Source organism: Saccoglossus kowalevskii, chromosome 21, assembly GCF_978046115.1.
Source record: "Saccoglossus kowalevskii chromosome 21, keSacKowa6.1, whole genome shotgun sequence".
Classification (NCBI taxonomy): domain Eukaryota; kingdom Metazoa; phylum Hemichordata; class Enteropneusta; family Harrimaniidae; genus Saccoglossus; species Saccoglossus kowalevskii.
The window spans coordinates 7248308-7320396 of record NC_140661.1 but is presented as its reverse complement, the minus strand read 5'-3'; the positions used below and the strand labels follow the sequence as shown (position 1 = coordinate 7320396).

The 72089-nt window shown below is 39.5% G+C and overlaps 2 protein-coding genes and 1 long non-coding RNA gene across 3 annotated transcripts; 1 reads left to right on the top strand and 2 right to left on the bottom strand.

Annotated features, from left to right (window-relative positions):
* Nucleotides 1–30797: 30797 nt before the first annotated feature.
* LOC146729605 (uncharacterized protein F54H12.2-like) lies at nt 30798–32126 on the bottom strand. Its single transcript, XM_085495428.1, has one exon. The coding sequence runs from the start codon at nt 32124–32126 to the stop codon at nt 30798–30800; it is 1329 nt and encodes a 442-aa protein (XP_085351554.1).
* Nucleotides 32127–36530: 4404 nt separating this feature from the next.
* Nucleotides 36531–41980, bottom strand: LOC146729604 (uncharacterized). Its single transcript, XM_085495426.1, has 7 exons — nt 41958–41980; nt 41303–41335; nt 41081–41143; nt 40937–40981; nt 40712–40801; nt 40444–40605; nt 36531–40311 (listed from the first exon to the last, which is right to left on the bottom strand). The coding sequence occupies exons 1-7, from the start codon at nt 41978–41980 to the stop codon at nt 36531–36533; spliced, it is 4197 nt and encodes a 1398-aa protein (XP_085351552.1).
* Nucleotides 41981–56166: 14186 nt separating this feature from the next.
* Nucleotides 56167–57306, top strand: LOC144355209 (uncharacterized). Its single transcript, XR_013421177.1, has 2 exons — nt 56167–56219; nt 57240–57306. It is a non-coding gene; the product is annotated as an uncharacterized LOC144355209 (long non-coding RNA).
* The last annotated feature ends 14783 nt before the right edge of the window (nt 57307–72089 follow it).

The following is a 72089-nucleotide window of genomic DNA, read 5'->3' as shown; positions in this document are numbered from 1 at the left end:
TTCAATGTTCCAATGTTATTTGAAAACTGATAGGTCATGCTAAGAAGATCAAATTTACATTCTTACTCCAAGCAATGTTCAATGCCCTGGAATCGTTTTAACATGTATTATAGTAAAATAGTTAACACGTTTAAGAGTAGTGAGGATCAGCTGCCTTAAATAAGGCTAAGGTTTTGGTTATAATTAATGCTATTCTTGCCTTATTTACAAATAAAAGTAGTTGTTAGAGACGGGTTAATATGCAAACAACGAATGGATATGTTTTAGTCAGAAGATCATTAATAAGTCAGATGCTTCAGTCGGCACACTTTTTTCGAGAATCTATGTAAATAAGAAAGATCTGGCAACGTGAAAGTGACACAAAGAAAAATCGCAGAGATTAAAATAATTGTGGATAGTCAATATCTGCGGCATAAATACTGAGATCAAGAATGATGTCCCATTTTAGCACTGTTGTTAACACGATCACATTGTGGGACTCGATATGGCAACCACAGTGTTTGAAAGTATCAGTAATGACTCAAAATTAATAGTACGTGTTACCACATGGTGCCTTAGAAACCCAATAAAAAAGAGACATCTAGGACCACAGCCAAACACCTGTTTCAGGCCATGGTTGCAACAATGATATTAGGTTGAGAATAATACCCTACCTAACACTGCACTGTCCTTGATCTGCTTGGCAATTTGAAGAACGATAAAAAGAAAAATTGAAGAAAAATAACATTGCCTCATTGGTCCACGCTTATAATTGCATGGTAGCTTTTGATGTTCACTTCACTATTTAGTGTTTGACAAGATTAATGTCGTGAGTACATGGATATTCATTCTGAATGTCACAAGAGAGTTTGTCTAAAATTTGCCTATATGCGTAAGCATCATAGCTGCCAACATGAGTGCTAAAGAGGAAAACAGTTATAATCAGCGGGTACATGACAATTTGTCGAAAAAATATGTAACCTTAAGAAAGTGAAGCTTTACTGGGTAGTAACAATATAATATAATGGAGGCATCATAGTATAGGCTTGCACTCTAGACTGACATTATTAGGATTGTTCTTGGCTTTGATATGGGAATGTTAATTTACATCTACTACCTTTACGGAGGTAAGGAGGAGAGTTGAATTGACCAAGTAATGTGCAGCACCTTGATCATGATTTGGGCATTATATTTGTATTGGTCGGAAGTCAATGATACACGTGTTGTGTGCCAGTTTTTGAATGGAGAAATTGGACAAAAACACATTGTGCAAATTTGAATGAACTAAACCTATATATCCAGGACCTGATTTAATGAGTGTTTTTTCAAGAGGCGAGTTGGGCATACAATTCATTTGAGTTTAATGAAGTATTGGCAAATATTAATACTAAGATTAGTACATTTGAGCTGCATATATGCATTCATAATGAGGTAGATGACCCTTTCCATAATGCCTCACCATTGGTACACTGGATACAAGGGTGGGTAAATATAATTGCTGCTTAAGGTCAACTTCTACATTCCTGGTTGCAACCAACAGTTCTTATTGTATATGTGTCGCTCATCTTCATGTTTCTGCCACTGCATAAATCATTGACAAACCTGTATACCAGCAAAACACCTTACCTTGCACTACTGATGCAACGGATCAATCCTTGTAGTATCATTCCATATTCTGTTTTTCTGAGTACTGTATAACTTTCCCATAGTCATATCCCTTAATCAATGTTATTCATTACAACCTCTAAGGTGGTTAAAATCACTGGTAATGTGTCAATCCGAGCATCATTGTTTGCCAAATTTGATTGTTCTTGAGAATGCATTTCAATTCTACATGTTTGTTCATTGTGTTAATTTGCAATGTATAAACTCTATGTATATATGTACACTTGTTAGATCAATGATGAACCTGTACAAAGTATATCCTTTACTGAAGCCAAAGCTATATTAGAAAGTTCGGAAAAACCTTTGTCCTTGGTCTTCAAGAATGAAGTGAAAATTGCAGAACAGAGTATCCTACTTGGTGACATTGATCGACAATATATGATAAATGATAAAAGGTACGTATTCAATCTAATTTTATGAGTGGAATTCACCTTCTTCTTAACAATCCCGTCAATATTCAAAAGAGTTTAATCTTTCTTCTTGTTTTCAACAGGACCAAATCAGTTATTAGTCATGCACTCATAGTTGGGCATGAATGGTGGCCACACAATAGTGATATTTCTCTTGCACTCATTCAAAGAGACATAGCAACTACATTGTCTAAAGAGATAAGTACAGTGCACTGCATGGTTTTGGCAGCTACAGATGAAGAAATCGCAGATGCTAGACGTTTTGGGATACAGCTGGTCCTACCAATGCCACAGAGTCATTTGGAACATGAATCACCCACTAATAGCTGGTTGGTGCATCCGGAATCCTACTTTCCTCACCTAAAAGAAATGAAACATATCAAAATCATTGTTGGTCATGCTTGCAAAGATGGTACCGTGGATGCTGCAAGATGTATTCAGCGTAATGTATTTCCAAGTGCCAAACTTGCAATCTTCAACCACTTCATCCCAGAAGATACAACAGCAAAACCTTGTGAACTACAAACATTATACAATAAAGTAGAGGAATATGCTAAATATTCAGACATAACAGTATCAATTGGTTCAAGAGTATATCGTCATTTTGTAAACAAATACCGAGCTGTTTCTGACACACCACATTACCTATACTATCCAGGTATTCACGAAATATTTTTGGATTGTAAAATTAAGGAACCAGATGATAGCCATGACATTGAAGTTCTTTCTGTATACTCCTCTTCCGCATCTGAATCACTCCAAGATTATGACCCAGTCATCCGTGCCATGGGAGAAGTAGCTGATCATTTTCAAGACCAATGTCATTCTGTGCCTTCTTGGAAATTTCGTAAGGAGGATGTATCTACAGAAGATAGGAACTATCTAGAAAACAAAGCAAAATCGACCAACCTCAAAATCAATCTGTATCCCAAAGGCTCTATTTCTGACATTAGCACAGATTTCAAGCAGTGTCATCTTGTGGTACATGGTCCCAAAAGTGACCCATTCGGTGTTGTAAGCCTAGCTGCTATGGCAGTTGGAGTTCCCACACTTGTCAGTAAAGAGACCGGCATTGCATATTTTATTAAAGAAAATCTTCCAACATTTTCTGATATTGTTGTTGATGTTGGCCAACGTGAGGATGAAACCAAAGCGGTAAACGAATGGAAAATGAGGTTGCTGAAAATTCTAAACCAAAAGAAATTTCCCAGAATCTTTGAACGAGCAAAAAGGCTTAGCAAAGAAATGAAGAAGTGCACTCGGGATGTCATATCTAAAACGCACAACAGACTCCAGAGTTGGTGCCAAAGTGTTGTAAGTGACCCAGCAGCACAAAGTAAGTTCAATACAGATACTGTCCATTTGTAAAGATGCATTTACAGCATCTAAACATACATTAACTATCTTATAATTCGTGTTTTAGGTCAAGCGCCATTATTCACTGATCGAAAGAATACTGCATTAGACAAAGAAGAAATAATGGATGCGGTTACCCTGATAGGTGATGAAGTGTCACTTAATGATGTTTGTCGTGAAAAAGGACTGAAAACGCCAACTAGTAAGTAGACATTGATATTGTGTAGCATGTAAGATTCAGTGAATGAATGAATGAATGAATGAATGAATGAATGACAAACCCTGTTGTATTATAAAAGTTGTACCACTGGCCACTGTGTCCTGGCCACGTGTTTATCACTGTTACAGAAATGTTCGTACTGTATGCTTTATTTTCTGTAACCAACTATTTTCTTCATTATGAACTGTCCGATTTACTGGTAAATTCAATTTTTCCTTTGTGGAAAACTGCTTTAGAGCTAATTAGTTCTGGAGTGGTCATTATACTGACTGATCTGAGAGATTCGTGAGGAAACATTTCTGTGATGCATGTATGCCATTTACATCTGATGCGTTTTTTGCTCATCTTCCCGTTGACCATCTGTACTAAAGTAATTATATAATATAAACATATACTCAACAACTATAACAGGGTTTGTAGAAAATCTCTCTTAATCAATGATAAAAACAAATAAAAAGTCACCAAATTCATAGCATAACTGAAAACATAGAATGATTAAGATTTACCAAATTTAATCATATTGTTTTACCACAAAATGTATGATGATTAATTTCAGTAAACTCTTTATACTCAAGTTATCTATTAATAGTAAATTCGCATGACTCTTTGTCTTCATGCCGATTCCAAACTGTTTTGGCTGTATTCATATCAGAGTGTAAATCACTACAGTTGTATTCATATCGCTACAGTTAGCTGTTCATAACTTGTAATTCGGCACTGTAATAACTACATAACTGTACATAATATATTGCATATTGTGAACCCGACCTCGCAACTGCACATGCTGAATTTTCAAAGTTATAGTTTTCATTGTGGTCTTTTATAGTTATTCAAGTTTATCTTTCAAAACATACACAATTATTTGGGTTGGCATCTTTGAAAAAGTTAAACAATAAGCACTTGTTGATTTTCTTATACTGAATACATGAATTTGTTTCATCAACTACCAGTAAACAATCTCTTGCTTTGCAGCATTTTGTCTTCAGATTCGAGTAGACCTCGAACAACCAAACCAAGACAAGATTAAAGCAAACACATTGAAGGAAGCACTGGACAAGTATCATGATATCATTCATGATCTTTGCACTGCTGATAGCATTAGAAGGCAACAATTGAAGACGCTCTTAAAACAACAGTATAACGCAATATTGACAATGGTTGACCATGGTTCTTTGTTGCTGAATCTTCTCTTTTTGTCTGTGGAAGATAAAGATTATTTTCAACATCAGTGCGAGACCGGTGAAGTGAAAAATGTGATATCTGGTATCCTTATCACACAAGCAATGCGGCAAATCTTTGATGATGCTGATGTTTCTGCAACCATCAGTGTAAACATCTTGCATTCAAATGAAATTATTTCAGTAAATAATACAAAAGGTATGGCGAATTAATATTGATTCGTATTTTTGCACTGATTAAAAAGAAACCATACGTGCACACTTTATGAAAATATGAGAGATGGATCAACAACAGGCCATTATCTCCCAGGGAAGATATCAAAATGTTACACGAATTGTATCAAGTCAAAGTATAAACATACAAGTACAAATAAATAGTAATATAAGATAACATCATGTTACTTCTTGTGTCAGCTTTAATAACACATTCATTTCTTGCAGAACATGGTAATGTGTATCCTACAGACGTTCCTGAAACGACAACTGCATTTTCTGGTTACTATGCTGTCCATACAAGTACGTTGAAATTAATGCATTGCCATATGTAGCATATTCTTACATGTTTTGATAAACATAAACATAAACATTCCTAACATTTTACAATGTACATGTGACACATCATTTATCGTTGTTTTCAGATGAGATTGAATTTCAAGTCCGAGTTGGGTCGTATGTTTCAATTGAGAATGAAGAACATGGTATGACAAAAGGAACACTGCCTGTCTTCAAAAATATTCAATCCATAGGTGACCTTTCATCCGTAATGAAATATTTCAAAAGAGGGAATGGTTACAGTGTCAACAATTTCACTGTAACCAATCATTCACTAAGACTTGTGATTGAATGTTCAAACTCCAAGGCATTTAGTTTGTTATGGAATTCATATAAAGAGGGAAACATCAATAGATTATTCCAGAACGACATTGTGACAAGCAATGTTATCGAAGATTTAGGTGCAATAGAAATTGTATTGGAGACAAGTGTTGAAACATGGAATTACGAAAGATGTATTTCCAAATTTGGCATTCCTGACCTAAATGGTGAGTTTTATACCATGGGTATAGTATAGTATAGTTTTTATTATGTGAATGAATTTATCTTTATATAACCTTGAATTTATTACTCATACTAGATATTAATGCTTTTTAGTGTAGTATACAATTCAAGAAAACTAAACAATCATCAGCTGATATTGGACTTTGTTTAAAAAACAAAGACTAACTACAATTATCTTAGTAGATGTGAGTGATTTGAGTTCAAGAAAGGCAGGTGAAGATAGTAAAGAAATGAGGTTGTCAACCGACAAAGAAATTTCACATCAAGACAATTTTGAAAAAGAGGTATATATAATATTACATTCTTAATACATTTTAATTATCGTGTACAAATTGCCCACACTTAACTTTTACTGACAAAGGATCATTGTATGTAATCACTTTTCAGAAAATGGCATATTTTAAAACCTGGTTTAAAATCATTAATATTTTAGCGTAAATTTGAATAACACACACGACTACACAAATTTTTAATTTTACTCTGATCGTACACTTATTAAATGTCACGACATTTTTCTCTTTAGGTCTACAATACAAATGATTAAATGAATATCGCAACACTACCTGACAAAGAAATATCTATACCTCGGAAAAGCCACTTCTAATGAACCATAGAAAAAGGAGAAAACAACCATGACAAATTCAACAAATACATTTGAAAATTCACGTATTCTATGTCTTTACATATATGGAAGATGAACATTAAACGTTATTAATTGTTTAACAGATATATGATGTACCACTTCTTCATGATGCTGCGGTAAATGATGATGTTGAATTAGTACAAGATATACTACATTCTGGGGCAAATGTAAATGAGCTATCAATGGTATGTGTTACATCACACACTAATCGACTCCAAAATCATTATTTCAGCCATTATTTTCTATTATTACTTCAAATATCTGACTATTTTCTTTCAATTTACTGTCAAAGCAGCATTATACTCCTAACATAAAATTTCTCAGACTTGAATTATTATTGACAAATTTGAATGCACTGACACGAAAACAGAAGTATTTTGCTTACTTGTATGCTAAATTCATGGCAAATTGTGATACTTGTTCATTTCTAGCTAACTAATTGGTCAAATTGGTTATGTATGTATAATCAAGCTTTGTTTTCAGCAAAATTTTATTTCATAAGAGTTTTAAAGTCTATGAGATTGTAGAAATAACGTTATGACAATGTTTTTTTCTTGTCTTCAATAAATGTGAACAACTAGGATGGTAGAACTGCACTTCATGTCTCATCTGAAGCTGGATGTATCAACGTTGCAAGATTCCTACTTCACCATGGAATTATTTGGGAGGCTATTGATAAGGTATGTCACATGAGCATGTGTTTGAACATAGCAACTCTTGTATATTGACATTAATATAATTGAAACTTATTTTCAACTCAGTGGAGCGTCCCTCAAAGTGTAGGTACTTGGGAACCTGGGACAATCTGTTCAAAATACTTGCACCATGGTGACTCACTTTACCAGCGTGGTAATATAGGCAAAACAATGTATTTTTTTTATAGACTGGCAGAGACTGTAGTTCCATGGTTCATGGATTTTACCTTATAGCTGGCAATTCACTGTCCAATGCATTGTTCTATTAGCAGTCCCTAATAATGTTATTGGTTAGTAGGGTAAACTTGTATAGCAACACCAAGATCAGATAAAGGTCATCTGAAAGTCATAGTGGGTTGTTGCTATAGTTACTGCTTACAGCTTGCTGTTTCTCTCATTAACATATACATTATACTAAATGATAATCTAATTCAAGGTTGTAGATTTTTACTGCTTGTGAACACACATTTTAATATTGACCTTTGACATACTCGCTTTTAATAACCAGCAATAAAATAAATACCATTCACGAATTACTATATAACAAAACATATAGTATATTGGTAACTCAATGGGAACAAATCATTTCTCTTAACATATTGTTGGCTTTTGTTTTATATAGGATGGATATACAGCTCTGGATTTAGCAAACAATAGAGGTCATAGTGTAATTGCAAACATGATAGAAGAACAAGATAAATGTTCCCAGAATAGCCATGTCTCTAAAGATAATTCTGTTACACAGGTACATGGATAAAATGTGTAATAATTTTGTAACTTATGGGTGCATCCCTATTTACTAACTTACTACAGAAAACTATAGTAAGAAAATATCTGCATTCTCAGTCACAGCTTCACACTTAAAAAATCATAAACTGCGAAAAATATTTTTCTTTGTCCAGATACATAGGATTCCCTCACATGATGTAACTTCAGATAAACATTCGCAGCTGGAACAAGAATTTCTGATGTCCAGGGAAAGTACAAGATCTGTGGTGAGGATTTCTGCACATTAAAAATTGACTTGTGGACATACAATATCTGATATACATAAGGTGTGTACATTTTCTTATCAATGTCGCTTTTGTCATTTTGGCAGAAATCAACTATTCCTTTACATGTGGCTGCCGAGGAAAATGATGCAGAATTGGTTTTGGCCCTATTAATGCCAGGCGAAGATGTTGATGTAAGATCTTCAGTAAGTAGAAATTATTGAAAAACAAATTACTGAATGGCATTCTCCGAAAAAACTTCTATCAAAATGTGTTTTCTATGTGTGTCTTGTGTGTAATTATTAGAAATACCCAGAGGAAGTGCAAGTTTACAGATATTTGGTCAGAGTAGAGTAAATTTCCCAAAGGAGCTAGATAGAGTGTTTTGTCATTTGCCCAAGAATAATTCATACAACTCAACATGTTTTTGTCAACGCCATATGTTACACAAAAAATATGCCACAGTTATATAGCTAAGACAGTGTCGGTTTAAAAAACATGTTACAATTATCTGTAACTAATACACTTATAAATAGACATGTGGAAAAAATGAACCACTTTCAGAAGTTTTACAAAATGCTAAGTTCAAAGAGATGTTTATTATTTACACACTATCAAAACTATTGTATTCACAGAATAGTGAAACTGCTCTTCATATTGCATCTTCATCGGGATCCCTTGATGCTGTACGAGTGTTAATTAATAATGGAGCTGGTAGACGCAGGTAAAAACATCAATGTATCTCACAAGTTAGAGGTGAAACACAGATTGCTAATATATAGTATTTATTTTATTATACATAATTATTTTCCTGTTTGTAGTAATAAGTTAATAACACCTAAACTGACAAAGAACTTGTTTCTTTGCTGTGTGAACGTTTGCGTTATGGGATTCTATTTCCATCACAAGGTATAGCAATCTTGTTGTCAATATTGAACGTGACGTCAATTGTTTTGAACTTGTCATCGTTAGTTGTTTACCCTAAATATGGGGGATTCTAATGTTCGTTCAGTGATAATACTGTATAATACTGTTTATCGTCTTCTGATTAATCACCTGGCTATTTTAATTTAGGAAGGCTGGAATGCTCTTCACATGGCAAGCTCAGCGGGACATGCTGAAGTTGTGAGGTTTCTTTTACAGTCTTCTGTTAAGAAGAATGTACACACCAAGGTAATATTTCATTATTTAATAATACTTGTATTTGTTTGATATCTCTGGCTGAACTTTTAGGTTTTTTACATAAATAAATAAATTATCAATTAACTATTATTAAATAAGTAAATGAGCTCAAATTATTCATTTGTTTTATGATTGCAGGATGGCGCAACAGCTCTTCACTGGGCAAGTTTTAATGGTCATATTGATGTAGTAAAAATTCTGTTAAATTCGCCCGTAATTAAAGATGCCAAGAGCAAGGTAAATGTGATATTTCATTATATTTATTGATATCACTTCGATTGTACATATTTGAGATTTTACACCGCAATCCCCGTAATACAGCATCGCATTCACGAGTGTTCTTGTACAGACGATTTAGCAGCAGATGTCAGTATTTATATTGGAACTAGATGCTCTGTCAGATCCATGCACGGAAACATTACTGTGCTCTTGGTTGTTGTTGTTGTTGTTGTTTGTTTTTTGGAGGGGGTCGTGCATAAAATCATGTCTAACAATGTGATTTTGTTGATTATAATTGCTTATGGCGTGTAGTAAACTATTTTAGTAACACGCTGTGTTATACATAGTTATTTGCGAGTTGTCACATAATAACATTAGTAGTGCATATATTTTGGACGTTTAACATACCATGTCATTCTGATTACAATTTAGGATGGTTTCACAGCTCTTCATGCAGCAAGTCAAAGTGGACAAGTTGAAATTGTAAAACTTTTACTAAATGCCTCCTTTGACAAGAATGCCAAAACTAAGGTAATATATTATTTGCATATTTATATTTGTGAAAAGCATGGCGAACTAATATCATACAATGATAACATATTTGTTTTACAGAAAGGACGTACAGCTCTTCATATAGCAACTCAGTGTGGGAGAATTGAGGTGGTGCGAGTTTTGTTAGCAGCATCAGTTAAAAGGAACGTTGGAGACCAGGTAAAGATTCAAATGACGATGTTGGTTACACTAAAAACAGAGTAGAGGTTATACATTTTTGTATAACCTCTATTTACGCTGTGTGGAAAATGCGGATGATTTCGCAGCAGCACATGTCGTTTCGGAGTCATCAAATATCAAGCCATATTTTACTGTATGATCAAAAGAATCGCATATCACATATATAATAACTATAAGATTTAGTGGTCAATATTTATTTCATACAACCGTGCATGTGATCTATTAACATTCCATTGCACATATACTCGAAACATATTAAGTATCTTCCAAAATCTTGTAAATGATTTCTTGTGAATGCTTCAGTCTAACAGTGTTTTTGTCGTTCAATATGCCAGATGCCAAAATAATAAGGCGTTTCTTGTTAAAATTTGTGATATTTCATTACATTGTCTAGGATGGTAACAATGTTACTTATGTACTTATGTTACTTTTTAGAGAGGTTGGACAGCCCTTCACGTAGCATGTCAAAGTGGACAAGTTGAAATTGTAAAACTTTTACTAGATGCCTCAATTGAAAGGAATGCCCAAACCGAGGTACAGTTTTATTCGTTATGATTGTAAAAGGCGTGTATAACTGATACCATAGCGACGTTATTTATAATTTTGTTTTACAGGAAGGGTTCACAGCTCTTCATATAGCAAGTCTATTTGGGAAAAGTGAGGTGGTCCGAATTTTGTTAGCAGCATCCGTTGAAAAAAACATTCAAGATCAGGTAAGGGAATAAGATGTATAATCCAACAGTTCATGGTCAATGATTGTATTAAAAATTCTTACACACCCACATTTAAAAAATGTATAAAGATTTAGTATGATGTTAGCTAGATATAAATGTGGCAATGGAAGCACTAACGATGTAATGGAATTAATGGAATATTGTCTTTACAAATAACATTGTGGAGAGTAGAATATTATTTATTTATTTATTTATTTATTTTAGTTGGATGGTTTCACATCGCTTCATTTGGCTGTTCAACGTGGTCATACTGATATTGTAGCAGCCTTACTGCATGCGTCAGTGAATACGGACACACAGACAAAGGTGGTTGTTGTATTCGATCATTGATAACAAAGGACATTTGTGTTATTTTCAGTTGATATAATGTTTGGTATAATGAATTATGTCTTTTTTAGTCTGGTTGGACACCTCTTCACACAGCATGTGAAAGTGGGAATTTTGCCATAGTGAAACTGCTTCTTGATGCGTCAGTTAAGATTGATGTCCGAGAAAAGGTATGCTAATTACACTGCAAATATAATGATAAATGTAATGATCTTGTTAAGTCAACATATTACAAATATATTCTATATTGTAATGTGCAGGAATGGTATACAGCACTTCATCTTGCTTGTCAAAATGGAAATGCAAATGTAGTAAGAACTCTATTAAATGCATCTGCTGACAAAAATGCAATTACAAAGGTAATAATATTTTTTACACCAGTCCTTATAATATAAACATGTTGTACATATTTAGTAGCAGTGGAGCTCGAAAAAAAGGAAGGTGATGACTTTTAAAATTTGCTAATCGTACTGGTGTATCAGTTAAGTTTAACCGTAATCACTTATTCAATTGTGTGTGCATTCAAAGTGTTTCCATTAATTTTAGAATGAATTTTTGACACCTCTTCATTTGGCAAGCAGCGGTGGACACATTGAAGTAGTAAAAATGCTACTAGATGAAGCGGTCAAGTTGAATCTTCAATCCAAGGTAATAATAACCGTAAAGCTGTAATTATAGAAATAGTACTAATAATTGAACTATATTATATAATTTCATTTGGATCAATGAAAACATTGTTTTGTTTTTGTTTCCAGAGGGGTGGTACAGCTTTTCATATGGCGTGTCTACATGGACATGTTCCAGTGGTTAAAGTGCTTTTGGATGCATCAGCTGAGAAAAATGGCCAAATAAAGGTATTTAATTTGAATACTGCAGCAATGTAGTAACTTAAAGTTGTGCGTGTTTTTGTATTAATGTAGATTTATTTCATTTATATGACAGACGAACGGTTCAACTGGTCTTCATTTGGCTAGCCATCGTGGACATGTTAATGTTGTGAAATTGCTGCTGAATGCATCAATTAACACGGAAATTAGGACTAAGGTAAAAGCTTTGGTTATATATTAAAGCCCTATGTCACCTGGGTTGATAAGATAATTCGTGTTAGCAAGACAGGAAAGTTTTTCCTAATTTGCATTTCCAAACATACATTTTATGCACTTTATACAGTTAGGACACACAGCCCTTCATCTAGCTTGTAAGCAAGGCCATGTAAAAGTCGTGAGTACCTTGCTGGATGCTAATGTTGAGAAGGAAAGAACCACTGAGGTAATTAAATTGATTTTATATTAGAACTCTTGATGCTGTGACATGTTGATGACTTATTTGACTCTGGAGGCTTGGTCTACGAGCCACATGGTACTGTTCGAACCATAGTGTTATGTAAAAGAGTAAATTTCACCAGATAGAATGCAAAACTATTCATATAATATTTTGTCTTGGCTATGTATATTAAATACTTTTGCAGGATGGTTGGACAGGTCTACACTTTGCATGTAAACATGGGCATGCTGCCATAGTGAAAGTTCTACTGGATGCAACTGCTGAAAAGGATGCAAAGACTAGGGTGAGTCTTCTGATAATTTATTGAAACGCTTGTTTTAAAATTGTTGTATTTATGGTATTCATATTGGTAGTTCAGTCCAGGAACGCACAATGTACTGTTTCGGTCATTGTATGAGTTATGTATATACATTGATAGTGGCTGGAACAAAAAATATATTGCACTCGTATATTTTACCGAACTGTTCACTTTAAATCATACAATTGTGTGGGGTATTTTGCAGGAAGGTCGGACACCTCTTCATATGGCGAGTAAGTTTGGTCATCCTGATGTAGTGAGAGTTCTGCTCGATGCATCCATAAATACGAATATTCCAGACATGGTAACTAAACATTCACACATTGCTTGAACGTTTAAACTTTCCGTTCACCATCATATCACTTCATGCATATTTATACTATGTATTCCTATGTAGAAATAGTCAGTGGGCACAAACTGGGCTAATTATTTATACATTCCCTTATTTTCACACTATATAAACAGTGTAAATGTATTTATCGTAAAATCGTATGGTATCGTATGGTACAAATACACGACGAGGAAAGTGTAAATATTTATGTACAATTTTTTTTTAATTTTAGTTTGGTTACACCGGATTGCATTATGCATGCCAATTTGGACATGTTGATATTGTCAGAATATTAGTGAATAATGCATCAGTTAATAAAGATGCGAAAAGCAAGGTCAGTATTAAATGATCGCCAAATAGGATATAACATAAGTAGTTAAATTACAATGAATGGAGGAGATAATTGTTGCATCTACTTATTTTACAGGATGGCGGATCTCCTCTTTATTTGGCTAGTTTATATGGACATGTTGAGGTCGTGCGCGTGTTACTGCGTGCCTTGGTTAATAAAGATGCACAAACTAAGGTAATTATTTGATAAATAGAATCACATGAGTCTCAAAAAATAAATATAAGTGTGTAATATGTTATATTTTTTTGTAGGACGGTTGGACAGCACTTCATGTGGCAAGTGATAATGGATATATTAGTATTGTTCGAATTCTACTAGATGCATCAGTGAACACAGAAGCTTATAGCAGGGTATTTTGCCATACGTTATCATTTCGTAAGAAGTGCACCTTGATATGATGATACTTGTTATCTATAATGACTAAGACGTATTCATTAGATATTGTTTTGTTTGTAATTTTTAATTTAGAAAGATACCATAGGAGCACTCCATTGTGCAAGCAAAAGTGGACATGTTGATGTAGTAAAACTTCTACTGGAGGCGCCAGTTGAAAAAGAAGCACAATCGAAGGTACTAAAATTACTATTTAAACACTGAGTAGCGTGTATATAAATAGCTGTGGGTATATGGTATTTAAGAACGTTTTTGTAATGCAGACGTTTACGCATGATTCATACTTTAGGTTTGGCGTGTTTTCAACTTTAGAAGAGAATTGTAGGGATTTACTAATTCTTCTTATGCAAGAAAACCGTTGGCCATATAGATAAGTTTTCAAGATTCGGAAAAACTTGCCTCTGTCTACTCTCCCAAATTCGCAATTTTATTTACATTATTTCATTGATGGTTTATCTTCGACTACTGGCTGTATCTTTTAACTCGTGCAACACGAGCTGCTGCTGTATTGTGACATAAAAAGTCATATATTCAATATGTGTACAAATAAAAAGCAACCCTTACTTTTCCAGGATGGTTTGACATCGCTTCACTTTGCTAGTAAATATGGATGCACTGAAGTAGTTAAAGTGCTGCTGAATGCACATGTTAATAAAAATGCAGAAAGTAAGGTAAATTAACAATACATTTTACACATATATTTAGAGAAACATACTCTCTGTATATGGAATTCATATTATAAAATTGTGTGTATTGTAGGATAAATGGACATCACTGCATTTTGCTGCTGCCTATGGACATGCAAATGTGGTGGAGATTCTTTTGAATGCTGGGGTAGAAAAGGATAACAAAACTCAGGTAATATGAAAGTAATCCTGAAAAAAGCAATGTTGATGTATCTATATTGACCATATGATAGATGATATTATTTTTTTTTCTAGAACGATCAAACAGCACTTCACTTTGCCAGTTATCATGGGCACAGTCATATAGTGAAAATGCTGCTGCGTGCATCTGTTGAGAAGGATGTCATAACCACGGTAGTATAGATTACATTGTGTTTTATGATAACCTGTTCATTCAAAGATGTGTTGAAACATATATAAAAACATGACATTCTATCAAAATTATTTCTATATCTAAATTCTTATTTTACTAATAGAGCCCAAACGCACATGGTCCCACATAATATTTTTTCAAACGGAATACAACTCGCATTCTAAAATCGTCAAAATCACTGGACCAGATGAAAAACAACAATATATGGTCAAATCTATGAGAGAAAGGACCATGGACTCCAACGTAACTAAGATGTGGTACCAGATATCTAAACATATGCCTTTCTACTGTCACAACAATTATTGTATTTGCAAATTATTTTTACAGAATGGTATGACATCTCTTCTTTTAGCAAGTCAGAATGGACATGTTGATGTGGTGAGATTACTACTAGGTGCATCAGTCCAGACATCACTACAAGATAAGGTAATATGATTATTTGCGTGTGATTTATTTTATTATTGGCAAAACAGTATCAATCTTTCTTTCACTTTATAATTTAAATATATTTCAGTACGAGCAAACAGCAGTTCATATGGCTAGTGCTAGTGGGTATGATGATATTGTCAAAACTCTACTAGAGGCAAGACATGATAAGAATTCCCGAGATAAGGCATTACGACTGTTTGGGTAGTTCTAATCGAACAAGTCACCAAAATGAATCGAATGTATATGCAGATGCAGACCAAATGTGTATATTGTATTCCCTAATATATTTTATACTTTTCAGTATGGTGCTACTGCTCTTCACTTGGCAAGTCAAAAAGGGCATGCTAAAGTGGTTCAAATTCTTCTTGGTTCATCATTTGAGAATAATGCCCAAGATAAGGTATACTTATTTCTTATTTTGTTCTATCACTTTGAGGCACTAACAGTTTTCATTATCTTATCAAGTAGGGCAAACTCAATCACATTATAGAATGTTGATGTATATTGTTATATACTACCAAATAAGGCACAGCCAAGACCAAGTAAATAACTTACAACTATTTTTTCCAGGATGGTTTAACATCACTTCACTATGCTAGTAGATATGGACATGCAGATGTAGTTAGGATGCTGTTGAATGTACCAGTTAATAAAGATGCAAACACAAAGGTAAATCATGCATTTCTTTTACATATATTTGAGAAATATACTATCTATAGATGGAATTCATATTATCATATTTTGTGTATTGTAGGATAAATGGACATCTCTCCATTTTGCTGCTGCCTATGGACATGTCAATGTGGTGGAGATTCTTTTGAAAGCTAGGGTACAACTGAATACCCAAACTGAGGTAATATGACTGTGTCGGTGGTCATAAAAACAAAAGTATTGTTTATGTTTCTTTATAAATCGACTATGGGATAAATAATTGTATATATTTTGTTTTCTAGCTTGGCCAAACTGCGCTCCATTTTGCTAGTTATCATGGGCATGGTGATATAGTGGAAATCTTGCTGCGTGCACCTGTTGATAAAGATATCATGACCATGGTAGTATTGATTGAATTGTATTTTACGATAGCCATCCCATTCAAAGAACTAGTAAAATATATAAGGAGCATGCAAATTCACCAGAAATGTTTTTATATTCTAATTCATAATATGCAAATGGGTCTAAGAACAGATGATAAAACAATACAATTTCACAAGCATAATAAAAGCCACAAATTACTATTACAGGATGGAGTAACATCTCTTCATTTAGCAAGTCAGAATGGACATGTTGATGTTGTAAAATTACTGCTAAGTGCATCAGTCCAAACATCAGTGCAAAATAAGGTAATATTATATTTTTTAATATGTTTGCATGAGATTTATTTAATGATTTATATTCATACAATATCTTATCATATTTGAATATTTTTCAGAATGGTTTGACGGCACTTCATATGGCAAGTTATAATGGGTATGATGAAGTGGTCAAATCCCTACTGGAGGTAACACAGGATAAGAATTCTCGAGATAAGGTATTGGAAACTGTTTTGTTTGTTCTAATTAAGTAAGTCACAAATATATATCGATTGTAAGTGCAGACGCTGTCGTGATATGTATTGTATTGCTAATACATTTTATATTATATAGTATGGTGGTACAGCTCTTCATGCGGCATGTCGAAATGGGCAAAGCAAAGTGGCTAGAATTCTACTTGATTCTTCATTTGAAAAGAACGCCTTAGATAAGGTATTTAAACTGTGTTGCCTTTTACTAATGAATACAGTACACGCGATATAGATTTAATACACTAGGTCAGTGATCCCAGTTTTCTATCCATCTGTCCCTTAATGGTTTCTTCTAATTGCTTTGATAGTTTGACCACGATGTGGTCAAAACCACTCTAAATGTACCTCGAGATAAGAAGGTTTGAGATAAGTGATTGGAAACTATTTTCGATTGTTTTGATGAGTCAGTCGTAAAAATAAAAATAAAGTGTATATGTGTATATAACTAAAATATTTTATATTTTACAGTGTGGCGCCACCGCCCTTCATCTGGCAAGTCAACACGGGCATGGTGAATTGGTTAGAATCCTACTTGATTCATCATTTCAGAAGAATGCTATAGACAAGGTATTTAAACTATGTTATATAACACAACAAATATAGTAACCCCCAGCGAGTATGTACAAACATGTAATCATTTTTTTACCTATTTTGTAGTATGCCATGACATCCCTACATTTGGCAAGTCAAGAAGGAAATAATGACGTGGTAGAGATTCTGATAAATGCATCTGTTGATATAAATGCAAAAGCCAAGGTAATCATATAATTCCGTGTATGACAATTATGAGATATGTATATAACTATTAATTTTTAGATAAAGCTATAAATTATCTTACTTATTTTTAGGATGACTGGACAGCACTTCATTTGGCTAGTGAAAACGGCAATGTTACTACTGTGAGTACATTACTTGCTGCAGGAGTAAAAGCGGATCTACAAACAAAGGTACAATAGTTTAAGATGATTTGTTAACAATGTACTAGATCATAAGTGGCTGCACATTAAGATGTGCAGTTTTATTGTGTGCAGGAATCCCCATGTGGTGTATGTTCTCTTTTTCCGATTTTCTCCGGCATTTGGGCACATGTTAATTTATAATGGGATTATTGTTTACATATTTTGTAGCATGGTGGAACAGCTCTGCATTTTGCATGTCAAAATGGTGATGCCAGTGTTGTTGGGACACTATTAGAAGCATCCGTTGATACAACTATTGAAACCAAGGTAATAATAGATGTGTTTACTTTGTTTGGTTGACTGTATTTAGTGTATGGCAAAATGAATTGTATATTACGCGTCTATTCATTTATATTACAGGATGGTTGGACAGCTTTTCATTTAGCTTGTGGAAATGGACATGTGAATGTGGTGAGAATGTTATTGGATGCATTAGTAGACAAGAATGTACAAACAAAGGTAATTTTAAGTCAAAATTAGGCAAATAGAATACAATACCACGTTGATCACGTTGCAATATAATTGATTGATTGATTATGTTATTTGCAGGAAGGTTCATCGGCACTGCATTTGGCTTGTCGAAATGAGCATGTTGGTGTGGTAAATGTGTTACTAGCAGCATCAGTTGAGAAGAATGTTGTAAACAAGGTAACTGTCGAACATTTTTATATATATTAAATGCCATATGTCACTCATACACCCACTCACTCATTTATACAATCCAATAATAACCATTAGAATATTTTAGTTTTGAATTTTAATTTGCTGTAATTTGGCTAATATAGCAAGTGTATGGAAACATACACTGAATGGAAGTTCACAGACTTTCTCCCCAAGCATCTGCCTTGACTGTGGTATTTGCCATTAAATGTGTTAAATGTTTCATACAAAAAAATAATTATAACTAGATTGATTTAATGAACTTTCAGTAATCAATATTTTCAATGTGTCATGTTTCATATATTCAGAAAAAATATTATTTATTCAATGTCATGCTGTAGGATGGCTGGACAGCTCTCCATATAGCAAGTAGATGTGGAAATCGTGGTTTGGTTAATATGCTTCTAGGCGAATTAGTTGAAAAGGATAAACAAACACAGGTGATTTTGGTTGTTCCTGTTATGTTGGAAATCATGTACTTTACTTAGTATACATAAATAATCCATTTAATTTAATGTGTCGCTATGTATATAACTGCTTAAACTAATATAATCATAAAGAAATTGTCAATATATTAGCATGCCCTATTAACATGTTATTTTTTTATGTGCAGGATGGTTGGACAGCTCTTCATTTAGCAAGTCAAAATGGTCATACGGGCGTAGTTGCAACGTTACTAAATTATTCTGTGGAACTTCAGTTCAAGACTAAGGTATTGATCATTCAGATAGTCGCTAATATGTGTAATGTGCACATTTTAGATGGTGTTATTCTACTCAACCTGTTGGTACAGACTGGAAAGCAATTACCCATTCCAGTTGGTATTGACTAATTCAATGGAAGCTGTTTCAGCTGGCACATTTTAACATTTATTTTTCAGAAAGGATGGACAGCCTTACACCTAGCAGCTGACAGAGGATTTATTGATATAATACAATTGTTAATACAGAAGAATGTTGACACAGATGCACATGACATGGTACTATAATAATTTGTTTTCTCTGTAATGATACTAACTCATATAATTATAGTTATTCAGATTAATTATCGTTTTATTTTTGTTTTTAAAATATAACATATGTGTATTTCAACATTACGACAAAGGATTGTGTTCATCATACCCAAGATTGTTTTACTTCATTGGAAAACTAGAAATTGTCTACTTATTGGCTGGTTTATGTTAGTTATTCAGTGAAGCAAATGATAGCTGACAAAGTAAACTAATGGGGTTAATAGAGTTAATGCGATATTAATATATATTATATAACCTTTAACTGAATTTATAACAGAATGGATGGACCGCACTCCACTATGCATCTGCTAATGGCTATCCCGATATAGTATCTATACTTGTAAATAAAATGACCGATAAGGATGCCAAAGACATTGTAAGTATTCACTTTTTAATTAGGGAATAAAAGACGATGCACTGCCCATTATTGCTTGTTATGAATCACCAGTATTAGAATTGAGTGTTTTATAACGTTATAGCTTTACATTATCGCACGATATTAACTGATACGCACGATAATGTAAACCCTATTCAAAAGTAAGTTCATTGTTTAATTATGTTAGTGCTGATTTATAGCATCAATAACGAATTCCCATACAGTGTACGCCATATTGGATTCGGAGAAGGATATAGACGCGATAATGTATTCGGCTTCGGCTCACATAACTTGCCATAGACCTATTTCCTCAATAATATAGTGCTAAGAGGGTTTTATAATGTTGTAAATAGCAGGTTACGTGTGTAATAATAAACAAATGATTTGTTAATTTATGATGGGTCCGTTGTACAAAGTATTCGTACAATGAGGGAACACACTGCATCTGTTGATGTTTCGCACTGTATTACTTAATGCTACATTGTTTATTAAATTTATTTATTATTGTTATTTTAGAACAATCAAACCGCTTTGCATCTGGCAGCTGAGAATGGGCATGTGAATGTGCTTGAAATATTATTAAAAGCAGGGCTTGTGAAGTCTGCAGTTGACAAGGTACTGAATATTTCAACGCGTATCATTAAAGTATAGCGTGCCATAATTCATTTCAAATATGAAAAGATGACCGACATGTTTGAAGGTTACCAGCGAGAAACGTCTACCTATCTTCGGGGCTTCACACGCCAAGCATTTAGGCGAGGAAGATGTATATTACAATAGTTATTGAGAGGATACCGTATATTACGCACTCAGGCAGTATACAGTCACATCGGACCTCTGCTACGCATTGTACTGTACTCTCCCTGTAATGCATAAAATATGTATACTATATCATATTATAGTGAGTATATTTTGTTGGAATATATGTATATATTTAAATATATGTATTCATATATTCATAGGATAACAAGAATCCGCTGGATTTAGCCGTGGATGCTGGTCATAATAGCATTGCTGTTTTACATCAAGGCACAGGAAGACCTGACCAAAAGGTACACATCTACAGAATATTTAATCATTTATTTTGTTTATTTCTCGAGTACTTTCACATTTTAATTACACACAGAAGAGGTGCCACTGAGACATTGTACCCTACTTTCATTGGCTACTTGACATATATATATATATATATATATATATAAATATCCTTTTAATGTGTCAATGTAACTTTTATACTTATTTTATTATTCAAAAGTTATTCACAACCAGTAATTATGTTCAATATGAGAATGTGATGCTTTTAAATATTTAATCTATACAGGGAGATGATACTGTTTCCATGCCATCAGCTGTTGGTGAAGTTAACAGAAATGTTTCACCCAGAATACCATTCAATGAGATTTTACAAGAAATAATTCCATGTCTGCCAGTATATCTCCAAGACAGACCCCGTAACAAAGAAATTCCAGATGTGTATAATATACTACAAACGTACGGCAGTAAATTCCCATTTACTGGATCAAATGCAAATACAATACAATTTGTATGCTAACAAACTATTCAGGCTGACTAAGGATCTTTGTGCAGATTACTCACAAATGATTGTTATGTCATTGTGTACATTCTAGAGGTTAGGTTAAGAGAAATGTTGTTGAATTTGTTTCATTTTGACTTAGATTGATTGACAGTATTCAAACATAAAATAGGGAATGACAACTTTTTTTTGTAAATCCAATTGTACATTTATGTTAAAGGAAGTAGTTCAGTCCTGTTTCAAAGAATAATATACACAAATGAAAGAATTCAGTAGTTGCATGATAACTATGATTTGAAATTTGAAAAAAATTTAAAAGTAAGTTTCCGACTATGGATTGATGAGTTTTATCAATGAAATTATGGCTGAATGATTTTAGAATAACTTTTCAATAACATAGTGCTGACTTAATTGAATTATTGGATTACTAGTTATAGCTTGGTCACTGGGACATGGGTTGTATTTATTCTAGATTACATTACATAAATTTTACTGTACAATAATTCAATATATGGATTAGATCAACGTTTAAGTGTTGGAATAAAGCAGCATTTTGTCTGAGCATTTTCCCAATGGGTCAGTAAATACCATGATTATATTAGATCCAATGGTTTGGAATAGGCAACGTATATTTGATTGGTGATTTGATTTGATTTGATTTGATTTGATTTTGTTGCTGATGTGATATACATCTATCGTTGTTAAATACAATAAGATATAAAATTATTAATCATACATGGATTGTATGATAAACTAAAAATCTGTCCCTGTATAAGACAACCAATCAAATAATCTGTAGTAGCTAAATGACAATGTGTATATTGTTGCTTGTCTTGCTGTTCTTATTATGATTCTTTAGTTCTTTTTACTGTAGTACAAGATTAATAATCCGATCAATTGGATTGGTCGTGACTTTTAACATAATTCATGTCGGGAAATTTGTGTGAAAGTAGCTGTTTTCGCTAATAATAAGATTTAATTTTCTTTCTTTTTTCCACATTCCTAAAGATAATGTAGATATATTAGACAAGAGTATGGTTTTATTAGTTATCAGCTAATGTGTTTTGACTTTACTGTGATCATATCTTAGGAAACAATTAAATATATATAAATATACCTTTAAAGTGTATTTTTTATTTATAAGGTATGCGTACAACTGTGTGTGTCGACATGGACGAATGTTTAATGTTTAAGTGTTATGCATTACTAAGTGAATCACAAACTGACGGAGATATCGGTGTGCAGCGGAGTTTACATAAGATGTACAGCAGAATGTGTGCAGATATTGTGCGATACAGTTGTTGATAATGAGCAGGAACTGTGTGTATCGTGGTCTGGTAACATATATACTTATATTAGTTATCATAATTACGAAATGGGTTTGATCACTCAATTCATGCCATACTGGGATAAATAAATATTACGTCTACTTGAAAAAAGTTATATGGCATGCTCACCCACTTGAATGTCAGGTACTGGAAGAGCGATGGTGCCACTTGGCCAAGTTAGTTCTGCCCAGACAGATGAATTTACTGGTGGAATGGAAGTATATAATTCTCTAGAGAGAAACTAATGTACCAGCACTTTACTTCACGGCAAGGTGATAGGTGTATAATGCTCAAAAATGTATAATGTCTTCATTAGCAAGATTGTCATACAGCCCTGTCACTTTGCTTGAAAATAGTTGCAGCAGCTTAAGACTTAAATTGAATTGAGAACTTGAAATTTGCATATTGATAACGTAAAGATGAAAAACTTTTGGCACCACAGACATGGCCCTGTGTGGACTTGCAAGCAATTGAAAGTCATGGATCGATCAAATTTTTAGCATTGGCTGACCTCATGAACTCTGCATTACCATAGCCGAATCCACAACCAGCCAACAACATGGCTGTCATAATTCTATGTCTAGAATAAAATTCATATATTGATTTACATATACAGCATACAAAATTTACATATTTGTTACATATTATTATGTAATAATAACTCAACACCAAGAAAGTATAACAGTTGAATGCTGAGCTAGTGGTAAAGCTTTTTGTCGTGTTGGCGTGTTCAAATCTGGATGTGAAAAATATATTCAGGTGTCGTAACATTAAGATTCAATGCAACTACAAAATCATAACAGTCAAACTAATCAGAGAGTTGCTTGTTTGTATGTCGGCATGTTATTTCGGCGTGGCAAGTTTTTCCTCTTACATAGGCTTAGACTCTGTACATTCGAACACTTTTCGCAGTTTAGATCACGCATGGTAATACGTTTTATACGTTGTTCTATTTCTCAGAAATTAATGGTTTACACACTAAGAGTTACTATAAACGAAATAATTTCAGCAATCAAGTTAAGACAGTTTCTCAATAATTAGACTGATATTGACCAGATATTAACAAATATTATTCGGATCATCATTCCTTATGACGACAAATCACATATGACTTGTCAAAATTATATTTGTATTATTTGTACAGTTATCGGGACTAATTCACTTTTATGACAGAAAATGACAGAAAAAATAATACAAGTACTGTTGGTGCTTAAAAAATTCCAAATATACAAAATAAAAAGAACACTTAGCAACACATACAAATAAAATAATTTAAAAACTACAAAAATGTGCTCAGGTTAGTTACCTTGATAAAATGTGTTGTTTCAAATTAGTTAAACAACCGTTGAGTGTCAATAAAAAAATGTTGACACAAATCAAGTTCATTACATATACGAGGAAATACGTGAGTAGCAGAACAATGTAACTGAGTCTTATCTGCAGATGGGAGGACATACAGACATACAGTTATTCACAGAACACATTTTCCATAACTACATCTAAGTAAAAGACATTGAATTGATCTTAGTCACAGGGTGACAGGCCGATTGGGAAATATAGTCGCTACTTTGACTACAGAAAAGGCAACGAGAAACTCGTTTCAAAAAGCTAGCAAATAATTCAACCATAAATTTGGTGTCGGTAATGCCAGTCTTGCAGGTGCAGATACACAACAAAGGCAATGACTGCCTATACCACCTCTGAGAATGTGTGTAATACTACATGCTGTGCACAGACCGAAAGGAAAGTCAGTAACTGCAAACAGACGAGTTGTCTAGATGTACTGGCACTGGCACTTGGGGTTGATCGTTATCCATTTCCCGCATATATGATTGGTAGGGTAGCACGGTCTCATCAGGTCTTCTATCTTGTCCTCCACAGAATGGCTGTTCTGCTATTGTCACCTCTGAGTCACAATTAGCATTCAGTGCTCTGCTAAATTTGGTTTACAGTCACGTGTGACTCGGTCTCCAATGCATCCTGTATTGCCTGGTCAAAGGTTTTTGGATTTGCTCTAAATAAACCATCACTTATTTCCTTCCCAGGGATTGTATTTTTATAATACTGCCTGCCCAGCCTTTCTTGGGAAGCAGGGTTCATAACTGGGTAGGCCATCTCTGTTAATCCATGTATAGTGTCAGCCAATTCCTGCTAACTCACGTCATCCTTGCACTGCATAATCCGTAGTTCTGCTGCATAGTATCTGCTTGTCCACCAGAACCAAATCTCCCGTTCAATCGTGTGACTAACTTTTGATATTTTGGTATTTTTCCACCATTACTTCTTGGGTCAGCACTTTCTGCACTAAACTCACTGCCAAATACTTGGACTTATGTGACAGATCCCAATTATTTACACATTGTAAATCCTAATTAAGTACAAAGTATGCTTTGTAGTTTCCCCATGACGTTTTTTCGGGATGGTATAAGGCTTTGTTACTGGATACATCCCTTCTGATGAAAAGCCTCATTTCCTATCAGTGCTTTTCTCTCTACAGCTTTAGTATGGCAAGCTGCTTCCTGAGCAAACTCTTTTTCTGCTAATGTACCAAACAAATTTCTGGTCATCTTTTTGCTCTGTTCAGTCTAGATACTTTTTACTGGAGTCTGCTCTGCAATTTCGAGATCTGCAACTCGAGTCGCCATGATCTGCATTCTCTGGTTCACCTTCTCTGCACCAGTTGTATCTCACCGCTGTCACCAATGTGACGCATAATACGGAGTGGGGCCTTTGTTGGGCTATTCTGTATTCAGGTGCTGGAAGCTTATTTTAAATACAGGTCTAATAACAGACGTCTCTGATAGCATGCTTATCTTATAAGTCTTCAGCTCGGCTGCTGTCACGGGGTGGGGAACGTTCGGTGAATGTATACTGAGGCAGGGCAGGGAAGGATATTGGTAACAAATACAATAAATCAAAACAACAAAATATATAAGGTTTCCTTCACTTTAATAAATAAATTGTGTGGGGTGCTAGTCACTGGAACCAGCAAAGGGGACTTAGGACTTAATCAATGCTGCAAGGAACACTCCACTCCCCGGTGAACAGTAATGTACAATTTGCGTTCCTTCGTATCTGGCACACTGTCAAAACAGCTTCACTACAATTTAGACTCGAGTTCTGTTTCCAGGGAATATCGGCAACTGCACTGATATCTGCTGCTACTACTACTACTACAGGTGTGCGCACGTGTTTTTGCGGAGCTCCTGGTTTTTGGTGGTGGTGAGCTAATTCTGGCCTTTGTAGGTGCTTTATTTTGTAAATTATTTGATATATCGGTTTGTAAATATCCAGTGTCATTCATTGTAAATAATTTAGTTGATTCTGCCCGCGTGTTGCGGGTTTTTTGGTGTTGTTCTGGTCCTTGGTGAGTGGTGTCGAGCGCAGGGCAAGATGGCCGCTGCACAAAACAAAGCAATTCCATACACCATCTGGCAGACTCACTCGCAACCACGCGATTAGATGTGAGAATATTGAAGGCGTGCCTGTCAACACATATGTGGAAGCCGTGGCTGAAATGATCGAGGGAAACAATATTGTAGCAGCATCTCGCATGAACAGGTCTGTCATTGTTTTCTTGTCTGATATCACCTCCATTGAATTCTTGTCGGCATGTGGTCTTAATATTGGCGATCAACACATTGCTGTTGAACCGCTAGTACGTCCTTCAACAAAATTGATACTTTCCAATGTCCCTCCGTTTTTACCAAATGAAGCCATTACACACGCACTGGCACCTTATGGTCGTGTTATTAGCTCTGTTCGAGCGATCCCGGTTGGTTGTAGGAAACCAGAACTAAAGCACGTAAAATCTTTTAGGCGGCAAGTGTACGTGCACTTGAAAGAGGTTGATATAAACGGTTTATTGCCAATAATCTATGAAGGAATAAAATACAACGTTTATGTTTCAACCGATGAATTGGTGTGTTTTGGTTGCCATGAAAAGGGTCACACGCGACGAAACTGTCCTGGCACGCGCCCCATTGTTATGCAAAAACCGTCAAACAATGAAAGCAATCATGATAAAATTACTGAATTGAATGAGACACATAGCAACACGTGCGAGCAAAACGAACAACAACAAACAGGTGAACAAAGCAGTGTAAATAATGCTGATGTTGAACTGACAAACGATGATGGTATACCAGGTGAGAATCTAGAGGATATGAATTTAACTCAACAAAATATCCCTAAAAAGCGTAGTAGATCAAAATCACCGGATAACAGAAATAACACTGGTAAATCTAAAAAAGTGCAAACTGAAAATGATGTAAATAATGGTTCTAAAATAATTGAATTAACTGATAAACATGTTGATATTATACCAATAGATGAAGAGAGGGTACTAACCCCTCCTTCACATACTTTACTGCCGGAAGATAAAAACATACCGGCAGTAGAGCCCCTTTCTTCATCAGAGGACATTCAAGTTGTTCCTCCCCATATTTATGCTAATGTGAATAAGGAGCCCATCATTACCCCTGACGCCGTAGATAATGTGTCTTCGTCGCCAGGTAAGGCTTGTTCTGAGACTGCTATGGATAGTAGTCCTCCTCTGACAACGTCTCCTTCTTTTTCACCCTTGTCGACTGTTTCGCTCTCATTATCAGGTCAGTCCAGATTTGATGATTCGTCACAAGACATGTTTGCTGTCCCTTTAACGCCAGTTGACGAAATACGAGCAAATGAAGACACCTGTGACGATGATACAACCTCTGTTGCATCCGAGATGTCAGATATGTCGGATGTCTCGGTCACCGCTGATTCTGAGACAGTATTTTCAAATGAGTCTATCAAGGAATTTCTAACATCAACTATGCACTCAAAAAAGTTTATTGAAAACTGTATCGATTTTCACCCTAATCTCAAAAGTTTGGCCAATAAACTCATGAATTATCGACGAACGCAGGCACTAAACACGTCGCAAAAAGCACGCATACAAAAACTTGTCAATAAAATAAAAGCATATATTAAAGCAACTGGTCGTACTGTAGTCAGTGTGTAAATGTTTTATTATTCATAATTTTACAATGGAGTCATCAATCACATGCAGTACATTGAATGTTAATGGTTGTCGAGATTCGTTTAAGAGATATAAAACAGTGCAGGAGTTGCTATCCTTTTCAAACCTAAAACGAAAGTAGACATTATTGCTAAACATGATGTGCAACCAGGTCGTCTAATACATGTTCATGCTCGGGTTAATAATACACCTATCCATATCATTAATGTGTATGCGCCTACTAACGGTCCTGAGAGGCTTGAATCGTTCCAGATGTTAAAACGCCATCTAAACACATTAAGTGATGATCCTATTATTATTGGAGGTGACTTCAATTGTACCACTGCGCCCGACGTTGATCGCAATGGAGGTTCAAACTTACTGAGCACTATCATGCGACGGTTTAAACTTGTTGACAGTTGGCGCCATCACCATGGTGATACAAAACAGTATTCCTGGGGCCGTGGTAATACACTGGTTCGCTTAGATAGATTTTATATCAATAAACATCTATGTAATAAAGTTAAAACCGTTGAAATTCATAATTCATCTCTTGCACTCTCTGACCATTCTTTGGTTTTTATTAATATATCACATAATAACTCCGATCGCCGCAATCCACTTTGGTGCTTGAATACCAGTGTTTTAGAAGACGGAGATTATGTTGGTTTAATTTCCGATTTTTGGTTGAGTTGGCAAAAGGAACGTGATAGATTTGATAAAATCCAGATTTGGTGGGATGTTGGGACACATAAAGTTAAACTTTTGACACAACAGTATTGTTATCATAAACATAACTACAAACTATGCACTAATGATCTGGAATCTGAAATACGATCACTCGAGAAAAAATTAAAACACAACACACCACTTCCTAGGCAGTATACTGAGAAAAAAGAATTACTTGCGCGCTTAGTAAATCACGCAGCCAAAGGTGCCGCAACTCGCGCGCGCCATAAGTTTCTTAATGAAACTGATATTTGTAATTCTTTCTTTTCAAGTTTAGAAAAACAAAATGGGAAAAAGAAAGCCATTGTTCATCTTTCACGACACGATGGCACCATTACTGAAAACTCGAGTGAAATTCAAAGGCTTACTCGATTTTTTTACCAAAATCTGTATAGCCCGGATCCAATTGACACCAATGCACAAAATATCATTCTTGGAGGGTTACCCCAAGTCAGTAGTTTAAGTTGGACTATAGGGACGACCATGAGGGCGCTGTTCATAATCGGATGCGATGACGTCATACGAACAGCGCCCTCATGGTCGTCCCTATAGTCCAGCTTTAGCATAAATAATGACGTCACAATGGGAATTCGTGCATAAATTAGCATAAATGAGGAGCAATGCCTTAAAGGGGATCATTTGAATGAGGATGACGTCACAATGGGATATTGTGAATACATTTGCATACATAAAATTGATGTGAATACGAGGTCGTGTCGAGGTCATCGTGAATACATTTGCATAAATTACCATCATTTTTTTTTAATTATTTTTTAATTATTTTTAATTATTTTTAATTATTTTTTAATTGGACAGGCGTGGACGAAATATTTTTCAAAATGTGTCGTAGAGGGCGCTCACACACACGCACACACACACACACACGCTAATAAATACACATCATTTTGAAAACTAACAGAGTTTATTACACAAAGAAGGGAAATCTACTAATGAGTAAATAATCAAAAAGAATGGATTAAAAACTGAGTAATTGAAATTGAGTATATAGAAAGTATACATTTTGTTTTTGTTTTGTTTTTGTTTTTTGTTTTTTTTGTTTAAGTAAATAATCAAAAAGAATGGATTAAAAACTGAGTAATATAAGAACAAAAAATGACATTTTGAGTATATAGAAAGTATACATTTTGTTTTTGTTTTGTTTTTGTTTTTTGTTTTTTTTGTTTAAGTAAATAATCAAAAAGAATGGATTAAAAACTGAGTAATATAAGAACAAAAAATGACATTTTGAGTATATAGAAAGTATACAATTTGTTTTTGTTTTGTTTTGTTTCTTGTTTGAGTAAATAAACAAAAAGAATGGATTAAAAACTGAGTAATATAAGAATAAAAAATGACATTTTGAGTATATAGAAAGTATACATTTTCAAATGCGGATAAGTATTCGATTATGATAAAAACAAGAAAACACGAGTAACACCGAAAAGTCAATACACACTTTTTTTCTAATCAGAATCGCTCATCTGTGATAAAAAGAAAAAAGAGAAATAATATGAAATCGATATATATATATATATATATATATATATATATATATATATATATATACATGTGAAATTTCAAAAGCATAAGTCATCTAGTAAAACTGCGTGGGAAAAAATATTTGTCATAAATAGGGAGGTTGAGTCCGGTCACGTTTTCGATATATCTGTTCACATAAAGGTCATTCAAATGTCTATCACGCGTAAAAGAGTCGGCTACGGACTTCATAGGTTCCCCTCGACATCTGCGCAGCAAGTAATACAGGACGTATTGACCACACACTGTAGAGAACGGAGCTTGTAGTATTTGATGATTGTAGACCCATGTACAAACGTTTTTATCGAGAAATCTCTTAAATTCCACGTAGTAGGGTTGACTACCATACGAGTCAAAATATTCTCCACGGTAGGGATCCTTCAGATAAAAAGCCACCCAATGTGTCCCACCTCCGCTACTATCATCGGTGTTTGATACGAATGCTGCGGGATACTCCAACACTTTAGCCTTAGGCAGTTGATCTCTAGCATAAACGCCAAAGAACACGTTTCTAGTGTACGGATTAGTCGACAGAATACGATTCAGTTGATTCGTGTCCATCGCAGCTAGAAATCAGTCAATACGTTTCTGTCTCTGTCAATCTCGATAACGTTATCGTATTCAGCATAAATCAAAACGGACACAGTCTCAGTCAATGCTTGTCTGAACTGAATCTCAAGACCAATCTTTCCTTCTTGTATCAAATTGAGGTGATAATCGCTGGCCGATTCGTCGGGAGTGAGGTCAAATGCGAAGATTGTGTACCCTTCGGGATATTCGTCTCGAGTGATGCCGTTGCCTTGGTCTTGACCCATTTTATTTGTACCGGTAAATAGAGTGTAATAAGCCATGGTGCAACTTCTGCCACCAGCTGCCGTGAAGTCTGTCTTCAATGGCTTTGCGGGAACTTGCTCGCCTCTAACATTGAGAACCAGTGATGTGATACCGTAATTCTGGAAGTTGAATGGATTGGTTTCGTAGGATCCGTTGAAAGACGTATTAGAAACCAGACACAGGATGATCCTTTTGGGCAGCTGACCGAGGAAGATCAAATCTTTGTTTAATGACATTGTACCAGCGGGGATGGAAGCGATTTTCATAACGCATCGATCGATGGGGTATTTTGCAGTACCCTGTTTCAACGCTTCAACGTGTCCCAGTTGTACGCTGGGGCTCAACTTGACTTTTCTCACTAGGAGGGTAGCATCGGTGATGACTACTTTGAATGCTGGATTTTCGGTTGAACTGATCAAGCAGAACTGATTTTTACTTCGATGTAATTTCAGTCTAACTTCCACCCCATTGAGTAAATACTTTGGTTGAAAAAATATGTCCCCGTGTATTCGTCCGATCATGTCGACCGTCTTACTGAGTGATGTATATGCGTATCGACGTTTGAGTCCCATGTTAGCGTCACCATCATCAGCCCTTGGGTTTGCAACATTCATTTTTCCAGCGGTGTCCTTCTCAAATATCGCAGCACCAATCTGCGTTGATTTGGCATCGCCTCCATAATTCAATAGCGTTTCGATCATGGCTCTGTAAGAATAGGTGGGAGATGCATCCGAAATCTGCTTTCCATTTAGGTACACGTCGATTTGATTGAAGAGGGAATGCAACCACAAGTTTGCAGGCCCTACAGTGGCGTCCGCAGCCAAATTACTTCCATTTGCATTCGTGATTTTAGCCTTGATGTGCAAAAGCGTAGAACCAATATCGATGTAGTCACTTCCGGCCGAAGGTATTACAAATTCGATCGGACCATCGGCTATATTCGTGAGTGGGTTTACCTCTTCGTAACTTCCTTTTTCGATACTTGTCTGTGTCGGAGGAATAGTAAAGAGATCGAGTTCCGTCTTTGCGCATTCACAGGAGTGTTCGTGTACAAAAGCCATGATGTTCAGTCGAATATATCCGGAGATCTTCTCCTCTTCTTAGCCTTGGAAGAAATGACACGTCTCGTTGTTGTCTTCTTTCTTTTGATGGTGCGTCCTCGCCCCGTTTGAGAGGGTCTTCCAAATAAATTGCTCAATACCGAAGAAGTAATTTGACGACCCGCAGTCTTTGCTCTACTCGAAGCCGCTTTTTTAAAGTTTTTCCCTTGTACAACATCACCTAGAATACCCAAACCGGCATCGAGCGCTGGTTTTGCCACTGCTTTCAGACCTTGTGTTAACAGAGGTGCGGCCGATCTCGCCAATCCAGAAAACATACTTCCGATTCCATATCCGCGTTGCAGTCTCGTGCCAGAAAATACAGATCCTCGTCCAATCTGATTCATGTAGTAATTTCTATAAACCCCCACGTGAGGAGTGTAAGGTCGATGTCTGTTCATTTTTTCTTCACACTAGCGAAGGACGAGCTTTGCGAAAACTCAGCGTCACGATCACTCGTCCGCGTTGAAATGGCACCTTCTCCCCCGTATCAGACCTTATATCAATCTCCACAGTCTCAAATGTTGACGTTCGAATCGGCAGGAAGTAAGGTTTGTTGTAAGTGTGATTGACGCTATCACCGTGGGTTCCTTCAACATTGACTATTCTCAAGAGAGGTACGGAAACGTCACCGACCATTTGGTGTTCGACCATATTGCAATACACGTAGAGGGAATACAAACTTCTAATGTCGGCAAGGTAGGGACTAGTGCGTCTTTCGTTTGTAATTGTTGTATTTGAGGGAAATCCTAACAGTTCAGCCAATCCACCCATCAAGATTACACGAGCTCCTTCTTCAACCGCCACGGTCACTCTCCTTGACCTCGAATTATATGTCATCAGTATTTCATCTGGTAGACCTTTTTCTCGAATCGCATCTAAAATCATTTCGATCGAGTTGTAGTAGCCCGGATTCAATTTCAGTTCTCCGTGATCTCTCATATTGGGTGAGGCATCGTAAAAGATCCTATTTTCGTCATATACGACGTTGTACCACGAATTTGGGTAGTGGATGTCGGCCAATGCTACTTCCCAATCGCCATCTAGCGAAAGCGTTCTCGGTAGTTTGACAGTGTATTTTGTCAATGTGTTGTTCGGGAACACATCGAGCGAGGCATTACTAGGGAGCGTCAAAAAAAAATCCTTTCCAGACATGATGATCTTTTGAAATGAATCGGGTCATCGTGTGTGTGAATGGTATTTATAAACGTTGCAAGTCCCTGATCCAAGAATTAAACGAATCATCATACCCACGCCACTTAACGAAATATTCCACGTGACCTTTACGTTTTCTCTTGCGCAACACATTCTCCACAATGTACAATGCATCGTCGTCTTTTACTATTTTCTGAAGTTCTTCTTCGTAGAAAGTACCTTCCAACATTTCGCCGTTGTAATCTGAAATTTTGTAAACAGGTGGTTGTGTGTTGAGACGTCCAACAATCGTGAATACCTCTTCGGTCCAATTGGGTAAGTAACCTTTTTTGAAAACGTGTTTGGTTTTACTGATTCTGACTCTGTCACCGAGTTTATAAATCTTCCTCTTCTTCACCCCATTTTTCTCTGTGTTTAGATCACCGTACAATATGTCTCTGACCTTTTTCTGGTTCGCGTAGGTAACGAGTGAGGGTTTGGTATTTATACTTCTGTGATGGGTATTGTTGTAAGAACGTACCATGTCGTCTAATACAGGTAGATAAGTCAACGTGTTGTTCTTCGTGAAATATCTGAACATTTTTCCCTTGATGGTTCTGTTGTATCTCTCCACAATGCTGGCTTTAGTCTCATTGCCTGTAGTAAAGAACTTAATGTCTTCGCTCTTGAGGTAGTTCTGAAAAAGTCTGTTGGTGAATTCAGTTCCTCTGTCCGTGTGCAAAACGTCAGGGCGACGCCCCTTCCCGAGTATTTTCCGAAATGCCTCGACCAAACTCGCCCCTCTCTTGTCTTTCAGAGGTACGACGAAAGCATATTTTGAAAAAACATCGATACACGTCAATAAGAACTTGTATCCACTGTTGTATCTGGATATCGAGGAGAGATCGCATAGATCAGCCTCCCACTGCTCGTCCACTTGGAAAACCACCACCCTCCTTCTTTTAAAGGACCGTCTAGAAGGTTTGTGCAGAGTATATGTATCCTGTTTACTCAACCACTTCTTCACGTCCGACTTGGTTATCTTTTTTCCTCTCTTTGTTTTTTTTACGGCAGCATAAAGGGAATTCAAACCCCCGTAACTTCCAGGACTTTGGACATCGTAAAACAGTTCGTCTAGGACGGTGTCCATCTTCTTCGTCATTGTTTACGGGTGTGGTTATTTCACACGCGCAGAGGCAGTGGATACGTTCGATAAACGAAAGCAAAGCAGGACAGCGTGGATCCATCACGACCGACTGAACCAAAGTGAGATCTAGCGGTTGCGATGAGGTTCTATTTAATACGTCACCCACGTGTGTCGAGGATGAATGGGAGTGGAAACCACATGGGGTCCACGTCTCTTCGGAACTCTCCCCTTGAGTGTGTTGGTATGCATGTAAGACCACCGATCTGTATTGCCAACAAGGTCTTGAGGTACATTTGACATTTTCATAACTTCGGCAAATTCTCTCCAACCTGTGGGGGTGAAATTCTTCCTTTTACGCAAGAAATCATTGACTAAATCGATGATGTGCGTGCCTGGCACGGATTGTCCATCAATGATTAATTCACCATTTTCACCCCAGTCGACCCGTTGGTTCTGTTTAACTTTCTGTAGTAGAAGCTTCGCTTTTCTCTGCATGCTCTTGGGAACACTTTGTAAGACTTCGGATGTAATTTGATCTGGCACACCATCTTTGTCGGGTTGAGATTCCTGATCGGCTACAGCATCAGTGTTGGGTAATTGCTGCGTAACGGAGATTGGAATCGGTTCGTTTTTCTTCTCCCGCAACAACAAGTACTTGCGTAGAACCTGTTGGTACAGTTTGACTTTTTCATCTTCAGGCAACTCTTCCATTTGCGTTATGTCATTCATGTCTCTATCCAGCGAAGTCAATGATTTCACCACAGGTCTCGTCATTTGAGCATTCTGGCTTTGGATGGTAGATAATAGCTCAGCAGGGACTAAAGCCATCTTCTTCACGGATTCCATCTATTTAAGACCTAGTAGGGGAGGGAGTATGCTCGAAATTAAGGGAGCAATCAAGGCGGCCAGGAAACCTCCTTTCTGAACCAGAATTTTTTTCTTTTTCTTGACTGGAGTTTTCTTATTGGACAGTGCTCGGAGATGATTCACGTACAACGCCAATTTTCTTTTCTGACTAGGTGATAGCTGGACGTTCCCTTTCAACACATTGAGCGAGCATTCACACAGACACTGTATCAAGTCACTAGAGGCTCCATCAATTATCCCCTTTTGTTGTTTCGAGTTGGCCTTGTGCAATACAGAGAGAAAATCAGCGTTCTTTCGCATGCGGGATGACATGGTGAAATGACTGACGATGAAAGACTGTCTTTTTTTATACCTTTCTCACATACACTATCGGTACTTGAGATGAAAGTATGTTCGTTCGAATGCGTATTTCCTCAGGGGTGTCTGGCATCAGATCCACGAGGAGGTAACCGTGAGGTTCTTGGGTGGCATCGGTGAATGCCTCCTGAAGAAACTTAATGTTTCCGGGGTACATTTGCTTTGCCAGAACGTTGACTTGTGATGCGTCCCTTGGATTTTTAAACAGGAAAATGTAGTGCGTGTTGAGACTGATGGTTCTCGATTGTCTGCCCTGATGAAAGAGATTTTGCAAAATCAGTATCACGGATAAATTTCGATGGTGAGATCCCTTCGTGAAGAACTGGGCGATTTGTTTATCGTTACCCGTTTCTGTCATCAGATCATCTATCACCAACAAGTTTCTTTTAGCCGGGACGATTATTCTACCAATATCTGGAGGTATCCCTTCGATAAAGCGAATTTGAGGCACTGTCTTCATCATTTCCAAATAGGCTGGCTGAAACTCGCCGTAGCACCAATAGATAACATCTGGTGGTGGAGATATGATGCTGTCACATTGTTCTAATATCAGTTTGACTAAAAACGTCTTCCCAGACTGCGTGGGACCGCACACGAGAGAGGTAAATGGGTGTTTCAATCTTGCATCCATGACGATATCATAGGACCTCGCTGGTTATCGCGTCTCCTTTTACGTTCTTCAATGTACTTTTTCAACATCCAGTTTAAAACAAAATAAGGTAGTGTACATAAGCCAGAATAGACGAGTGATAGAACCAAGTCCGATTTGGTAGAGCCCATGCCAATGTGATTGTTCAAGGTTCAAATGGATGAATGATGGGTAACCGACGATCTAGCTTCTATTTATATATTCTTTGTTTTTAGAAGCCGTATGGGAGGGTACAGTAATCATCTTGTATCACCCGTTTGTCATACACTAAACTGTACGTTTTAACTTCTTCTCTATTGAATATTCTATCTCTCTTGCGCGTTATTTTTCGAGGGTCTTTGACGTGTAGAGGACCGCTTGTTCTCCGAACAAGTCGATTCATGGAGTCAAAATTAATTTCCAGTTGATTTCTGTAATTGAGGGTGAACCCTCTCACTTTACACACCGTTTGGTTCCCACTTTTGTCCGGTTTGTGTAGTCGGTACGCGTAATTCTTCGGTCCTCCCGATACGAAATGTGTGATGTAATTATCCGTCGGAGTTATTTCTCTCGTCAAATCTCCGAGATAATCACCTGTCGGTGGATCCCATTCTCCAGCTCGTTGGATGTAAATGATGGAATCTGTGTCAAAGTACAAGACTCTACTACCTAATTTCTCCAGAACACTGTAGAGTTTAAGTCGGGCATAGCTTGTCGTCATGGCAGCCAGTACAACGTTCGTATTGGGTGCTTCGGTAATGTTGTCTTCTTTATCGCAGTGCTGGACAAGAACCATTTCGTCAGAGACAAAAGAAAGATCTGTGACGTCCTTTGTATTATCCATCAACATTTCCAACAGTTTGGCGGATGTTTCTACATATGTACTCTGTCCAAAGTTTGATCTCTGTCCCAGCTTTCCCCAGAACGAGTTGAGATTTAGCTTGGCGAGAGCTCTGAGACCTGGATTGGTGGTTATCTTGCTTCTGTCCAAGACGATACCTTCTCTTTCGCGGTACCTTTGGATGTACATGGTTCGGTCTTCCTCAGTGCGACACCACTCTGGAAAACCGGAAGACTCTTGTTTAATTTTCAGAAACATGTTGATGTAATCGGTGAACAGCCCTCCTTCTCCAGTTTCAGGGTTGTATGTTGCCGACTCATCATAATGCCAAACTTCGTATACCTTGGTGATGCGATACCCTACTTCTTCAGCCTTTTCCAATTCCGGAGTGCACCAAACACCCGTCAGCTGACGTTCATTGACACCATGGTGACATTCGTCTTGATTCATGGTTTCCGCGCATTTGGAACAGAGTGGGAACATCAGTTTGTTGTTCACCCTGAAAGGTAGAACTGGTATATACAATCTCCTCGGAGGTAAAACATCGCACTTGATAATACCGAAATAGTCTGTGGGTTTGGCGATAAAGTCTTTAGTTACGACTGTCGGGTGGCCAACTGGATATCGCGAGGTCTTATTGATGTACGGGTAGAGGCTGCAAAAGTCAACATATTCTATCTTTTCGCCTTCCTTGACCTCGTAATACAGACTCAGGGCGTTGGTACGACCCCCGAGAAAAGCCTCCCTACCTCTGATAGGTTTTGAGATATCTAAGCTTCCGACAAACCTCTCGACTTTGTGATTGTTCTTCATCAGGTTTTTGAAATCGCATTCCCACATGGTGACTAGCGAGTATCCTTTCGATTTCAACCACTCTTCCCTCGCCAGTAGTCTTTCGTAGAGGGATGTCATACTGAGTTCATTCTTGCGATTCGTCTCATTCCTTCTGGGAAAACACTTTGGACAACCGTGGAAGTAACAACCGTAGTACTCATACAAGGTTTCGGTAGAAGCATCATATCCGTCTACGTAATAAGGTCCAATTTTCATCTCCCTTCTGGAATTACGAACATGTTGAATATGCGTGTTATTGACGTGTGCCTCGTATTCCATCCATCTTATAGCATCTGCAGATTGATTCTGGGCGCTGAGGTACCCTTTCTCAGGCACAACCCCGATTGTGTCAGGAGTCAGGAAATGCTTTCGAAATATGACGTTGCACACAGAAGCGATCGTGATGCAATGGCTGAAGGGGTCAACTTTGGTGAGATCCATCATCATCGATCTAAATGCCAAACAACACTCCTCGAGTATGCGCACGTCGCTCCGACAGTACTTGAGCAGTTCTTTACGTAAATCATAAACGGAATTCTTTTCTACTTCTCCATTGTACCATGTGTAGAATGTCTTTCTAGCCACCTCCTTCATACCATCTGGGTCAAAATAACGAGCCCCGGGTATCGGTCCTCTGTAATTGTCTCCAGTGGATCTCGGAAACAGGTGAGGAAAAAAACCCTTGTGTAACTCGTCTATGCCGAAGGTCTTAGGAAGTTTAGATAGAGCCATGGGCAGGAAATTCAAGCTATCAATGAATTTGATATCTGCACGACGAATGTATAGTTGCATGACTTTCGAACCATTCATGATGACTTCGGGTAGTATCTTGTGATCGTGACAGTATTTCAGAATCATAATTCCATCATACCCCTTTGAATTATGCGCGATGAAAATCATCCCATTATGCTCTTTTTCTAATGCCCACTCGCAGAAATCTTCCAAGGTACGTGAACCATTGAACACTTTCTCCGTATTCGGTGGAATTCGCGCTACGCACAGATCTGGAATATGAGTGCAATGTTCGTCGGTCGTGCATTCAAAATCGTAAAAGACGTAGTTACCATGGCTGTCAGAGTTATCCTCCTCCAATTCTTCCATCGAATCGTCAGATTCTTGGTTCTTTTTTCTATCGGTGAGTGGTTGAATGTAACACAGGTGGTCGTACGTCTGAAAAGACTTGCAGGTTTTGCAGTAAACTTCGTTACATTTGTGAGACCCATCACGATATTTGAGGAGTTTGTGACATTTTTCGCAACGTTGAACTGACTGGCAAAGAGTTTTTTTCCCATTAACTGACTTTTGATGCTTTTCGAAACATTCTTCGTTCTTGAAAAATCTGTGACAATTTCCGCATTTTTGCCATCGTGTAACCACGCAGTCCAGTTGATTTCCACAACTCAAACACCCAGTAGGACACACATGCTCGTAACGTTTGGAATAAGACTTGTCACATCGAGTGCAATAGTAGTCCTTTCCCAGAAAACCAGTCATTTTTGTGATGACGTTGTAGTGTTTATCTTTCAGAAACAGATATATGTCTTTAGAACCTTCTGCGGCATCGCCCACAAAGATGATGGAGTCAAAATGATCGTGCGACAATACGTGTATTCTGAAATCGGGTAACACGCTCTGGAATTTTTTAATCTCCTCGATGCCACATGGTCCCTGTTCGACTCTGGCCTTCCGTAAAAGTTCTCTAGCTCGGACGGTTTGCATAGAGTAGTTTGCCGTTTTTTTCCTCTTTATAGAATCCCACACCGATGGTGGATTTTCCTCTTTTGTGGCATGTGCCATGGCGACCACGATCGCTCTGGCGCAACACATCTGGTCATCGGAAACGATTTCAATGACAGATTTGGAATTTCTCAACCTGTCTGCGATCTTTGTATCAAACTGTCGCTTCCTCCCACGTGTTTTGCCGGCACCAAGAGGCATTTCAACAGATACTGTCCTGATGGTGATGTTTTCCTCAAGGGATATATCTTGGTAAGATTGTAGAATCCTCTCCACTTTTGACATCACCTTGTCAACATTCATGTCCTCAACCGGTATAAATGGTAACCAAATTTCGTTGTTCAAGTTGGGTACGTTTATGGAAATGCGAATTTGGTCACGTCCGTCAAGGTCAGAGGTGACCAGCTCGAGCAGTTGATGAAAAGTAGCGTGTAATACGCTATGCACTTCATCAAACGTATTGGCATTTGGATGCGAAACTTTTACAACCCAGTCCGTTCCACTCACCTTAAATTTTTTGACAAAACGTTTTCTCTTACTGACAAGATTGAAATTAATCTTGTCGGTGATATTCTCGTCACTATCATCTGTGTCAGTATCACTGTAATAAAATTTCAAATTAAATAAATAAATACACAAATATATGAATAAATAATCAAATAAACAAACAAACAAACAAATATATAAATAAACAAATAAATAAATAAACAAATAAATAAATAAATAAACATACCTTACATAGTCTTTACGACCCCCACGTTGATATCCCGAGGTAGATGGATGGTTAACAGGCCCTATTGGACTCGGAGGGTGGGAAGGCGTGTTCGTTTCTCCATATATAGAGTACAAATTTTTCTTAGCGGACTTGGGTGTTGCAAATCCAGTACTTGTAGAACTATAAAAACAACAACAACAACAACAAAGATTAAAGACGAAAAAACAAATTTCAACTTACCTCACATGTTTTTTGTTTTTTTTGTTTTTGTTTTTTGTATACTTACGTTACATGTGAGCAGGAACCAGATTTAATAAGACATTTCAACTTCTGATTGAAATCTGGAGTATCTATACTGCTGACTGGAGACCATGAACTATGTATAAATAAATAAATAAATAAATAAACAAATAAACAAACAAACAAACAAACAAACAAACAAACAAACAAACAAACAAACAAACAAACAAACAAACAAACAAACAAACAAACAAACAAACAAACAACTTACGAAACACTATCTTTCGTAGGTGATTTCTCAGATGCGTCGTCTTCACTGAAAAAATAAGAGTTATATTATTGTTATTATTCATATTGTTTACTAAATCTTCATACGCATATCGAACGAGTTATTTATATAATATCGAATACACACCTGCTTATAAAACCATATTCATGTTCTAGGTCTGACAAAGTTTTAAGCTGTGAATTGCTTTCCCTGTAAATTCAAAAAGTTAAAAACATGTTTTATCCTGTTTTATTTTTTCCTCAGGTAAAATTTGAAATAAATAAATAAATAAATAAATAAATAAATAAATAAATAAATAAATAAATAAATAAATAAATAAATAAATAAATAAATAAATAAATAAATCACCCTTCATCTGAATTGTCGCTTTCTTCTGTTTGTCTGAAAATGACAAGAGTTTTGAATCAGCTACAACTTTGTGGTCAGTTCAAAAAAAACTTACTCAGATATAGAGGGCGTGCATTCATGCTCCGATTAAAAAACAAAAGATTTTGAACGAGCTAAGGTTGGAAAATAACGTTGCTACCGGTATGTTCAAACATGTTGGCGGGTAACGCTATACATTATGTTGACCTTCATGACAAAATAAAAGGTCAAGTCTAGTGAAAAGACACCCTAACTAATTGGGAAAATACCGCACATAATCATTGTTTTAAAGCTGAGGGGTATGCTCGATGAATGAGTCCAAGCAAGTCTTGATTCGCTGTGTCAAAGCATTCTTTGCGAATGACCGCGGTATGACATCATTTGAAAATATTGTAGTTTTCGTTTTTAGTAAACAAGTCTTCATTAATTATACATTTTCTACCTACTCAGACTTTCTATTTTCTGTGCCAATTTATAACAATGTCTCTCATAGCATAAAAAGATAAGTATTCTTTAAAGACGTAAAGACTCATGGTAGAAGCTTTCCCCTGGTTTCAACTGACAGTTTTTCACATATCCCGAATTATTAGGTAGTGTTTACAACATGAAAACAAAAAGTAAACAATGAATTCCCTACCTTATATTATCTGTGGACGCCATTTCATTCCGTGTAACGAGTGTGGCTCGATTAAAAATACTGGCTAAGCTATGAAGTCACTGGGATAATACACTCCAACGATTTGTGTTTTGATATCAGATCTGACACCCTGAAATGCCCTAGATAACAGACATTCATAAACCCCTACCCCCCTGGATTCAGGAACAGATGTGAATTTGTTTATTTTACTATAAACATCTTTGTGTCTGTGTGGCCCGTTTGTGCACAGTTACAAACTAGTAACCGTGGTTTGTGTGATAAAAATGGATTATGACGACATAGGTCTGACATTCATCGCTCAACACTATAGCGAACTCGACTTTGATTTCCCCCCTGGATTCATGAATTGTTTTGAACGGAAGAAACCTGTTTATTTTACCATAAACATGTGTGTGTGAGTGTGTGATGAATCTATAAATATATTTGACTTGGTTGGGAAAAATGCTGACATGATGTAAACATCCGGGGTAACAGAAAGGGAATTTTTTAACACGCGACGATAGTATTGCGAATCATTTTATCACTGACGAGCGTACTCGCAACATGGCTTCGAACCAGCTCAGCACCTACCTCAATGAATTCTCAGGCAGTCTCCTACAGGACGCGAGTGCTGGAATGTCCACTCCTGGAATGTCCACTCCAGTTACAGCACAGCCCGATGTTTCTGAAAATTCAACTCGCCGTATTAATCGACGCAAAGTCACGAATGCAGGAATGTCCACTCCTGGAATGTCCACTCCGGTTACAGAACAGCCCGATGTTTCTGAAAATTCAACTCGCCGTATTAAACGACGCAAAGTCACGAATGCACTAGCTATAAGTGGCACAATGCGTCCGTCACCAGCTCCACCAAGAGGTGAGACAGACATTTTTACATATTTGCTTTGCCCTGTCAAGCAATTGTTTGTCACAGTGAATACTTTTCGCGGACAAACTTATGTTCACATTCGCGAGCACTATAATGGTCATCCAACAAAACGTGGTGTATCCTTACGGGCTAACCAGTTCAGAATATTGAATGATATTATCCCGCAAATCAACCGGGCTGTCAGGTATGTTAGTTTTCATTTAAAAATCCAAATATTCGTTGCTCATTTCCCGACTTCTAATGCATAGAACATTTTATGTATTAAAACGATAAAACCGTGAATTTAAAACCCACTGAATATGCCTGAAAATGGTAAATCAGAGAAATAGTCATTTACAGTTTGTTTTTTGTTTTTTTTTTTTTTCACAGCCAACAGTCTGAGGAAGCCACTGGATAAACTTGTTTCCAAAAAACTCATCGCTGAATTCATTTGTAGACACGTACGTAGCATCATCCAAACTAATTGTCTCGGATGTGAAATAGACCACCCGTCACAACGTCAACATTGGTGTCTATCCTATGGATTCGTCGATAAAAATAGCCGGATCGGTGAAATCCGGTTTTTTATTGACCAAGCTTTATCTGAGATTGATATTGGTAAAATGTCCATGTGTTATGACGCATTTCAACGCATTTACCCAGATTTGGTTGGAAAATTTTCCAAGCGTTATACACGTATTCTGTTTCAAAGGTATAAATCTAACCCTGAACTGTGTTTAGATTCCTGTGAAATTACGCTATCAACTCGTGAAATGGATTCCCAACTCCTTGACATTATACAACAACATATATAGAATAATAAGAATGTCAATCATTCTCCGTAGTACAGTGAAAGACACTCGGTGAGTTTTCTACTGATCCCTAACCCTATTTGTTGCGCAGATGACGAGGGGGAAACCTGTGAACTCCGTAGCCGACTCTTTTACGCGTGATAGACATTTGAATGACCTTTATGTGAACAGATATATCGAAAACGTGACCGGACTCAACCTCCCTATTTATGACAAATATTTTTCCCACGCAGTTTTACTAGATGACTTATGCTTTTGAAATTTCACATGTATATATATATATATATATATATCGATTTCATATTATTTTTTCTTTTTATCACAGATGAGCGATTCTGATTAGAAAAAAGTGTGTATTGACTTTTCGATGTTTTTATTATAATCGAATATTTCTTATATTACTGTTTTTAATCCATTCTTTTTGTTTATTTACTCAAACAAGAAACAAAACAAAACAAAAATCGATTTCATATTATTTTTTTCTTTTTATCACAGATGAGCGATTCTGATTAGAAAAAAAGTGTGTATTGACTTTTCGATGTTTTTCGTTTTTCTCTTGTTTTTTATTATAATCGAATATTTCTTATATTACTGTTTTAATCCATTCTTTTTGTTTATTTACTCAAACAAGAAACAAAACAAAACAAAAACAAATTGTATACTTTCTATATACTCAATTTCAATTACTCAGTTTTTAATCCATTCTTTTTGATTATTTACTTAAACAAAAAAAACAAAAAACAAAAACAAAATGTATACTTTCTATATACTCAATTTCAATTACTCAGTTTTTAATCCATTCTTTTTGATTATTTACTTAAACAAAAAAAACAAAAAACAAAAACAAAACAAAAACAAAATGTATACTTTCTATATACTCAATTTCAATTACTCAGTTTTTAATCCATTCTTTTTGATTATTTACTCATTAGTAGATTTCCCTTCTTTGTGTAATAAACTCTGTTAGTTTTCAAAATGATGTGTATTTATTAGCGTGTGTGTGTGTGTGTGCGTGTGTGTGAGCGCCCTCTACGACACATTTTGAAAAATATTTCGTCCACGCCTGTCCAATTAAAAAATAATTAAAAATAATTAAAAATAATTAAAAAATAATTAAAAAAAATGATGGTAATTTATGCAAATGTATTCACGATGACCTCGACACGACCTCGTATTCACATCAATTTTATGTATGCAAATGTATTCACAATATCCCATTGTGACGTCATCCTCATTCAAATGATCCCCTTTAAGGCATTGCTCCTCATTTATGCTAATTTATGCACGAATTCCCATTGTGACGTCATTATTTATGCTAAAGCTGGACTATAGGGACGACCATGAGGGCGCTGTTCGTATGACGTCATCGCATCCGATTATGAACAGCGCCCTCATGGTCGTCCCTATAGTCCAACTTAAACTACTCAAGTCGCTGCAGAAGACCGCGAGGACCTCGATAGTGAAATTACTTTTGATGAATTGAATAAAACACTTAAGCTGCTACCACGGGGTCGCACGCCGGGGTTGGATGGCCTGCCAAACGAATTCTATCAAACGTTTTGGCATGTTATAGGTAGAGATCTGCATGCAGTCATTATAACATCTATTGATGACGGCGTGTTACCACTCTCGTTCTCGCGTGCAGTCATAACTCTCCTCCCCAAAAAGGGTGATAACACCAAGCTCAAAAATTGGCGCCCTGTTAGTCTGCTCGGTAGCGACTATAAACTATTCACTAAAACGCTTTCACTGCGTCTCCGCCCGGTTATGGGCACTATTGTTCATCCCGACCAAAGTTGTAGTATACCTAATCGACGTATTCACGATAACATAAACCTCCTACGGGATTCCATTGACTACGCTAATACATCTAATATCCCACTTGGCATCGTAGCTCTGGACCAAGAAAAGGCTTTCGATAGAGTACATCACTCGTACCTCTCGTGTGCTCTGTCAGCCTTTGGCTTTGGTTCACGGTTTATTGCGTATATCAAACTTATGTATGGTAATGCTCAGTCACTTGTTCGTGTAAATGGTGCGCTCACGTCTCCTGTTATGTTTTCCAGAGGGATTAGACAAGGCTGTTCATTGTCATCTCAACTTTATGTCTTAGTGATTGAACCCCTTCTAGACAAAATTCGAAATGACGATGGTATTCTTGGCCTTCAAATACCTGAAAGTAACGGCTACCGATGCAAATTAACCGCCTACGCTGATGATGTTGAATTCCTTATGACACGTGATCAAGACTTCAATAAGCTTGCATACTGGCTTCGTGTCTATGAACAAGCATCTAATGCAAGAATAAATTACGAAAAATCCAAAGGGCTTTGGGCTGGCGGGTGGTGCAATCGTAACGAGTCGCCACTAGGTATTAAATGGAATAATGTGGGACTAAAATTGCTTGGCGTATATCTGGGTAATACGAAATCATACGAGGACAAAAACTGGCCAGAACTAGTACAAAAAGTTGAAGGCAAAATCGCCTTCTGGTCTAAATTCGCCGCAGGAATGTCCTATAGAGGGCGTGTTCTCGTCGTAAATCAACTTGTTTCATCACAACTTTTACACCGGCTCATCAGTCTTGCTCCTCCCTCTGAAACGATACGTTATATCCAGTCAATATTTATTGAGTTCTTGTGGCAAGGTCGTCACTGGATAACTGCTGAGACGCTCTATCTGCCACTTGAGAACGGAGGACACAATTTGATTCACCTACAATCTCGTATTAATGCTAATCGTGTTCAATATATTCAAAGATATTTGTATAGTGATTATGATCATCCCAGTTTCAAATTCACAGATTACTATTTCAGTAAAGTAGGCAATTTGATGCTCACCAAGCGTCTGCTTGCAACTAATATAACATTACCACTTCCAAACTTACCTGGAGTTTACGCTGGGCTGTTACACTGCTGGAATTCGCTTGCAAAAAGGCGTAAAATCAATGATAGTAATCCGGTCAGTCTCCTCAATGAACCACTTTTTAATAATCCTTTACTTTGTCTTCCTACCTTCAATGAGACTTTTTTGATGAAATTTCTCCCGGCGGCCGGGATCACCAAGATACATGACCTAGTCGATAAACAGAGTAAAGCATGGTCTTCGAGTACGGAGATATACAACAAACTTAATATCCGATCGGAACGCACACTACATCTCCATTTAAAAATCATTACATCAAAGTATTCCTGAAAAATGGAAAGTAACAATCAACACTTACCTGAATAGTAACGAGATTAAATCACCCCAACCCTGGAATGACTACTACTAACTTCATCATTCTAATAAAATAAACTTGCCCCTATATAAACTAGAAAAAGGGACAGTGTATAAATACATGATTACATTGCTTCATATTAAACGGCATCCGGATAAATGTGACACAGTGTGGCGGGAAATCTTGAATCTCTCGGACGAAGATAAACCGAACTTCAAAGCTTGCTATGCTTCCCCGGTTACTAAGTTAGAAGGGGACTTACAGTGGCGCATTATACATGGAGCATACACTACTGGCAGATTTCTGGTTCATGCCAATTTTTCGCAATCGAACACGTGCCCACTTTGCGGGGACAACGACTCCTTACGTCACATATTTGTTGATTGTCCTGTTATTGTTCCTCTATACAACTGTATCAAAACAATAATAAAAAATCTTGTTGTATCCGATGCTGACATACCTGTGTGGTGGTTTATTTTATTGCCTCCTGGTAGATCTGGTTTATTCGTATCTCGTCAAGCACGTAACTTATTTAATTATATTGCCTGTACTGCTAAGATTTCGATCCACATCAGTAGGCGCAACAAACGCCAAGAAAATGGCGTAATCGAACCACTTGAAATCTTTAAGCAGCGCTTCATTTCAAGGTTAAAAGCCGAATTTAACTTTTTCAAAATAAGTAATAAATTACAGGTTTTTATCAATAAGTGGGCTATATGCGATGCGTTATGTACTGTGCACAATGACGAGCTTGCTGTTTGCTTAGAAGTACGCTTGTAGTCTGCTACAAGTTAATATTCCTGGACCAGTCTGTTGTATTGGTATTGTTTTCACGGGTAAGGTCGTCACAGTTGAGAAGACCCATAGGTGCTGGTGTAACCGGCTTTAAGTCGGCTTCGTGGGGTGACATACTTTATGTATATCACGTTGATTTTCACTTCAAGTTTTGGTCGGTTTCTATAAACACCAAGCTTCCAGTTAGCTACGTTGGGTGGCCTGAGTACGCTCCGCCACGTCGTGTCACGGGTGACTGTCAAATCTCAAATAAAGTATTGTTTTTTCACACACTGAACCCGCCTACTGTCATTTTAAATCATGTCCACTTTTCATCACGAATAAATCAACTGGTAGTATTATCACGTAGTTTTTAAACTTTGTTGTGTGTTTTATTTCTGTTTTGGGACTGGTAGGTGGGATCGTAACTCCTTGTGGTGAGAACCAGTGAGACTGGCCTACTTGCAGGGTTCCAAAGCTTAACGTTGTACGTTTTATTGCTTTCATTTACGTTACTTGTCCTTGTCAAACTGCTTATTAAAAATCACTACTAGTACCGGTACAACGGGAGTAGTTCAGGCAGTGAGCTTCAGTGATTCCTGTTGATCAGCAGGAATTACTGCACAGCACGTCTGCATATGTACCCCTGTATAGGGTACAGCTCACTGGAGTCTGGAATCGATGTTACAGGATGAAGTCAAGACTTCTTCCAGACTAAAGTTTGCACAGATGTCTCAACTTGAATACTACAACTAAATTATGGCCATGCAAACAATAAAATGTATCCAACGAAATGATTGGTTATTGCGAAATAGCGGACAAATCAGTGTATAGACAATTTTGGTAGTGGAATAAACCACTTTTTATCCAAGCTCTACCAATTTAAAGTAAAAGACTCGGGTCAACGATGTCATATCTATTTTCATTGATAATAACGCTGGGCTCAGCACATTCACATGTACTTCACAGTCATCACGCTACTGTCTGGATCATACGATTTTGCCACAGGGGGAGTAATGACGTAGGTATCTCACATTTTTGCTGACAACACAATCCAGTGACTGTATCAGAATTCTAAAAATAAAACATGTTCAATGGGTTGTTGCAAAGTATCCAATCATGTGTGCTTTTCAATCACACATTGCAGGTTCTGTTTTCTTTCTTTTAAGAACTTACAATTCATGTCACAATATAATAATAACAAGTCTCTGAACAATGGACCGATGATCAGATCAAACAAATCGAACCACATGTAACGGCGCACAATACATGTACTCGTCGATCACATGCATAGCTCGGTTGGTAGAGTGGCTACATAGCTTGGCTGATTTCCACTAGAAAAAAAAAATGTTTTTTCTCTCGCATAGGTTCATCATGAGAGAACAACTTCAGTTTTAAACTGCCAGATTAACCAGTATACACTGACAGTTTCCAAAGTGCTAGTTAGAGCTAGAGCAATTGCGACCAGCTATAAGTTGTATGAGTATTGATTGAATGGATCGAATGTATCACGCACCCAACACCCCGTATCGCTGTTAAATTGTGACAGCGATTTACGGCGAAACTGGACTTTGCAATTCGATGATTATTGATCTATAATTAGTATCACAGACACAACATTTTCAATTTTCGGTTCAACACATTTGTATCTTGTATCCTTCGATTTCAACTGCTCAGTGTGTCCAGGTAAGATTCACATAATTATGTTGATCATAGACAAAAGTAGTATCACATAAATAGTCGGAAATGCTGGAGGAGGGGAGGGAAGCGGTGTCAGTGAATATTTGTGGATACATTCCACTGGGCTGACTGATTTGTCCGCCATTTTCAGCCATTTAACCTCGGCCTATAGTTTTTTTCATTTCGGGAGAGGGTTTTGATTCTGTACAGGATTGTTATACCTATGTTTAACGGTGCGTTTATCTCCATTTTCATCCAATTTTTGTAAAACGCTTCCCATATTATAAGATAAAAAAGTCATCTAGTGAGGAGTTTGCCAAACCAAATTGTCGACTCAATGAAAAGGTCAATTCCACTGACCGAGATTCATTCACGTACGGATGCGACTTTGGAAAACCTTTGTTTAGGTTAACAGGTGCTTGTGTTCAACCAGCCTTGGATTTCCCTGACGACTTAATAAATACGACAAATTTCCCAGACAAGTGACACTCCATTTGTTCCCCTGGTTTACATCTAATGCAACAATCTTCCATGTATTTTTGCACTTGACTATGAACAGATAAAGATTAATATATTGTGTTGAATTTGCTAATGATTACTCTCAATGTTGAACTCTTCTGCCTTGGTGACGTATCAACACTGAGGTCGAGCAAACACGACCGTTATTGCCAAACAATACCAATGAAATACTATATAAAGTATTCATATTGTGCATCGCCTAACAAAACTTTTCTCAGATGTTTCTTTAGATACTAGCCCATATATATCTAAATAGAGTATCCTTGTTTAAAACAGTAATATCATAGTTGACAGGGTTCAGTTGCTATGGCTATGAAAGCTTGGGGTTACATTGCAATTATTGGGGGGGGGGAGTAAGCTCTTGCAGTGCATCTCAATATACGGTGCAAATTGAATTCAGTCAATCCATGGAACAGGTCTGTATGAGACGTGATAATACACGTAGATTGAAAATGTATTGTTTTATTATCTAGTATTTTGCTTTTTTCACTTAAGATTCCAATATATGATTTTTACTTATTTTATATACACAATATAGTCCTATTGGGTTCAATTTCTATGAATATACTATTGCCAATACAATGGTGACAGCACGGCCACGAGAAGTAACCATGGTTACAAAGTGACCCAGAGGTTATGACAGATAACCCGGTTTGTGATTGTGATGTCTGGCGCCGTTGCGTCCCAATTCATTATTCACATACAGATATGTATTGGTTGGATAAACAACAAATAACTGTAGTTTAAATGGGATACAAAAAATGTGCGGATGGACGTTTAGCACTCTTTAAAACAAGCATGGTTTTGGAATAGATAGTTCAACAGATGAAAGATCAAAATACTACGATTACTAACTAGCACTTTTTGTATTGCTCGTTGAACGGCAAAGTCAAATTTGTACTAATTAATCTTGTAGATAATAGAGCTATCTGAAACCAAATTAACCCAGAATTTCAGCATAACAATTCAAGTGGAGGAAATTTATAGCGTTAGAGCATTAAATATATCAGAAAAGAAATATGTACGATTGAAGTTAATTTTTAATACTAACCACAATATTAATGAACAATGCTGTCTATCAACAGTATGCAGTTCGAGATTGTTGCCAGGCGTGAATAAATACGCAAATAACACTTGTTGTGACCTTTGTTAGAATTATATGTGCCTTCCTATGGGCTTTTGGGAAGGTTTGCCCAGCCGACAATAACAACGGACACTGAAAACGCAAAAGCTCATGGGTAGATGCTATATTAAACAATGACACGCAATGGCCGTCTGCCGCACGCGCAGGTGATGACACCCCTGCTTTAAAGATAAATGTGTAAGAACATAAGAAAATTGTTGGCCAGTATTCACTCGGTTCGGGATCAGCCCACCATTTATGAATTTTGACTTATCTGACTGATAGATGTACAGTCCTTTCCAGAACACCCTTTTCACCTTTTCTAAATAGGGCATTGAATAGGTCTTAGTCATAAGGTGGCATGCCAATTGGGAAATATAGTGGTCCTTTTGACTACAGCAAGGGCATTGAAAAATTAGTTCTAAATAGCTAGCAAATAATTCAAACTTTGAACTAGTCCTCCATAAAATTGGTGTTGGTAATGCCAGTCTTACAGGTGCAGATACACAAAAAAGGCAATGACTGCCTATACCACCTCTGAGAATGTGTGTAATACTACATGCTGTGCACAGACCGAAAGGAAAGTCAATGACAGCAAACATACGAGTTGTACAGATGTATTGGATTGTGTCGCTAAGCGTCCTTCAGATAGAGATTGGAGAAATTTATACATTCACCATAATATTTACCGGACAGAGACAATGACAAGGGTCTGATTCATGGTCACCTGTTTGTTTCAGAAATATTATTCTGGATGAGTAGTGTTGTGACCTTTGATAGAATTATATGTGCCGTCTTAGGGGCTCTTGGGAAGGTTTGCCCAGAGAGATTGAAAATTGTTCGGTATGTAATACCTATCCCTACAACTAATAGGGCTGAATGGTACTTCCACAAGTTTTTCTGCAGGCTCCTCAAGTTCGGAGACATTCAATGGAAACATAGTGGTATGACTATGGGTATGTCGAAGTTGTACACAATCTTGTTAGAAGGAGGTTTCGCCTGAATATGAACGCACGGACCACCAATATCATAATAATAGTGCCAGACAAACGAATTAAAACAAACAAAACATGTTTGCCATTTTGTTTTTGTATGATACATAATCTGACTAGATTTATATCTTTTGATTTGTAGAGCTGTTTAACAGCTTGTAGCACAAGGACTCCAATGAACAGCTACGTATGACCTAAAAAAAGTAGCATATGCAAGTACCAGGATGCGAAAACCAAATAGCAGCACACCTGCTACAATAGCTTAGCTGATCAGAAAGAACGTAGTTTGTGTTGCAAGTTTTTCCACTAGAAAGAAAATTGCACCCTCGTGTAGGTTAATTATGAAAGAAGAACTTCAGTCTGAAACTACCTGAATCACCAGTAAACGCAAAAGTGGCCGATTCTCGATAAAAGAGTTGGTGACTAGTTAAAGAAAGAATGGTTAGAACAATAGCGACCAGCTATAAGCAGAGATACAAGAGTTGTGATTGAACAATGTGTTACGCACCCATCACCACGTATCGCTGTTAAATTGTGACAGTGATTTATGGCGAAACTGGACTTTGCAATTCAATGATTATTGATCTATAATTAGTATCACAAACACAACATTTTCAATTTTCTGTTCAGCACATTTGTATCTTGTATCCTCCGATTTCAACTGCTCAGTGTGTCCAGGTAAGATTCACATAATTACGTTTATCATAGACTCGAGTAGTACCACATAATTAGTCGAAAATCCTGGAGAGAGGAGAGGGAAGTGGTGTCGGTGACTATTAGTGGCCACATTCCACTGGGGCTCGAGACTGACCGCTTAGTCCGCCATTTTCAGCCATTCCTACTTCAGCGTAAAACCCTGCCCTGTACGAGGTATGTCAACCCGGTGAACATTGTTTTCCAAAAGTGGTATGCTTTTTTACGAGAGTGACAATAAATAATAATCATGTGTTCAGTACAGATAATACAGGTGTATCCCCAAGTTTCTATATCGACAAAGACGAGTAGGGATATCTGCTGGCAAGGAAATCTATCAGACCTACCTATGTGATTTATCATGATGAACCCCTCCATCTTTCTAGGGAAACTGTTCGATGAAATCCTTACGTAGTGTTATTAGGGGGCGGGTATTTATGCTTGCAACTTATATAAAATTGGTTCCTTTGAAGCACATAGTGTAGTCCTGTTGGGTTCAATTCCATGGCTATGAATATACTTTTGCCAATACAATGGTGACTCATAGACAATGTATTACAACACGGTCAATAGAAGTAACCGTGGTTACGCCGTGACTCAGAGGTCATGACAGATAACAGATAACAGATTTATGGCGAAACTGGACTTTGCAATTCAATGATTATTGATATATAATTAGTATAACAAACACAACATTTTCAATTTTCGGTTCAACACATTTGTATCTTGTATCCTCCGATTTCAACTGCTCAGTGTATCCAGGTAAGATTCACATAATTACGTTTATCATAGACTCGAGTAGTACCACATAATTAGTCGAAAATCCTGGAGAGAGGAGAGGGGAGTGGTGTCCGTGACTATTTGTGGCCACATTCCACTAGGGCTCGAGACTGACGGCTTAGTCCGCCATTTTCAGCCATTCCTACCTTGGCCTAGATTTTTGTTCATTTCAGGGAGGAGGTTTTAATTCCGTACACGATTATACCAACATTTACCGGTGCGTTTATCTTCGTTGTCATCCAATTATTGTGAAAACATCGCCCATATTATAAGATGGAGAAGTCATCTAGTGAGAAAACTTGCCAAACCAAACTGTCAAAAGGATCGATACTTATTCTGAGTGAATGTGTCTCAGACACAATGGGAAGGTCAATTCCACTGGTTGAGATTCATTCACCGATGGATGCGAATTTAGGAAATCGTGGTTTAGGTTAACTGGTGCCTGTGTTCGAACAGACCTGGATAGTGCATTATATTGCCATATAGATACATGGCACTTGCACTTGTAATTTTAACATAAAGGAATAATATCTAAAACAAAGCGTGCAGGGTGGGTACAATTTAAAGTAGGCATTTCTGATAAATGTTATGGCGTAAAACCCTGTCCTGTACAAGTTATGTCAACCCGGTGAACATTGTTTCCCAAAAGTAGTATGGTTTTTTTACGTGAGTGACAATAACGAATAATCATGTTTTCAGTACAGATAATACAGGTGTATCCCCAAGTTTCTATATCGACAAAGACGTGTAGGGATCTCTGCTGGCAAGGAAATCTACCAGACCAATTTTATGGGTACATTTTTGTGATTTATCATGATGAACCCCCTCCGGCTTTCTAGGGAAACTATTCGATGAAATCCTTACGCAGTGTTATTAGGGGGCGGGTATTTATGCTTGCAACTCATATCAAATTGGTTCCATTAAAGCACATAGTTGAGTCCTGCTGGCTTCAATTTCATGATTATGAATATACTGTTGCCAATATAATGGTGATTCATAGACACTGTATTACAACATGATCAATAACAGCAACCGTTGTTACACCGTGACTCAGAGGTCATGACAGATAATCCAGGTTGTGATTGTGGTGTCTAGCGTTGTTCTAATTTATTATCTACATACACACATTTATTTATTGGTAAACAACAAATGCTTGTAGTCAAAATGGAATACAAACATTATGCAGATGGACCTTTAGAAAAACGTGGCATAAAAATGTAGGCGGGAAAATTATGGCGTTAAAGCAATTAATATACCAGGAACGAATATGTATGATTTAAGTTAATTATTAATACTGACCACGATATAATTGAGTTATACTGTCTGTCAATACTGTGCAGTTCGAGATTGTTGCCATGCATGTTGACTAACATGAATAGATAAATAAAAAACCTTTGATACTTCATATAACACGGGGTTCACGTAAACTTCATTTATCATTATGTGTTAAATCTGTGGTATCCTTTTTTTGTTTTGCGAATAGATATGCACTATACTGTACTATGATATGAGATTGATATACACGTGTGTTCTTATTTCAGACATGGGATCCTCCTGGTTTGGTGCAATAATGGAGCCAAGTCTTCATGTTGAGGTAGACTAGATTCTCTACTTTTTCAAAATATTTGAACGAAATATGTAAAATTATACAGTGAGGACATAAATTTCTCTACTGTATCGGAATCTAATATTTGAATTATTTAAATAAACCCTTTGAACAGCTCCATTTTCCCTGTTGTACTCAGGCTGTGTAATTATCAAGGTAATTCGCTCAGTTTATGTATGCTTTCCCTTACGGTCTATCATACTCGCATCGACAATGCAACTATTCCACTTATCCTTATTTTCTATTCCAAGCTAGAACATTCAAAAGTTAAAGTACAGCAACACCACTTGAACTCTATAATTAAATGCCGGCATAAAATAAATCACGTTGCATTACGTATGCGCAGATTGGTGCTTGCACTATTTCCTGAACCGTTTCAAAACTGATGCTATTACACTGTTGACTTTTTTTCCCTATTTCAGTGTAGCACCTGTCAATTTCACACATATGTGTACAATAACATGACATAAACCGGTTCTGACGTATTTTGCACAGTGACGGGATACTTGTGAGAGTAGTATGATACAATTTTGCATCATACATGCAATAATTGACCACACACCACCTCATTGACTTCATTGGATATATTGACAGTTGTCGTTTTTTCACCCAGGCATGTCTTGTATATTTGGTAAACCTGATTGTTAGCTGCAATGCGTTCAATGTTCAGGATACTATTGTTGAAGCAGGATGGTATATCTCCATGGCGTTGCTGGCAATTGTGTTCTTTGTTGTTAGGTATGTCTATCATTTTTTATTGCAGTATAATTTAAACTTGGATGAATTGTTTACTAAGTAGAAATTGTGAACCTAATTTTGTTGGAATCACTTTCACCTTAAAAGCTGAATATCCAAATAAATCGATCGGTACAATTTTTATAATTTTTTCATAGCAATTACTAGTAATTTGAATTGCCCGCCATGAAATCGACGCATCCTCCATTTCAACGATCCATCTATCCATCTAGGTCATTTTAACAGAAGCGCTCCCTCGCTGGAGAGTGCGGTGCCCTATAAGCTACTGTTCATTTCACACTCGTAAAATTGATCTCATTTTTGTAACACTGTTGACTTAAACTTAGTTACAGTTATAACGATCTCTCTTTTTAGTTATGTGTTAGTAACCCGTTTAACGGAGATGCTTTCTGTGGTGCAGGAGAAAATCAGATTACTCGAGCCGACAAAGAGACATGAAGTGAGTTCATTAATTGTATTTATATATACGAGTAACATCACATTGTATAGCTGTGTATGACTAGTTGGGTAAATTTATGTGATGATATATTTTTCAATTTTTATTTCTGATTTAAGGATGTTGCATGTAGGCCATACAGTAAGTATTGTCATGGAACCTTAATTAAATAACACGTGTTTCCAAATACTGTGAAATCATTTTTACCAGAAGTCCGGTTGAATAATTGTTGGATTTAAAGCTGAGCCTCTGGAGGGGGGGGGGGCACCGCGTATTCAAAAACACGTACCTCAGTTAATTTTCAAATATATGGCAAAAATATATTAAGAAAAGCGAGTTATTGGGATATGCTGTGTGTCTAATGTAAAGTGTTTTCATTAATCCAGTATCTCTAGAACGTTTTGAAATGAATGTGTCACCATCATTTATTTCGAAGGAAGATTGTATGCATGTAGGCCAGGCTAAAATTTATATTGTTAGATTGGTTCTGCTTTTAAAATTATGAAGTGATAATATTTGGTGTGTATGTTTCGATTAACCTTTATACTTTCCATAAATTGGGGGAGAATTACCACGTGTTGTAGTCCTTTGGTTGAAGATTACAATCTTTTCTGTTCAAAGTCACCATCCTATGCTTAACAATGCCTGCACAATGGGTTACGTAGTGTTCTGATAAGTAAGACTCTATCCAATTTTTTTGTTGAGTGGTATAGCTCTCAGATTGGTGTGTATTCACATTGTATGACGTAAGTTGATAACACTTGGATAAAAAGTTGTTTATACTTAATAATACAATCTGTATATACTTATAACCACATCCTCCTCGCCCAACGATTGTTTTCAACCTGGATAAATGGTTAAATTACTTAGTTGTTTGAGTGAACCAAGGTACATGCTTGTGGATATATGATATCTGTCTAGACCCAGTCTTAATCAAATTAATCTATCCGACCTGACATTTTTTTCCTGTTAACCTACAAGTAGTTGACTATTCTGTTTAAATGTGTGATTTATCTTGTTAAGGCATATGCGAGTCCTGGTCATGGAGGATTATTGTCTTCAAGGAATCAGTCTTCTGGAGAAATAAGTGAGTTTCAACATAACATTCATTAATAAATAAAGACAAAGTCATATACTGTACAACTCAGATGAAAGTAAACATATGAAACCATCGGACTGCTACGTACAGCGTGATATATATTAACCTAGTTATGTTCTTAATTGACTATGGTATACCTCACTCCACTAAAATAGATTGTAGATTGTAGATTGTATTGCCTAAATGAAAGCAACAACTTTGGTAACATTTTTAGATGGCAAATACAACACAAATTATTTTATTTCCCAAAACATATGTATCATATCATATTGTGTTTGATGTTTACATACATTTCAATAGTCACGAAACATTACTTACCAATACATTATAATGACAATGACTATTTATATGTATTGATAGATGCACATTTACAAGTAAGAGAATATAGGAAGCCACCAGTCAAAATCGGAGATGGTGAACAGCTAGCCACTGAGGAAGAGGGTGAACAACCAATCAATGTGATGGATGGTGTACAACTACTTACTTTAGGAGATGGTGAGCAGCCAGTCACTGTAAGAGATGGTGAACAGTCAGTCACTAAGGGAAATGGTGAACTGACAGTCACTTTTGGAGATGATGAACAGCCAGTCACTGTGGAAGATGGTGAACAACAAGTCACTGTGGGAGGTGGTGAACAGCCAGTCACTTTTGGAGATGGTGAACATTCAGTCACTGTGGGAGGTGTTGAACAGCCAGTCACTGTGGGAGATGGTGGACAGCCAGTCAACTTAGGAGATGGTGAACAGCCAGTCGCTGTAGGAGATAATGAACAGCCAGTCACTGTGGGAGATGCGGATCAGCCAGTCACTTTGGGAGATGATGAACAGCCAGTCGCTGTAGGAAATGGTGAACAGGCAGTTACTGTGGGAGATGGTGCACAGCCAGTAACTGTTGGAGTTGGTGAACAGCCAGTCGCAGTAGGAGATAGTGAACAGCTAGTCACTGTGGGAGATGATAAACAGCCAGTCACTGTGGGAGATGGTGAACAGTCAGTCACTGTGGGAGATGGTGAACAACCAGTCACTGTAGGAGATGGTGAGCAGCCAGTCACTGTAGGAGATGATGAACTGCCAGTCACTTTTAGAGATGGTGAACAGCCAGTCGCTGTGGGAGATGGTGAACAGCAAGTCAGTGTGGGAGATGGTGAACTGCCAGTCAATGTGGGAGATGGTGAACAGCCAGTCACCTTACGAGAAAGTGAACACCCAGTCACTTTGAGAGATGGTGTACAGTCAGTCACTGTAGGAGATGATAAACAGCCAGTCACTGTGGGAGATAGTAAACAGCCAGTCGCTGTGGGAGGTGGTGAACAGCCGGTCACTGTGAGAGATGGTGAACTGCCAGTCACTGTGGGAGATGGTGAACAGCCAGTCATTGTGGAAGATGGTAAACACCCAGTCACTGAGGGAGATGGTAAACAGCCAGTTACTGTGGGAGATGATGAACAGCCAGTCACTATAGGAGATGGAGGACAGCCAGTAGCCTTAGGGGAAGCTGAACAACCAGTCACTTTGGGAGACGGTGTACAGTCAGACCCTGTAGGAGATGGTGAACAGCCAGTCACTGTTAGAGATGATAAACAGCAAGTCACCGTGGGAGATGATAAACAGTCTGTCATTATTGGAGATGGTGAAGAGCCAGTCGCTTTAGGAGATGGTGAACAGCCAGTTGCTGTAGGAGATGGTGAACAGCCAGTCACTGTGGGAGTGAGTGAACAGCCAGTCGCTGTAGAAGATGGTGAACAGCCAGTCACTGTAGGAGATGGTGATCAGCCAGCCACTCTGGGAGATGATGAACAGCCAGTCGCTATAGGAGATGGTGAACAGCCAGTCACTGTTAGAGATGATGAACAGCCAGTCACTGTGGGAGATAGTGAACAGCCAGTCGCTGTGGGAGGTGGTGAACAGCCAGTCACTGTGGGAGATGGTGAACAGCCAGTCGCGTTAGGAGATGGTGAACAGCCAGTCGCGGTAGGAGATGGTGAACAGCCAGTCACTGTGAGAGATGGAGAACAGCCAGTCACTGTGGGAGATGGAAAACAGCAAGTCACTGTGGGAGATGGTGAACAGTCAGTCACTGTGGGAGATGGTGAACAACCAGTCACTGTAGGAGATGGTGAGCAGCCAGTCACTGTAGGAGATGATGAACTGCCAGTCACTTTTAGAGATGGTGAACAGCCAGTCGCTGTGGGAGATGGTGAACAGCAAGTCAGTGTGGGAGATGGTGAACTGCCAGTCAATGTGGGAGATGATGAACAGCCAGTCACCTTACGAGAAAGTGAACACCCAGTCACTTTGAGAGATGGTGTACAGTCAGTCATTGTAGGAGATGATAAACAGTCAGTCACTGTGGGAGATAGTAAACAGCCAGTCGCTGTGGGAGGTGGTGAACAGCCGGTCACTGTGAGAGATGGTGAACTGCCAGTCACTGTGGGAGATGGTGAACAGCCAGTCATTGTGGAAGATGGTAAACACCCAGTCACTGAGGGAGATGGTAAACAGCCAGTTACTGTGGGAGATGATGAACAGCCAGTCACTATAGGAGATGGAGGACAGCCAGTAGCCTTAGGGGAAGCTGAACAACCAGTCACTTTGGGAGACGGTGTACAGTCAGACCCTGTAGGAGATGGTGAACAGCCAGTCACTGTTAGAGATGATAAACAGCAAGTCACCGTGGGAGATGATAAACAGTCTGTCATTATTGGAGATGGTGAAGAGCCAGTCGCTTTAGGAGATGGTGAACAGCCAGTTGCTGTAGGAGATGGTGAACAGCCAGTCACTGTGGGAGTGAGTGAACAGCCAGTTGCTGTAGAAGATGGTGAACAGCCAGTCACTGTAGGAGATGGTGATCAGCCAGCCACTCTGGGAGATGATGAACAGCCAGTCGCTATAGGAGATGGTGAACAGCCAGTCACTGTTAGAGATGATGAACAGCCAGTCACTGTGGGAGATAGTGAACAGCCAGTCGCTGTGGGAGGTGGTGAACAGCCAGTCACTGTGGGAGATGGTGAACAGCCAGTCGCGGTAGGAGATGGTGAACAGCCAGTCGCGGTAGGAGATGGTGAACAGCCAGTCACTGTGAGAGATGGAGAACAGCCAGTCACTGTGGGAGATGGAAAACAGCAAGTCACTGTGGGAGATGGTGAACAGCCAGTCATTGTGGAAGATGGTAAACACCCAGTCACTGAGGGAGATGGTAAACAGCCAGTCACTTTTGGAGATGGTGAACAGCCAGTCACTGTGGGAGATAATGAACAGCCACTCACTGAGGGAGATGGCAAACACCCAGTAGCTGTGGGAGATGGTGAACGGCCAGTCGCTGTAGGTGATGATGAACTGCCAGCCACTGTGGGAGATGGTGAACAGCAAGTCACTGTAGGAGCTAATGAACAGCCAGTCACTATAGGAGATGGAGGACAGCCAGTAGCCTTAGGGGAAGCTGAACAACCAGTCACTTTGGGAGACGGTGTACAGTCAGACCCTGTAGGAGATGGTGAACAGCCAGTCAGAGTAGGAGATTGTGAACAACCAGTCACTGTGGGAGTGGGTGAACAGCCAGTCAGAGTAGGAGATGATAAACAGCAAGTCACTGTGGGAGATGATAAACAGTCTGTCATTATTGGAGATGGTGAAGAGCCAGTCGCTGTAGGAGATGGTGAACAGCCAGTTGCTGTAGGAGATGGTGAACAGCCAGTCACTGTGGGAGTGGGTGAACAGCCAGTCGCTGTAGAAGATGGTGAACAGCCAGTCACTGTAGGAGATGGTGATCAGCCAGCCACTCTGGGAGATGATGAACAGCCAGTCACTGTTAGAGATGATAAACAGCAAGTCGCTGTAGGAGATAGTGAACACCTAGTCACTATGGGAGATGGTGATCAACCAGTCATTGTAGGAGCTGATGAACAGCCAGTCCCTGTAGGAGATGGTGAACAGTCGCTCACTGTAGAAGATGGTGCACAGCCAGTCACTATCGAAAATTGCGAGAAGCCAGTTACTGTGGGAGGTGGTGAACAGCCAGTCACTGTGGGAGATGGTGGACAGCCAGTCACCTTAGGAGAAAGTGAACAGTCAGTCACTTTGGGAGACGGTATACAGTCAGACCCTGTAGGAGATGGTGAACAGCCAGTCACTGTGGGAGTGGGTGAACAGCCAGTTGCTGTAGAAGATGGTGAACAGCCAGTCACTGTAGGCGATGGTGAACAGCCAGTCACTGTGGGAGATGGTGAACAGCCAGTCACTGAGGGAGATGGTGAACAGCCAGTCATTGTGAGAGATGGTGAACAGTCAGTCACTGTGAGAGATGGTGTACAGCCAGTCACTGTGGGAGATGGTGAACAGCCAGTCACTGTGGGAGTGGGTGAACAGCCAGTTGCTGTAGAAGATGGTGAACAGCCAGTCACTGTAGGAGATAGTGAACAGCTAGTCACTGTGAGAGATGGTGAACTGCCAGTCATTGTGGGAGATGGTGAACAGCCAGTCATTGTGAGAGATGGTGAACAGTCAGTCACTGTGAGAGATGGTGTACAGCCAGTCACTGTGGGAGATGGTGAACAGCCAGTCATTGTAGAAGCTGATGGACAGCCAGTCCCTGTAGGAGATGTTGAACAGCTGGACACTGTAGAAGATGGTGCACAGCCAGTCACTATGGGAAATTGCAAGAAGCCAGTCACTGTGGGAGGTGTTGAACAGCCAGTCACTGTGGGAGATGGTGGACAGCCAGTCAACTTAGGAGATGGTGAACAGCCAGTCGCTGTAGGAGATAATGAACAGCCAGTCACTGTGGGAGATGCGGATCAGCCAGTCACTTTGGGAGATGATGAACAGCCAGTCGCTGTAGGAAATAGTAAACAGCTAGTCACTGTTGGAGATGGTGAACAACCAGTCACTTTTAGAGATGGTGAACAGCCAGTCGCTGTGGGAGATGGTGAACAGCAAGTCAGTGTGGGAGATGGTGAACTGCCAGTCAATGTGGGAGATGGTGAACAGCCAGTCACCTTACGAGAAAGTGAACACCCAGTCACTTTGAGAGATGGTGTACAGTCAGTCACTGTGGGAGATGATAAACAGCCAGTCACTGTGGGAGATAGTGAACAGCCAGTCGCTGAGGGAGGTGGTGAACAGCCAGTCATTGTGGAAGATGGTAAACACCCAGTCACTGAGGGAGATGGTAAACAGCCAGTTACTGTGGGAGATGATGAACAGCCACTCACTGAGGGAGATGGCAAACACCCAGTAGCTGTGGGAGATGGTGAACGGCCAGTCGCTGTAGGAGATGATGAACTGCCAGCCACTGTGGGAGATCGTGAACAGCAAGTCACTGTAGGAGCTGATGAACAGCCAGTCACTATAGGAGATGGAGGACAGCCAGTAGCCTTAGGGGAAGCTGAACAACCAGTCACTTTGGGAGACGGTGTACAGTCAGACCCTGTAGGAGATGGTGAACAGCCAGTCACTGTTAGAGATGATAAACAGCAAGTCACCGTGGGAGATGATAAACAGTCTGTCATTATTGGAGATGGTGAAGAGCCAGTCGCTGTAGGAGATGGTGAACAGCCAGTTGCTGTAGGAGATGGTGAACAGTCAGTCAATGTGGGAGATGGTGATCAGCCGGTCACTGTGAGAGATGGTGAACGGCCAGTCGCTGTGGGAGATGGTGAACAGCTAGTCACTGTTGGAGATGGTGAACAGCCAATCACTGTGAGAGATGGTGGACAGCCAGTCACCTTACGAGAAAGTGAACACCCAGTCACTTTGAGAGATGGTGTACAGTCAGTCACTGTAGGAGATGATAAACAGCCAGTCACTGTGGGAGATAGTGAACAGCCAGTCACTGTGGGAGATAGTGAACAGCCAGTCACTGTGAGAGATGGTGAACAGCCAGTCACCTTACGAGAAAGTGAACACCCAGTCACTTTGAGAGATGGTGTACAGTCAGTCACTGTAGGAGATGATAAACAGCCAGTCACTGTGGGAGATAGTGAACAGCCAGTCACTGTGGGAGATAGTAAACAGCCAGTCACTGTGAGAGATGGTGAACAGCCAGTCACCTTACGAGAAAGTGAACACCCAGTCACTTTGAGAGATGGTGTACAGTCAGTCACTGTAGGAGATGATAAACAGCCAGTCACTGTGGGAGATAGTGAACACCCAGTCACTGTAGGAGATGGTGAACAGCCAGTCACCTTACGAGAAAGAGAACACCCAGTCACTTTGAGAGATGGTGTACAGTCAGTCACTGTAGGAGATGATAAACAGCCAGTCACTGTGGGAGATGGTGAACAGCAAGTCATTGTGGAAGATGGTAAACACCCAGTCACTGAGGGAGATGGTAAACAGCCAGTTACTGTGGGAGATGATGAACAGCCACTCACTGAGGGAGATGGCAAACACCCAGTAGCTGTGGGAGATGGTGAACGGCCAGTCGCTGTAGGAGATGATGAACTGCCAGCCACTGTAGGAGATGGTGAACAGCCGGTCACTGTGAGAGATGGTGAACAGCCAGTCACTGTGGGAGATGGTGAACAGCCAGTCATTGTGGAAGATGGTAAACACCCAGTCACTGAGGGAGATGGTAAACAGCCAGTTACTGTGGGAGATGATGAACAGCCACTCACTGAGGGAGATGGCAAACACCCAGTAGCTGTGGGAGATGGTGAACGGCCAGTCGCTGTAGGAGATGATGAACTGCCAGCCACTGTGGGAGATGGTGAACAGCAAGTCACTGTAGGAGCTGATGAACAGCCAGTCACTATAGGAGATGGAGGACAGCCAGTAGCCTTAGGGGAAGCTGAACAACCAGTCACTTTGGGAGACGGTGTACAGTCAGACCCTGTAGGAGATGGTGAACAGCCAGTCACTGTTAGAGATGATAAACAGCAAGTCACCGTGGGAGATGATAAACAGTCTGTCATTATTGGAGATGGTGGAGAGCCAGTCGCTTTAGGAAATGGTGAACAGCCAGTTGCTGTAGGAGATGGTGAACAGCCAGTCACTGTTAGAGATGATGAACAGCCACTCACTGTGGCAGATGGTGTACAGTCAGTCCCTGTAGGAGATGGTGAACAGCCAGTCACCTTACGAGAAAGTGAACACCCAGTCACTTTGAGAGATGGTGTACAGTCAGTCACTGTAGGAGATGATAAACAGCCAGTCACTGTGAGAGATGATGAACAGCCAGCCGCTGTAGGAGATAGTGAACAGCTAGTCACTGTGAGAGATGGTGAACTGCCAGTCATTGTGGGAGATGGTGAACAGCCAGTCATTGTGAGAGATGGTGAACAGTCAGTCACTGTGAGAGATGGTGAACAGCCAGTCACTGTAGGAGATGGAGAACAGCCAGTCACTGTGGGAGATGGTGAACAGCCAGACATTGTAGAAGCTGATGGACAGCCAGTCCCTGTAGGAGATGTTGAACAGCTGGACACTGTAGAAGATGGTGCACAGCCAGTCACTATGGGAAATTGCAAGAAGCCAGTCACTGTGGGAGGTGTTGAACAGCCAGTCACTGTGGGAGATGGTGGACAGCCAGTCAACTTAGGAGATGGTGAACAGCCAGTCGCTGTAGGAGATAATGAACAGCCAGTCACTGTGGGAGATGCGGATCAGCCAGTCACTTTGGGAGATGATGAACAGCCAGTCGCTGTAGGAAATGGTGAACAGGCAGTTACTGTGGGAGATGGTGAGCAGCCAGTCACTGTAGGAGATGATGAACTGCCAGTCACTTTTAGAGATGGTGAACAGCCAGTCGCTGTGGGAGATGGTGAACAGCAAGTCAGTGTGGGAGATGGTGAACTGCCAGTCAATGTGGGAGATGGTGAACAGCCAGTCACCTTACGAGAAAGTGAACACCCAGTCACTTTGAGAGATGGTGTACAGTCAGTCACTGTAGGAGATGATAAACAGCCAGTCACTGTGGGAGATAGTGAACAGCCAGCCATTGTGGGAGATGGTGAACAGCCAATCACTGTAGGAGATAGTGAACAGCCAGTCACTATGGGAGATGCAAAACAGCAAGCCACTGTGAGAGATGGTGAACAGCCAATCGCTGTAGGAGATGGTGAACAGCCGGTCACTGTGAGAGATGGTGAACAGCCAGTCACTGTGGGAGATGGTGAACAGCCAGTCATTGTGGAAGATGGTAAACACCCAGTCACTGAGGGAGATGGTAAACAGCCAGTTACTGTGGGAGATGATGAGCAGCCACTCACTGAGGGAGATGGCAAACACCCAGTAGCTGTGGGAGATGGTGAACGGCCAGTCGCTGTAGGAGATGATGAACTGCCAGCCACTGTGGGAGATGGTGAACAGCAAGTCACTGTAGGAGCTGATGAACAGCCAGTCACTATAGGAGATGGAGGACAGCCAGTAGCCTTAGGGGAAGCTGAACAACCAGTCACTTTGGGAGACGGTGTACAGTCAGACCCTGTAGGAGATGGTGAACAGCCAGTCACTGTTAGAGATGATGAACAGCCAGTCACTGTGGGAGATAGTGAACAGCCAGTCGCTGTGGGAGGTGGTGAACAGCCAGTCACTATAGGAGATGGAGGACAGCCAGTAGCCTTAGGGGAAGCTGAACAACCAGTCACTTTGGGAGACGGTGTACAGTCAGACCCTGTAGGAGATGGTGAACAGCCAGTCACTGTTAGAGATGATAAACAGCAAGTCACCGTGGGAGATGATAAACAGTCTGTCATTATTGGAGATGGTGAAGAGCCAGTCGCTTTAGGAGATGGTGAACAGCCAGTTGCTGTAGGAGATGGTGAACAGCCAGTCACTGTGGGAGTGAGTGAACAGCCAGTCGCTGTAGAAGATGGTGAACAGCCAGTCACTGTTAGAGATGATGAACAGCCAGTCACTGTGGGAGATGGAAAACAGCAAGTCACTGTGGGAGATGGTGAACAGCCAGTCATTGTGGAAGATGGTAAACACCCAGTCACTGAGGGAGATGGTAAACAGCCAGTCACTTTTGGAGATGGTGAACAGCCAGTCACTGTGGGAGACAATGAACAGCCACTCACTGAGGGAGATGGCAAACACCCAGTAGCTGTGGGAGATGGTGAACGGCCAGTCGCTGTAGGAGATGATGAACTGCCAGCCACTGTGGGAGATGGTGAACAGCAAGTCACTGTAGGAGCTGATAAACAGCCAGTCACTATAGGAGATGGAGGACAGCCAGTAGCCTTAGGGGAAGCTGAACAACCAGTCACTTTGGGAGACGGTGTACAGTCAGACCCTGTAGGAGATGGTGAACAGCCAGTCACTGTTAGAGATGATAAACAGCAAGTCACCGTGGGAGATGATAAACAGTCTGTCATTATTGGAGATGGTGAAGAGCCAGTCGCTTTAGGAAATGGTGAACAGCCAGTTGCTGTAGGAGACGGTGAACAGCCAGTCACTGTGGGAGTGAGTGAACAGCCAGTCGCTGTAGAAGATGGTGAACAGCCAGTCACTGTAGGAGATGGTGATCAGCCAGTTACTCTGGGAGATGATGAACAGCCAGTCGCTATAGGAGATGGTGAACAGCCAGTCACTGTGGCAGATGGTGTACAGTCAGTCCCTGTAGGAGATGGTGAACAGCCAGTCACCTTACGAGAAAGTGAACACCCAGTCACTTTGAGAGATGGTGAACAGCCAGTCGCTGTAGGAGATAGTGAACAGCTAGTCACTGTGAGAGATGGTGAACTGCCAGTCATTGTGGGAGATGGTGAACAGCCAGTCATTGTGAGAGATGGAGAACAGCCAGTCACTGTGGGAGATGGTGAACAGCCAGTCATTGTAGAAGCTGATGGACAGCCAGTCCCTGTAGGAGATGTTGAACAGCTGGACACTGTAGAAGATGGTGCACAGCCAGTCACTATGGGAAAGTGCAAGAAGCCAGTCACTGTGGGAGGTGTTAAACAGCCAGTCACTGTGGGAGATGGTGGACAGCCAGTCAACTTAGGAGATGGTGAACAGCCAGTCACTGTGGGAGATGCGGATCAGCCAGTCACTTTGGGAGATGATGAACAGCCAGTCGCTGTAGGAAATGGTGAACAGGCAGTTACTGTGGGAGATGGTGCACAGCCAGTAGCTGTTGGAGTTGGTGAACAGCCAGTCGCAGTAGGAGATAGTGAACAGTCAGTCACTGTGGGAGATGGTGAACAACCAGTCAATGTAGGAGATGGTGAGCAGCCAGTCACTGTAGGAGATGATGAACAGCCAGTCACTTTTAGAGATGGTGAACAGCCAGTCGCTGTGGGAGATGGTGAACAGCAAGTCACTGTGGGAGATGGTGAACAACCAGTCACTGTAGGAGATGGTGAGCAGCCAGTCACTGTAGGAGATGATGAACTGCCAGTCACTTTTAGAGATGGTGAACTGCCAGTCAATGTGGGAGATGGTGAACAGCCAGTCACCTTACGAGAAAGTGAACACCCAGTCACTTTGAGAGATGGTGTACAGTCAGTCACTGTAGGAGATGATAAACAGCCAGTCACTGTGGGAGATAGTGAACAGCCAGTCGCTGTGGGAGGTGGTGAACAGCCAGTCGCTGTAGGAGATGGTGAACAGCCAGTGACTGTGAGAGATGGTGAACAGCCAGTCACTGTGGGAGATGCAAAACAGCAAGCCACTGTGAGAGATGGTGAACAGCCAATCGCTATAGGAGATGGTGAACAGCCGGTCACTGTGAGAGATGGTGAACAGCCAGTCACTGTGGGAGATGGTGAACAGCCAGTCATTGTGGAAGATGGTAAACACCCAGTCACTGAGGGAGATGGTAAACAGCCAGTTACTGTGGGAGATGATGAACGGCCACTCACTGAGGGAGATGGCAAACACCCAGTAGCTGTGGGAGACGGTGAACGGCCAGTCGCTGTAGGAGATGATGAACTGCCAGCCACTGTGGGAGATGGTGAACAGCAAGTCACTGTAGGAGCTGATGAACAGCCAGTCACTATAGGAGATGGAGGACAGCCAGTAGCCTTAGGGGAAGCTGAACAACCAGTCACTTTGGGAGACGGTGTACAGTCAGACCCTGTAGGAGATGGTGAACAGTCAGTCACTGTGGGAGATGGTGAACAACCAGTCACTGTAGGAGATGGTGAGCAGCCAGTCACTGTAGGAGATGATGAACTGCCAGTCACTTTTAGAGATGGTGAACAGCCAGTCGCTGTGGGAGATGGTGAACAGCAAGTCAGTGTGGGAGATGGTGAACTGCCAGTCAATGTGGGAGATGGTGAACAGCCAGTCACCTTACGAGCAAGTGAACACCCAGTCACTTTGAGAGATGGTGTACAGTCAGTCACTGTAGTAGATGATAAACAGCCAGTCACTGTGGGAGATGGTGAGCAGCCAGTCACTGTAGGAGATGATGAACTGCCAGTCACTTTTAGAGATGGTGAACAGCCAGTCGCTGTGGGAGATGGTGAACGGCCAGTCGCTGTAGGAGATGATGAACTGCCAGCCACTGTGGGAGATGGTGAACAGCAAGTCACTGTAGGAGCTGATGAACAGCCAGTCACTATAGGAGATGGAGGACAGCCAGTAGCCTTAGGGGAAGCTGAACAACCAGTCACTTTGGGAGACGGTGTACAGTCAGACCCTGTAGGAGATGGTGAACAGCCAGTCACTGTTAGAGATGATGAACAGCCAGTCACTGTGGGAGATAGTGAACAGCCAGTCGCTGTGGGAGGTGGTGAACAGCCAGTCACTATAGGAGATGGAGGACAGCCAGTAGCCTTAGGGGAAGCTGAACAACCAGTCACTTTGGGAGACGGTGTACAGTCAGACCCTGTAGGAGATGGTGAACAGCCAGTCACTGTTAGAGATGATAAACAGCAAGTCACCGTGGGAGATGATAAACAGTCTGTCATTATTGGAGATGGTGAAGAGCCAGTCGCTTTAGGAGATAGTGAACAGCCAGTTGCTGTAGGAGATGGTGAACAGCCAGTCACTGTGGGAGTGAGTGAACAGCCAGTCGCTGTAGAAGATGGTGAACAGCCAGTCACTGTAGGAGATGGTGATCAGCCAGCCACTCTGGGAGATGATGAACAGCCAGTCGCTATAGGAGATGATGAACAGCCAGTCACTGTGGGAGATAGTGAACAGCCAGTCGCTGTGGGAGGTGGTGAACAGCCAGTCAATGTGGGAGATGGTGAACAGCCAGTCGCGGTAGGAGATGGTGAACAGCCAGTCGCGGTAGGAGATGGTGAACAGCCAGTCACTGTGAGAGATAGAGAACAGCCAGTCACTGTGGGAGATGGAAAACAGCAAGTCACTGTGGGAGATGGTGAACAGCCAGTCATTGTGGAAGATGGTAAACACCCAGTCACTGAGGGAGATGGTAAACAGCCAGTCACTTTTGGAGATGGTGAACAGCCAGTCACTTTGGGAGACGGTATACAGTCAGACCCTGTAGGAGATGGTGAACAGCCAGTCACTGTAGGAGGTTGTGAACAGCCAGTCACTGTTAGATATGATAAACAGCAAGTAACTATGGGAAATGATAAACAGTCTGTCATTATGGCAGATGGTGAAGAACCAGTCGCTGTAGGAGATGGTGAACAGCCAGTCACTGTGGGAGTGGGTGAACAGCCAGTTGCTGTAGAAGATGGTGAACAGCCAGTCACTGTAGGCGATGGTGAACAGCCAGTCACTGTGGGAGATGGTGAACAGCCAGTCACTGAGGGAGATGGTGAACAGCCAGTCATTGTAGGAGCTGATGAACAGCCAGTCCCTGTAGGAGATGGTGAACAGCCAGTCACTGTAGAAGATGGTGCACAGCCATTCACTTTGGAAAATTGCGAGAAGCCAGTCACTGTGGGAGGTGGTGAACAGCCAGTCACTGTGGGAGATGGTGGACAGCCAGTCGCCTTAGGAGAAGGTGAACAGCCAGTCACTTTGAGAGATGGTGTACAGTCAGTCACTGTAGGAGATGGTGATCAGCCAGTAACTCTGGGAGATGATGAACAGCCAGTCGCTGTAGAAGATGGTGAACAGCCAGTTGCTGTAGGAGATGGTGCACAGCCAGAAACTGTAGGAGATGGTGAACAGCCAGTCGCCGTAGGAGATAGTAAACAGCTAGTCACTGTGAGAGATGGTGAACAGCCAGTCATTGTGGGAGATGGTGTACAGCCAGTCATTGTGGGAGATGGTGAACAGTCAGTCACTGTTGGAGAAGGTGGACAGCCAGTCATTGTAGGAGCTGATGAACAGCTAGTCCCTGTAGGAGATGGTGAACAGCCAGTCACCTTAGGAGATGGTGAACAGCCAATCACTGTGGGAGATGGTGAACAGCCAGTCACTGTGGGAGATGGTGGACAGCCAGTAACCTTAGGAGAAAGTGAACAGCCAGTCACTTTGAGAGATGGTGTACAGTCAGTCCCTGTAGGAGATGGTGAACAGCCAGTCACCTTAGAAGAAGGTGAACAGCCAGTCACTGTGGCAGATGATGTACGGTCAGTCCCTGTAGAAGATGGTGAACAGCCAGTCATTGTGGGAGATGGTGAACAGCCAGTCATTGTGGGAGATGGTGAACAGTCAGTCACTGTGAGAGATGGTGAACAGCCAGTCACTGTAGGAGATGGAGAACATCCAGTCCCTGTAGGAGATGTTGAACAGCTGGTCACTGTAGAAGATGGTGCACAGCCAGTCACTATGGGAAATTGCAAGAAGCCAGTCACTATGGGAGGTGTTGAACAGCCAGTCACTGTGGGAGATGGTGGACAGCCAGTCAACTTAGGAGATGGTGAACAGCCAGTCGCTGTAGGAGATAATGAACAGCCAGTCACTGTGGGAGATGCTGATCAGCCAGTCACTTTGGGAGATGATGAACAGCCAGTCATTGTGGGAGATGGTGAACAGTCAGTCGCTGTTGGATATGATGAACAGCCAGTCACTTTGAGAGATGGTGAACAGCCAGTCACTGTGGGAGATGTTGAGCAGGCAGTCACTGTGGAAGATGGTGAACAGCCAGTGACCTTAGGAAATGGTGAACAGCCAATCACTGTGGGAGATGGTGAACAGCCAGTCACTTTGAGAGATGGTGGACAGCCTGTCACCTTAGGAGAAGGTGAACAGCCAGTTACTTTGAGAGATGGTGTACAGTCAGTCCCTGTAGGAGATGGTGAACAGCCAGTCACCGTAGGAGATGGTGAACAACCAGTCACCTTAGGAGAAGGTGAACAGCCAGTCACTGTGGCAGATGGTGTACAGTCAGTCCCTGTAGGAGATGGTGAACAGCCAGTCACTATGGGAAATGGCGAGAAGCCAGTCACTGTGGGAGATGATGAACAACCAGTTACTTTTGAAGAAAGTGGACAGCCAGTCCCTGTGGGAGATCATGAAGAGCCAGTTACTTTGGGCGATGCTGAACACTCAGCGTCTGATGAGGATGATGGGTATGACGAACAGCCGATCACTATTGGAGATAGAGAACAGCCAATCACTCTGGGAGATGGTATACAGCCAGTCACTGTGGGAGATCGTGAACAGCCAATTGTTTTGCGCGATTCTGAACATCCTGTGTCTGATGAGGATGATGAACAACTAGATGGTATACATCCAGTCACTACCAGTCATAGTGACAATCATGTGAGTAACAAGATTTCTTAAACACAGTAGCACAACCTTTCCCCTGTAACTGTAGCCTATGGGGAGTGGGGTTGCCTGCAATGTCATTGGAGCTTGGTCAACTTGGTATACGTATAACAGACCTGGTATGTGCGCGAGATCAGAGTAGGTGGTTACACCTATTTTTGGTCTGGCCGTACTGATGGTAGGCACGCCGAGGGCATT

What these genes read in the sequence shown, in the direction of transcription:
- LOC146729604 (XM_085495426.1), bottom strand. Translation starts at nt 41,980, where the DNA reads ATGGCGTCCACAGATAATATAAG. An exon ending in GCGTCCACAGATAATATAAG is followed by an intron (nt 41,336 to 41,957) that starts GTAGGGAATTCA and finishes TGTCATTTTCAG; the next exon opens with ACAAACAGAAGAAAGCGACA. An exon ending in AGCGACAATTCAGATGAAGG is followed by an intron (nt 41,144 to 41,302) that starts GTGATTTATTTA and finishes TTGAATTTACAG; the next exon opens with GGAAAGCAATTCACAGCTTA.
- LOC146729605 (XM_085495428.1), bottom strand. Translation starts at nt 32,126, where the DNA reads ATGGCTTTTGTACACGAACACTCCTGTGAATGCGCAAAGACGGAACTC.